This window comes from Panthera onca, chromosome C1 (genome assembly GCF_046562875.1).
Source record: "Panthera onca isolate mPanOnc1 chromosome C1, mPanOnc1 haplotype 2, whole genome shotgun sequence".
Lineage (NCBI taxonomy): Eukaryota > Metazoa > Chordata > Mammalia > Carnivora > Felidae > Panthera > Panthera onca.
In genome coordinates this window covers 127,526,910-127,598,313 of record NC_138346.1, presented here as the reverse complement: position 1 = coordinate 127,598,313, position 71,404 = coordinate 127,526,910, and the positions used below count along the sequence as shown (strand labels likewise).

General features: G+C 42.2%; 2 protein-coding genes across 2 annotated transcripts; one reads left to right on the top strand and one right to left on the bottom strand.

The window, feature by feature from the left end:
- The first annotated feature begins 12,116 nt into the window (after positions 1 to 12,116).
- On the top strand, positions 12,117 to 32,852 carry RBM15 (RNA binding motif protein 15). Its single transcript, XM_060625099.3, has 3 exons — positions 12,117 to 15,463; positions 19,555 to 21,121; positions 27,208 to 32,852. Exons 1-2 carry the CDS (start codon positions 12,598 to 12,600, stop codon positions 19,599 to 19,601), a joined length of 2,913 nt encoding a protein of 970 aa, XP_060481082.1. The 5' UTR covers positions 12,117 to 12,597; the 3' UTR covers positions 19,602 to 21,121; positions 27,208 to 32,852.
- Positions 32,853 to 34,572: 1,720 nt separating this feature from the next.
- SLC16A4 (solute carrier family 16 member 4) lies at positions 34,573 to 60,282 on the bottom strand. The gene is made up of 9 exons (XM_078451578.2): positions 60,109 to 60,282; positions 58,572 to 58,670; positions 51,885 to 52,017; positions 50,710 to 50,853; positions 50,378 to 50,539; positions 48,458 to 48,976; positions 45,650 to 45,861; positions 44,541 to 44,634; positions 34,573 to 34,977 (listed from the first exon to the last, which is right to left on the bottom strand). Exons 2-9 carry the CDS (start codon positions 58,656 to 58,658, stop codon positions 34,814 to 34,816), a joined length of 1,515 nt encoding a protein of 504 aa, XP_078307704.1. The 5' UTR covers positions 58,659 to 58,670; positions 60,109 to 60,282; the 3' UTR covers positions 34,573 to 34,813.
- Positions 60,283 to 71,404: the final 11,122 nt, after the last annotated feature.

The window sequence follows — 71,404 nt, the reverse complement described above, 5'->3', positions numbered from 1 at the left end:
GTTAATGATTTCTTTGGAGACTTCCAGCACAATAGATAACATCTAAGGAGCGGCCAGGCGAGGTCTTCATGAGCGTTCTCCAAGACCAGCCGACTCCAAATACCTTGGTGCTAAGACCTGTGGTTCCAGGTCACGAGTGACTTATGGAGGACACCTGAGCACTTGCCCTTGTTCGACCAGTTCTCAGATGCCTGTGAGACATGTACACCAGACCACCATCCTCAGTAAAAACTATAGACCCCCAAGCAAGCACAAGACTCATGCTCCTTTTCCTTTCTGAGTGTCCCAAGCGCTCTGTCGTATCTGCTCTCTCTACGTCATCAATAAACTCTGCTCTTACTTCCTCTCGATTTGCATCGATTTCCATCCTGTGGGAAGCCAAGGGTCCTCGGACCCAGCCTGTCTGCCTCAAAATGAGAGCCTAGAGTAGGGAACTTCAGTCTGGTCAGGGAAGACTTCCCCGAGGAGGTGGCCTGGAGCTGGTACCTGAAGTATGAGTAGGAGTTCACGTGGTGATGAGAATGGAAAAAGAATTCATTCTCTCAGGTCTGGATCAAGTATCCCTTCTCCTACAAAGCAGCTGAACCCACAGAGCTGGCTTTCCAAAGCACATAGCCATCCACCTCCCCAGAAAACTCCTCTCTGCACCTGAAGGATTGGGGTGAAGGGGGTGGTCTGCCCTCACCTCAATTCATTCAAGCAAAACCCTGTACAGAAACATTTGTCCTTGGAACAGAGATGCTCTCTGCGGCATCTGTCATCAGTATTCAAAGAGAGCCCAGGGTCCTCTTTCCAGTCTAGCCCCCACCTGTAACCATGTTCTCTGGGGCCTGTCCTTTAGCCTATGTGACTGTAGGTTTCATTCCAGGCGTCCGGGAATTTCAAAGCTGAGAGAGATCATGGAGACCATTTCACCCTTAACTGTTGCAAAAACTCCTCCTACATCTGTGAAGAAAATTCATACAAAAGTCAAGTCATTGGATCCCAAATTACACTAATGATTAAGATCCCAGATATGGCTTTCTCACCCTGCCCCCCAACGTCTGGGGTCTTTAGAAGCTTGAACACCATCTCACAAGCACTCCGAATAATTCCTCATATACTCATTATGCACATTACTACCTCATTTTCTCACAATAGTTTTAATTTACAGAGAGCTTAAGCAATGTGCCCAAGGTTACACAGTAAGGAAAATTAGGGTTGGCATCCTTTACAAAACATCACTTGGAACTTAATCAGAAGTCTACGTTGTGCATTCTGTATTGCTTGGAATTTTACAACGAACACGTATAACTCCCCTGAGTCTGCACTGAGCACTCCCATCATGAAACTTTTATACTTGACTTAACTCTTTACATTTTACATTTTAATAATTCATGGACTAATTTTAACTGTACCTGATTTTTGTCCCCACCCAAGCAAATTCTGTCTTGTCATACAATTCTCCCTGTATTTTCACTGTGCTGGGTACATAGAATGCTTTTTTAAGAAAATGCACTGAGGGGGGACTCCTGGGTGGCTCAGTTGGTTGAGCGTCCGACTTCAGCTCAGGTCATGATCTCACAGCTTGTGAGTTCGAGCCCCGTATCAGGCTCTGTGCTGACAGCTCAGATCCTGGAGTCTGCTTCAGATTCTGTGTGTGTGTGTGTGTGTGTGTCTCTCTGTCCCTCCCCTGCTGGAGCTCTCTCTCTCTCTCTCTCTCAAAAATAAATAAACATTAAAAAAAAAAAGACTAGCGTGGTTATAAAGTTAATGGAACATGAGTGCTTCGGTTGAACAAAAAAAGTTGTAGATTCAGACACGCTCTTGTTGTGTTTAGCCTGTTAGTATGTTTCTCACACAAACACAAGTTAACTTCTGAGATCTCACAAGCCATCTCTGTGAGCCCCCTGTTAGCCGAAGGAGATCAGTTTGGGGGAAACCCAGCCCCTTGACATAGCTGTAAATCATCTAGTGGAAATCATGGGCTTCTTCAAATGTTTATATATACATAGCATGAGCACACATGGCATAAATAGTATTTCCATGACTTTATAGAAAGTATGAGGTCTTTTACTAATCACTCAGTCCATTTTAAAAAATATGTATCTTGTTGTTTTTTTTTTTAATGTTTATTTATTTTGAGGGAGAAAGAATGAGAGCAGGGGAGGGGCAGAGAGAGAGAGGGACAGAGGAGCCAAAGCAGGCTCGGTGCTGACAGCAGTTTTTATAGGTAGGCTGATTTTATAGGTAGGATATGCAAGAGATAGGAAGACCATATAGGATATACTAGCAGGAGCTCTTTACAGTGGAATCTTCACCCGACATAGGGAGCATTGGGAGGATTTGACCTAATACCCAGCAAGGTGCAGCAAATCAAGCTTTTACTGCCTTGGACTTCAGAAGTTTTGTCCAATAATTGAGAGTAGCTGAGAGTCCCTGAATCCCCATCTCCTTTTGCAAGACATCTAATTTTTGCCTCTACACTGCCTACAGTTGAACAAAATGTTCTCTTCCGGTTGCTACAAACTGCTGAAGTTAAAGCACCATGCTTGAAACTGGCAGAAAACATACTTAACGTATATTTTCCCATTACAGTGCTGACCTATGGAATCATCTCTATCACTTGTTACACAATTTTTCGCGTCAAAATATTGTACCTATTCACAACAAAGAAGGGGAGAATGGATACCAGGCAACCAGGATTGTCATGCATGATATGTAAGCATGACTTCAGATCAAATGCTTTTCACAGACTGGAAAAAACACAAACCCTTCTGGTGAACACATATTAATCTTAAGTTTTGTTTTTTTTTTTTTTTTAATTTTTTGTGTTTATCTACTTTGAGGGAGAGAGAGACAGAGCACTAGCCGGAGGGTAGAGAGAGAGAGGGAGACATGGAATCTGAAGCAAGTTCCAGGCTCCGAGCTGCCAGCACAGATCCCCACGCAGGGCCCGAACCCACGAATGATGAGATCATGACCCGAGCCGAAGTCGGATGCTTAACAGACTGAGCCGTCCAGGCGCCCCTGTTCTTAAGTATTTTAAAAATATGTTGGGGGCGCCTGGGAGGCTCAGTTGGTTAAGCATCTGACTTCGGCTCGGGTCATGATCTCACGGTTCATGGGTTTGAACCTGGCTGGCATCGGGCTCTGTGCTAACAGCTCAGAGCCTGGAGCCTGCTTCCGACTCTGTCTCCCTCTCTCTCTCTCTCTCTGCCCCTCCCCTGCTCGTGCTCTGTCTCTCTCAAAAGTAAGTAAACATTAAAAAAATAAAAATATGTTAGGTCTCTAAAGCTCGGTTTCTGTACCTGAGAAAAGGGGATTATAAACCAACCTATCTTCCAGGGTTGTTTGGGAGGGTGACACAAGCTAATGTGAGGAAGGCATTAGCAAAGCGCCTGGTATGTAGTATGCACTCAGTAAAGGCTGGCTTTTGTTTTTATTATCTATTTATGAATGGGTGATTAATAGGACGTGTTTGTTTGGATTTTTATTTTGGGAAGGAGAGGCTGATGCTGGAGGGCCTGTCATTTCCAGCAACCTAGTGGAAAGCGCCCCCCGGTGGCCATCAGTGGACCTGCTTCTGTCCCATACCCTGCAGATTTATGTGCCAGACTATTGAGAATGTCACTAAGCATGGAATTGCAGGACTTTGTGGGAGGTAGATTCTGTCCGGAATAGTGCTACAGTTCCTTTCCCTTTGACTCTGCTGCCCCCTTCTTTAGAATAAATCAAACAAAAACTACCACCACCAGCAACAACTATAATTAGCCCGAGTTTTAGATTCCTAATCTGCAATTACAATCATATTTTGTCTTAGCGCATATGATTACTATGAGGCTAAAATTGGACAATGCAAGCGAAATCATGAAATGACATTGTTTGACTTTAGTCCTACTGAGCCCCATGACCTTTGCATGCACTGTGTCATGTAATTCACCCACAAGGTAGTAGTAGTAGAGACTGCTAGTTGACCCAATGTCTAGTCTCCCCCTTTTCCTTAGAAATAAAACCCCTGGCACTGGGTGGCTCTGTGGTTAAGTATCTGACTCTTGATTTCGGCTCAGGTCATGATCTCACAATTTGTGAGTTCGAGCCCTGCGTCGAGCTCAGCACTGACGGTGCAGAGCCTGCTTGGGATTCGCTCTCTCCTCTCTCTCTCTGCCCCTCCCCCACTCGTTCTCTCCCTCTCTCTCTCTCTCAAGAATAAATTAATTTTTTAAAAAAAGAAACAGGACACCTGATTTTTAGCCTAGCTAGACTAAATAAAGAATACATTTCCCAGCCTTCCTTGCTGCGAAGTGTGGCTATACGTCTATGTTCTGGCCAATGAGATAGAAGTGGAATTTTAGTCCATTATTTCCAGGTAGTGTCTTCCGAGGAGGACATGCTGTGGCACCTCCCTCCTTCTTCCCTGCTGGTTGACTAGAATGCTTATTTGATGGCTGGAACTTGAAAAGCCGTATCAGACCATGAGGCAGTATAAGGGCAATGAAGCAGAAAGAAATGATCCATTTCTTGTAAGTTTTCTGAAGAATTTAGAATAAGCTGGAGCTATCGTCATGTCCCTTTACAACCTTGACTATTTTAGCATGTGTTTCTAAGATCAAAGTCCTTATCTTGGTAACCACAGTACAAGGATCAAAATCCAGAAACAAAACGTTGATACATAACTATTAGCTAATTCACAATATATTATTCAGATTTTATTACTCATCCTAGTACTCTCCATTATGACTTCTGCCCCATCTAGGATATGATGTGGCATCATGACTTATTGTAGTGTTTCTTCAGTTTCCCTTACTTTGGAAGAAATTCAACATCTATTTATGATTAAAAAGTGTTAGCAAACTAGGATAACGAAAAGCAAACAGACAAAACACGTAATAAACATCACCCTAAAAGAAAAAAAAACACATTAGAAATATTCCTTTTATTTTTTTTACTTTTTTTAAAGATTTTAAATTTATTTTTGAGAGACAGAGTGTGAGTGGGGGAGGGGCGGAGAGAGAGGGAGACACAGAATCCAAAGCGGGCTCCAGGCTCTGAGCTGTCAGCACAGAGCCCAATGTGGGGCTCGAACTCGTGAACTGTGAGATTATGATCTGAACTGAAGTCGGATGCTCAACCAACTGAGCCACCCAGGAGCCCTAGAAGCATTCCCTTTAAAATCATGAATAACATATCACTCTATTTAACGTTGTGTCAAAGATTCTAGTTAGCACAAGACCAGAAAAATTTAAAATTATAAGGATTAGAAAGGAAGATAGCCTTTTATTATCTGCAGATGATATGATTATCTGCATAGAGAACTCAAAGTGATCTATACACTAAATTAACATAAATAGGACAGTTTAGCAAGTGGCTGCATTTCAAATCACTGATGACAAAATAGAAAGTATAACCTAAAAAAAAAGGACACTTAACAATAGCAACAAACCATAATAAACAGGTTAAGTACATAATCTTATATAAATAATAAATAATCTTAAGTAAATAAGATTTAACCAAATGAAAAGATATCCCTGTTCACTGAAAGGAAGACTGAATTTCATAATGATGTTACTTTTCCCTAAATTCATTCATAGATTTAATGAAACCCCAATTGTAGACAGATATTCATGGAGCTTGATGAATTGGTTCTAAATTATAAGAAAGAACAAAATATCATATAGATGGAAATATTGGCACTAGGGTTGAAGGAAGTGAACAGGATTTCTTAGGCAAGATACAAAAAGTGCTAACTCTAAAAGGTTGCTAAATTCAACCTTTTTACTTTTATTTGTATTAAGTTTATTTTTATTTTTTTTAAGTTTATTTATTTATTATTTTGAGAGGGAGAGAACACGTGCAGGAGGGGCAGGGAGAGAAGGAGAGACAGAATCCCAAGCAGGCTCTAAATGGCCAGTGCAGAGTCCAATGTGGGGCTCAATCCCATGAACTGTGAGATCATGACCTGAGCCACAATGAAGAGTCAGACATTTAACCAACTGAGCCACCTAGGTGCCCTTCAACCTTTTTAGATTAAGATTTATGTTTGGGGTGCCTGGGTGGCTCAGTTGGTTAAGCGTCCAACATCCAACCTCGGCTCAGGTTATGATCTCAGGGTTCGGTTCGTGAGTTTGAGCCCTGCCTCAGGCTCTGTGCTGACAGCTCAGAGCCTGGAGCCTGCTTCAGATTCTGTGTCTCCCTCTCTCTCTGTTCCTCCCCTACTCACGATCTCTCTCTCTCTCTCTCTCTCTCTCAAAAATAAACATTAAAAAATTAAAAAAAAAGAATTTGTTTATGAAAAAGCAAATTAGTGAAAAGATAAGGTACAAACTAGAAAAAGATGTTTGCTATATATCTATTCTACAAAGGGTTAGAATCAAAAATATATTAAAAACTCCTACACATGTGAGAAAGATCTAACTTAGTAGATGAGCAAAAGACACGAATAGATATTTCATAGATGAAGAAACATATGGCCAGGAAACTTAAAAAGAGATACACAACCTCACTAGTATTTGGAGAAATAAAACATCAAGGCCCCTGGGTGGCTCAGTGGTTGAGCGTCTGACTTCAGCTCACGTCATGATCTCACAGTTTGTGAGTTGGAGCCCCGCATGGGGCTCTGTGCTGACAGCTCAGAGCCTGGGGTCTCCTTTGGATCCTGTGTCCCTCTCTCTCTGCTCCTCCCCCACTCTTGCTTTGTCTCTCTCTCTCTCAAAAAACAAAACAAAAAAACCATTTAAGAAAACGGCAAAACCACAGAGGCATACTATTTGATACCTACTTGTTTGGCAAAAAAAAAAAAAAAAAAAAAAAAAAAAAGAAAGTCATGAAATGCCAATGACATGGATTAATAACACCTCTTATATATTGCTGGTGAGGCTATAAATTGGTATAAAAAAAAAGGACACTTTATAAAACAGCTTGGTAGGGCGCCTGGGTGGCTCAGTCAGTTGAATTGGCACATGCGTGCATTCTATCTCCATCTTTCAAAAAAAAAAAAAGGCAAGAAGCATTATCTTGTAAAATTGACCATTAAATATATGCTTTAACCCGGTAGTTCTATTCCTAGGTGTCACCTACCCACCACCTCCCTATTCTATCCCAGAGAAATTTTTGCATGTGTGTCTCAGGACACATGAATGAGAATCTTCATAGTAGCACTGTTCATAATAGCACAAAAACAGAAAATGGGCAATATGCTCATCAGAAGAAGAATGGACATATAAGTGGTGGGATATTCAAGGCAACTGAATATATTTTTTTAATGTTTGTTTATTTTTGAGAAAGGGAGAGCGTGCATGTGAGCTTGAGCGGGGGAAGTTCAGAGACAGAGGCAGGGACAGACAGAGGATTGGAAGTGGGCTCCACATTGACAGCAGAGAGCCTGATGCGGGGCTGGAACTCACGAACCGTGAGATCATAATCAGAGCTGAAGTCGGATGTTCAACCGACTGAGCCACCCCGGCACTCCAATACAATGGAATGTTTTACAGCAGTGGAAAGAAATAAACTATAGCTACAGATGATAACATGAAAGAATCATAGCAGCATTATGAATGAAAGATGGAAGTCTCGGAAGAGTACAAATATTACCTTTTCAAATATAAAGTTAAGGGGTGCCTGGGTGGCTCAGTCGGTTAAGTGTCCGACTTCAGCTCAGGTCACGATCTCGCGGTCTGTGAGTTCGAGCCCCGCATCGGGCTCTGGGCTGATGGCTCAGAGCCTGGAGCCTGCTTCTGATTCTGTGCCTCCCTCTCTCTCTGCCCTTCCCCCGTTCATGCTCTGTCTCTCTCTGTCTCAAAAATAAACGCTAAAAAAAAAAAAAAAATTAAAAAAAATATATATAAAGTTAAAAAAACAAGGAAATATAAAATAGTATATTCATAAGGTGCATGAACATGCATGTACATACATCTCACACACACACACACACACACACACACTCTCTTTAAAATTGCTTTAAAAAAATTCTTTAAAGTTCACAAAACCAACCAAAACAAATTCTTGAACACCAGACTCAGGATAGTAGTTACCTATGAGAGTAGGCACCGGATAAGAAATAAGGATTAAGTCATTTCAGTAGATATAAAGTATCAGTAACATTCTATTTCTTGGATCAAGTGGTAGTGTCATGGATATTCACTATGTTGTTGATAAAGAAATGAAAAGTTTAAAGGCCCATGGATGGGCCATTGATGACTGCATACCATGAACTAAGGATAATGATTAGTCCAATTCTGTCTACCCAAGTTCAAAGAGAAAATATATTAGTAATAGCAAACATGTATGTTGTGCTTACCATGTACCAGGCACTGTTCTAAGATCTTTATGGTTTAACCCATTTAGTCCTCCAAGTGAAGAGATCTAGAATTATTCCCATTTTAAGGATAAGAAAATTGAGGCTCTGAGAGATTAACAGTAACTCTTCTGCCCACTGCAGAGCAGAGATTTAATCTACATTGGTTGGTTCCAGAATCCGTGCTCTTAACCACTGCCCTGTGTCTAGATAAATGAAAGAGATAATTATATTAGGGCTTAGTCATGCAGAAGTTATGGCAGAGTGTTTTCTGTAACAACGTTAGAAGGATGAACCACATACAGAGCTCTGTACGAATACCAAAAGCCACTGAATTCTACACTTTAAATGGGTGAACTTTATGTATGGCATGTAAATTATATCTTAATAAAGTTGTTAAAAATAAAGCCCACAATCCACAAATAAGTGACTTTAATAATGCAAACTGGGTCCTAAATGATTGTTTGCTATTTTAGGATTTAATATATGCCTATGGGTAAAATACATGCTTTTTCTGCAGACCAAACAAAATAAACCTCACTGTCAGGAGACCACTCATGTTATGGAGGAAGATGAAATTGAAAATTTTAATTCACAGTTGTGGGTGGGAAAATAATTTCAATTCCCAGCTTCAGGCCTTTTGCATCTGCCAGGAAATCAAACAGCTCTCAGCTCCCAAGATAAATTTCATATTGCGATCATAATTATCTGTGTGTGTATTGAGGGTACACAAACAGTAAAAAAACCTAGCAAGAGGATGGAAAGAGACATTTGATCGCAAACACACTGTTATCTTTTAATGGTGCAGTTTTCGTCCATGTGCTTAACTTCTATTTTGCTTTTATCTTTTAAATCTAAAATTTATTTTAAAGGATATGGAAAAGGCACTTCATATAGAAAGCTAGTTGTAGCTGCTCTCCTCCTGGGCTGTGTCCTCTAGGGCCTTTGAATCATACAGCTTCACGGGAACAATGTCGAAGCCAGATTGGGCTAGGACAGCTTTTCCTCAACTCCGTTTCTTGGTTTTTGACAAGGCACTCACAAGGAGGCCAGATGAAATCTTCACTGGATCTCAACAACTCCATCACTAATGCCAGGAAAAGGGTTTAAAGCCCTGGACCTCTAAACCATAGGTCACTTTCATCCTCGTTCAGCTCTTTGGAAAGCACATGTGTGAAGATAGGCTGATGTGACGTCACTAAGCACCTTCATACTTTAAAGGAAATGGAAACACTCATTTTGACTACAGCATGCACATGTCATTATCCAATTTTACTGTGGACATACACACATACACACACAAGGTTATGGTTTGGGTCTGTTACTAATAATGGAATTTAGGCCTTTTTGTTTATCCATTCAACTTACCAGTCCTTTGCATACCAGACAGGCTATTAGTCCCCTTAAGGCAAGTTCTGCTGCAGCCAGCTGTGGGCAGTAGCTTCTATCAAGCTCCCTGCTATTTCAAATGCCAAGCCGCTAAGCCTAGCCGAGCCTCAAGCACTGCCACACATCCTGGCAGTGGCTCCTTGAATTCTCTCCCTCAGCTCTTAGGCTCCCTCAGTCCCTGCCATGAGGTTTGAGAAACTGTACTCATTTGGTCATTATTTTTTCTTTGATCGTTCAGTCACCTATGCAGGTCAGTTTAGGCCAAAGTCACTCTGGAGCCTGGTTTATTTGGATTGCTATTACATTAAGTAATCAGATAATGGCTTAACTTCAATTTTGTGTTGTATTTAATATAACCTTGAAACAGATTAAAATCTCCTAACAATATAAAGCCTTTCGTTTTGTGCTTTTACAAATAATGTGTTGGTTGTTGTTGTCTTTATCCCCTAACATCCAGATTTTTATCTTTAAATATCATTTCTCACTAAAAGGAATCAGATCTCCTTGGAGAAATGGCTGATTTGTGTCTGGGGCAGGAAATGTACCAGATAAGCCCAGAACAAAATAATGAAGAGGGGGGAGAGTGGGAAGAGAGCATATAAGAAACAAGGAGTTGGTAATTGTTGAAATTGGTACATGGGAGTTCTTTACGGTATTCTCCTTTCGTATGTTTTTTTTTCTTTTTCCATAAAAATAGTTTAAGGGAAGCCAAAATATAATTGCTATCAAAAAAACAAAACAGTAATAGCATGCACATGGTAAAACAAGTTTCCTTTTAATAATGCAGAAGGATACACAATGAAAAGTTGAGTCTCCCACAATGAAAAGTAGGCGACTACAGCCTCCTCTCAGGGTGATCTTCCTAACAATTTCCTAAGTATTCTCAATGAAGTTTTATGAATATATATATTAACAAAACATATGCACCTAAGCATATGTATTATTTTTGAAAACCACAAATGGTAGCATGTTATACACATCGTTCTATGCCTTTATGAAGTTTTTTTGTTGTTGTTTATTTATTTTGAGAGAGAGAAAATCTCAAGCAGGCTCCGCGCTGCCTAAGCAGAGCCCCATATGGGGCTTTAACTCAAGAACTGCAAGATCAAGACCTTCGCCAAAATCAAGAGCTGGACACTTAACCAACTAAGCCACCCAGGTGCCCCTGAAGTTTTATTTTAATAGCTAATCTTGCTACATCCAGTAGATCTACACACTACAATGACGCGGATTTTTATGCTTTCACTTATTAGGCTTCTTTCAAGCTTCTTTGATCAAATTAAGAGTAAAAACTCATATTCACCTTCCTGAAGATTATCTAGAAAAAGGATGGCTAACGCAAGGCTAAACACTTTGCCGTCCTAATCGTAAAACTTAGCTTTGGAGTTTAGATCTCCGTTTGGGGGAATTATTGTTACCTTGGAAAAATGTTTAAAATCACATTCCCTACTACATATTGGGCCTTGAGAGAGAAGTGGCCGAGGAGACGATCGACGCAAGAATTCTCGTGACCTCTGCCAGAAGACGACCTGGGAGGACTGCAAAAAGCCTAACCGCTGTGACGAACTCAGCACGTCCTCCCTCCACCTGCCGAAGAGCCGCATCTGGAGCAGGTGTTTTATTTGCCTTACCCAATAAAGGTCCCCGGAAAGAATTGAAAGTTGGGCGTTGAAGCGGATGACTACGGGCGACAAGAGGTTCACTGAGAGAGACGGCAAAGGGGGCTGTGCTCCCGGGTTCTTCTACTAACCTGACGCCGGGAGGTAGGAGAAGCCGCAGAAAAAACGCGACACGTCTGCAGAGTGTAAACTTGACCCGATCATTTAACGGGGAGGGGCATTACAAAGGAAGAGCGGACAGATCTAGGTTACGGGATCACGCAGTCCAAACGCACTCGCACCAGAAAGTGGGGAGCGCACTGACATGCCCGCGGCGTGCTTGGGCTGGAGCGGGGAGCGCCCAGGGGGGCGGCCCGCCACCGAAGGCTGCGGCTCGGCGGCGCTGCCTCCTCGCTGCGGGCCCCCGAGAGCCCCGGCACTTTGCGAACTGTGAACCCGCGGCCAGCCGGCCCTGCGGGCCCCAGCTTTTTCAGGCTGTTCTGAAGCCAGCGGGACTGAGATGGTGTCCGCTGGGCGCCCCGGGACGGCTTCCTGAGGAATCCGCCCCAACAGCCCCTCGTCCCATACAGGTACTAAGTGGGCGGCCCAGAAGTTTCGAGCTCCAGGAGCCCGAAGCACACCGAAGTACGCCGCAGGACCAAACAAATGTTTGAGGAGCGAATGCCGAAAGCGCGAGGAGGCGGAGCTAGCTCTGGTCACCATCTCGCGACGACTTAGTGACGTCGCACAGCAAGCGCGTGTTCTACTCTTTCACCTTCAGTCAGCCTTAGTATACGGGCCTACCCCTTTAAGCGAATGATGGACAGTTATTTCAGCCTATCAACTTCCTCGTCAACATCCAATCAGATTTAAACTTCTCTCAGCAGCCCTAGGAGTTGGAAGAAGAGGTCCAAAAAGGGAGCGCTTTCTCTCTCGCGAGAGCGCTGTAAGCTGGCCTTTCAGAAAAAACACTGGAACAGATCGCCCGACTTCCCAAATAGTGGGTTAAAGGATGGAGTCACAAACCAATGAAAGGAATGAGGAGGTGGGATCACTGCTTTTACCGCGCTAGAAGTACCGTTACAGGGCAGACTTTTTGTCCAATCAACACCTCCAGACTTTGGGTCAGGTGACCCTAGAGTGCGAGGGGCGGAGCTACAGCCTGGCGCGAGGAACCGTTAAGATGGACAACGAATATAACCAATGAAATACACCGACTAGGGCGTTGGGAACCCAATAACATTGGTTGGGCGGGCGCCTTTCCGGAGCGCGGGGAGATGTAAAGACAGACAAATCATTTTCCCAATGAGACTGTAGAAGAGAGGAGCTAATTGACCAATGAGGACTGTGGGGCGGGAGCCTTCGCCGCGGCGGAGTCCAAGATGGCGGCGTGCGGTTCCGCTGTGTGAAACGAGCGCGGGGCGGCGGGTTAATCATCTCCGCGGAGACGACCTCCGACGACCCGCAACAATGAAGGGAAAAGAGCGCTCCCCAGTCAAGCCCAAACGCTCCCGTGGTGGTGAGGACTCGACTTCCCGCGGGGAGCGGAGCAAGAAGTTAGGGGGCTCTGGTGGCAGCAATGGGAGTAGCAGCGGAAAGACCGACAGCGGCGGCGGTTCGCGGCGCAGCCTTCATCTGGACAAGTCCAGCAGCCGAGGTGGCAGCCGCGAGTATGACACTGGTGGGGGCAGCTCCAGTAGCCGCTTGCATAGTTACAGCTCCCCAAGCACCAAAAATTCCTCGGGCGGGGGCGAGTCGCGCAGCAGCTCCCGGGGTGGAGGCGGGGAGTCACGTTCCTCTGGGGCCGCCTCCTCAGCTCCTGGCGGCGGGGACGGCGGGGAATACAAGACACTGAAGATAAGCGAGTTGGGGTCCCAGCTGAGTGACGAAGCGGTGGAGGACGGATTGTTTCACGAGTTCAAACGCTTCGGTGATGTAAGTGTCAAAATCAGTCATCTCTCGGGTTCCGGCAGCGGGGATGAGCGAGTAGCCTTTGTGAACTTCCGGCGGCCAGAGGACGCGCGGGCGGCCAAGCATGCCAGAGGCCGCCTAGTGCTCTATGACCGGCCGCTGAAGATAGAAGCAGTGTATGTGAGCCGGCGCCGCAGCCGCTCCCCTTTAGACAAAGATACTTATCCTCCGTCTGCCAGCGTGGTCGGGGCCTCTGTAGGTGGTCACCGGCACCCCCCTGGAGGAGGTGGAGGCCAGAGATCGCTTTCCCCTGGTGGCGCAGCCCTGGGATACAGAGACTACCGGTTGCAGCAGTTGGCCCTTGGCCGCCTGCCCCCTCCACCTCCGCCACCATTGCCCCGTGAGCTGGAGAGAGAGCGAGACTACCCGTTTTATGAAAGAGTGCGCCCAGCTTACAGTCTTGAGCCAAGGGTGGGAGCTGGAGCAGGTGCTGCTCCTTTCAGAGAAGTGGATGAGATCTCACCCGAGGATGATCAGCGAGCTAACCGGACGCTTTTCTTGGGCAACCTAGACATCACTGTGACAGAGAGTGATCTAAGAAGGGCTTTTGACCGCTTTGGAGTCATCACAGAAGTAGACATCAAGAGGCCGTCTCGGGGCCAGACCAGTACCTATGGTTTTCTCAAGTTTGAGAACCTAGACATGTCTCACCGGGCCAAACTAGCAATGTCTGGCAAAATTATAATTCGGAATCCTATCAAAATTGGTTATGGGAAAGCTACACCCACCACCCGCCTCTGGGTGGGTGGTCTGGGACCTTGGGTGCCTCTTGCTGCCTTGGCTCGAGAGTTTGACCGATTTGGCACCATCCGCACCATAGACTACCGCAAAGGTGATAGTTGGGCGTATATCCAGTACGAAAGCCTAGATGCAGCTCATGCTGCCTGGACCCACATGCGTGGCTTCCCACTTGGGGGCCCAGATCGACGCCTTAGAGTAGACTTTGCAGACACAGAGCATCGATACCAGCAGCAATATCTGCAGCCTCTGCCTTTGACTCATTATGAATTGGTGACGGATGCTTTTGGACATCGGGCACCTGACCCTTTGAGGGGTGCTCGGGATAGGACACCACCCTTGCTATACAGAGATCGTGATAGAGACCTTTATCCTGATTCTGATTGGGTGCCACCCCCGCCCCCAGTCCGCGAACGCAGCACTCGGACTGCAGCTACTGCTGTGCCTGCCTATGAGCCACTGGATAGCCTGGATCGCAGGCGAGATGGCTGGTCCTTGGACCGGGACAGAGGTGATCGAGATCTGCCCAGCAGCAGAGACCAGCCTAGGAAGCGAAGGCCACCTGAGGAGAGCGGGGGCCGGCACCTGGAGAGGTCCCCTGAGAGCGACCGTCCCCGAAAGCGTCACTGTGCTCCTTCTCCCGACCGCAGTCCAGAATTGAGCAGTAGCCGGGATCGCTACAACAGTGACAATGATCGATCTTCCCGTCTTCTTCTCTTGGAAAGGCCCTCTCCAGTCAGAGACAGACGAGGTAGTTTGGAGAAGAGCCAGGGTGACAAGCGGGACCGTAAAAACTCTGCATCAGCTGAACGGGATAGGAAGCACCGGACAGCTGCTCCCACCGAGGGAAAAAGCCCTCTGAAAAAAGAAGACCGGTCTGATGGGAGTGCACCCAGCACCAGCACTGCTTCCTCGAAGTTGAAGTCCCCTTCCCAGAAACAGGATGGTGGGACAGCCCCTGCAGCCGCAGCCTCTCCCAAACTCTGTTTGGCCTGGCAGGGCATGCTTCTGTTGAAGAACAGCAACTTTCCTTCCAACATGCATCTGTTGCAGGGTGACCTCCAGGTGGCTAGCAGTCTTCTTGTGGAGGGCTCAACTGGAGGCAAAGTAGCCCAGCTCAAGATCACTCAGCGTCTTCGTTTGGACCAGCCCAAGTTGGATGAAGTAACTCGACGCATCAAAGTGGCAGGGCCCAATGGTTATGCCATTCTTCTGGCTGTGCCTGGAAATTCTGACAGCAGGTCCTCCTCTTCCTCAGCCACATCAGACACTGCCACCTCTACTCAGAGGCCACTTAGGAACCTTGTGTCCTATTTAAAGCAAAAGCAGGCCGCTGGGGTGATAAGCCTCCCTGTGGGGGGCAATAAAGACAAGGAAAACACCGGAGTCCTTCACGCTTTTCCACCCTGTGAGTTCTCCCAGCAGTTCCTGGATTCCCCTGCCAAGGCACTGGCCAAATCTGAAGAAGATTACCTGGTCATGATCATTGTCCGTGGTGCGTCCTAAAGTCCATGTGTAACTTGTATTTACTACTTTGACATGGTTCCTGTTTTGTGATGTATAATGGGATACAGCATCAGATGAAATTTTCTTTTGAATTAGTTGTTTAGTTGTAGCTTTTCTCTTTTTTATATTTTTATAAACCTTTAAAATAGAAGTCAGGACAGTTTAGCTATTATTTTAAGCGAAAGGGATGCCCTGAAGGTAGCAAGCAGATGGGTTTACTTTAATTAGGAGTTCCCACTCTTAGGAGTAACTTTTTTTCCTCTTTTTCTTCATTTTCTTTTTTTTTTTTCTTTTTTAACCTTGAGCTTAAAAAAAAATCCTCAGAGTTACAAGCCCAAAATTTTGAAAAGTTGGGATTTGGAGAAGAGCCCACTTGACTATATAAAGATGATAATATATACCTAAAAATGGCTTGAATTGGTATTTAGGTTAATAGTTCCTATACCAGAAGTGTTGTTTGTATGGCTGAAATTTGATCAGGAATCTTCAAAGTACAAACTGGTAAATTGTATAGCAATGTAATTATTTTAATCAGGTATTTGAGTATTTCTCTTAAAATACACGGTTCATTCTCCAAGTGTCTGCTCTAACACATTTTTATCATTAGTTAAGTTCTGTATCCCGTATATGCACTTTTGGTTTGTAGCTGTAACTGTTCAGTAAAAATTGAGGAGTAGGTTACAAACCATATATGTCTTATGCTAGTATGCAAGAAGTGGGTAGGTGTTTTTAAAATCAGAATTCTTTGGTTAGTTATTGGTGTGTGGTGGTGTTTTTACTGACTTTCAGAGAGGTATAGCAGGTACAGTTCTAATTTAATTGTGCGTATTTCAAAACTTAAGTGTTTTTCATCAAAGATGAGTTTTTGTTTTTGTATCCATGCAAATTTCTGATTTCAATAATAGAAAGAAGAGTTGTCTGCAGGCTCATAAGTCAGCTTTTGTTTTAGTGGGCATTAATTAGCCATATCTGGATCACAGAAATTTTTTAAGTCATCGTGAAATGCCTTTGACACGCTCTTTTTAAATTTTGCCTGTATTTTTATTTTCATTTATAAGCAGTAGCGATGGCATTACATTATTGAAAATGTTTTGAATGTCTTTTTCACTGGTGTCCAACCACAGAGAACTGAAATGTCAGTGTAGGAAAACCCCTTTTTATTGTTGTATTTCCCAGACACCTGGAATTAATACAAAATAATTTAATCCAACCAAATAATTTAACCCAACCTCACAGTTTGGTTTTTTTTATTCCAAAGCTGAAGGTTATAGTGATTTCTGGTTCTTAACAAGGGCTTTTGCTGCATAACAGTAATGGATGATTTTCTTTTTTTTGTCTTGTTTCTTTATCCCTGTCCTCACCCCTAGTTTCTCAGGTCATTAGTAAGTATGTTTTCCCCCTTGATTTAAATGCTGAGGACTTTAGGTAAGGCCCTTGATATTTAATTATGATTAGAAACTCTAGGACCTTTTGGATCATGGTCATGTTTCTATTCTGTGAAAGTGACTTATAGAAAGCCTGGCAGAACCCAACTGTTTTCTTTCTGTTATCAAAGCTGGTAGTTTTGAAATAGCACCAATAATAACCCAGGGAAATGTCATGTAATTTGTTTATTTTCCGTTATGACAGGTGTCTAATGCATGTCAGCATGAAATCCTCATCACTGCTGTGTCATCCTTTTTGGTTTTCACTATGCATTTATAAACTTTCTTTTTAAGTGTGGAAGTTTTTCTAGGGTTTTTGTTGTTTTTAAACTGGAAAAACTAGCCATTGTGATAGAAGGAAGGTACTAGGCTGTGAGCACAAAGGTCCTTGGTGTGCTTGTAGGGAAAATACCTGAGATCCTACAAGTTAAGACCTGGTGCTTTTTGCTTTTAAAAACCTGTACTTGCCACACTAATATGGAGGAGACACTGTTCCGAAAGTAACGTGAGTTTGCAGTCTGCGTACGTGGGGTCAAAGTACAGTTTGGTTAGATACATTTTTCCAGTTTAAATACTCTCACTAACCATTAACTTTTGAATATCTTTTGATAAGAAAGCTGGACAAATGATTTTGCTCTTTTAGAGAGTGAAGTCCACGACATATAATTTTACTCTAATCTAAAGTGTGGGGGTTTTTTTCCCCTTTTTCTTTCTTTCCCCTTTTTTTTCCTCTTTTTTTTTTTTTTTTTTTTTTTTAGTTGATGTGACAACCAACCGAAGAGTACTGTGGTTTTTGCTCCATGTTTGTTTGAATCTTTATCTGACATGGTGGTTTTTGTTAGGTCTGGGCAATTTGTGCTTCAGTTTTTTGAAACAATGGCTTGATACCATTTCTAAATGTATGTATTAGAAATAACTAATTATGTTTAGTTTGGTGCTTACTTACAGAGTGCCATCATCCAGATGAATCTCTTAATTTGTGTTGCCCATTCCGCTGCGTAGGTTCCTAATATTGTTAAACTATTTAAGCCTTCAGAATAGAATGAAAAGCAAGAGTCTAAAGCTATCTGGTTCTAATTCTCGTTAGCCAGAATTTCATAATCTCAATATTGGATGTTCTTTATAACAACCACTTGTTTCTTTTACTTTAAAAAAAAAAAAAATACTCGTTTGGTTGATTTTTCTGGAACTCAGCTCAAATGAATGCAAAGAAAATTTCTTCAGTATATTATATAGTGACATATTAAGTATTACTGGTGAAAAACATCAAGCTAATTAAGACTTGAGATCCACAACTCCAAAGTTTATGGAAAATTAAGCAAGCATTCAGCTCCTGGCCAATTTTTTACTGTTATTTTGTTAGTTGTAACTGGGATTCCTATTAAGCGTTTTCCACACAAAAATTTAAATTCCTGGTTTTACATGTGTGTCTACATTGACTGTGTAGATAGAGTTTTCCCTTTAAGGATTACGTCTTAAAATGTCCATCCTCTGGCCGGTATAAGCTTTTGTTACATTTTGAAGGTCACATACTCTGGCCCTTAACTCAGATCACTTGAGGTACAGTAAGAAAAATAAGGTGTGTGTTTGTTGCTTTCAGAGTCAAACACTGTTTGGATTTATTTTGAAATGTTATGAGCAGGTTTTCACTGGCCATATTTGTTTTGTTTTTTAAAATTTGAAATCCACTTTTTTTAGACCGTGAAATTGCTCATTATGCAAATTCAGCTTGAACTGCAATTTGGGTCCATACAGGGACCATTCACCGAAACCTCTGTGGTGATAGAATTAGGATCTCCTCTTGAGAAGAGGGCCTTAATGACCTTTTTATGTGAAAAGTTTGGGAGAGAACTTCTGGATGTTTTTTTCTGTTTCTGCCACAGTGTTTGGTTTTGAGATAGCAGTTAGGTATGAGGACAAGAAGAGAAGTGGGGTGGAGTTGGCCCCATTAGCAGTCTGCTTCTAGTGATGTCCCTAAAGGGAGACAATGATTTCAGGTAACCACAGTGAACTGTCTAGCTGAGTAAAAAGTTTTATACGTGTGGTTTAAACAGAGTTGAAAAGTAAAAGTCCTAAAGCGTTCTTTGGGTGTTTAGCAATTGTCTGTACGAGTGTGTTCTTAAAATAACAGCGGCTGTCTTTGGTAACCCAGATGAAGGTGGATTTTTAAATGGCTTTGTATCTTGACCCCTTTCTATAGCAACAGAATAGTTCTGTATTGTTCCATATAAATTACAGAACGAAAACAGAGGGGGTAAAAGTTTGACTCCACCTTTTTTTTAGTTTCATTTTTTAAGTTCTACTTAGAATATATTGATCATAAATTGATTGTAAACTTCCTGTCTTTCTGAATTTGTTTGATATGTTTTACTCAGTTACATGAGTACAAGGGGTATTTTCAGTCCTGTAATCTTCGCTCAGTGGCAGTCCTTAAAAAAGTCCACCCTGTTGTTCTACTTGTTATTTGTCTATTCATACGGTAAACTCATTCAAGGTATGTGCCAGTGGGTATTATTGGTGCTTTTTGAAGTCAAGCTGGATTATCCAAGGAAGGTCTTGTTAATGTTATGTTCATCTATAATGGCATAGGGGAAATATATATATTTTTAATATTGTAAACATTTGTACTGAATAACCTTTTTTTCCCCCCCGCAAGCAAAACTGGTGAACTGCGGATTGAAGATATGGAATTCAAAGCTCTAATGGACCTTTTTGAAGAGAAGTTATGGCTTATGTGGAGTTTACATGGGCCTCTTGATGGAAGAAAGCTAATCTGTTTAGTATTTGTGCATTTTACTAAAATGGCAGCTTAAAGTTGTGTATCTGCTATTGTGATGCCAATGCCGGTGTTTTAAGTGGAAAAAAAATGACCTCTTGCTTTGTGCTGTGTACACAAGATTTCTGGAAAAGTAAAGAAAAACCCTTTTTATGGCTCACACAGCTTAAAAGTAGCTGTCACTCAAACGTGCGCTCACAGTTGAGCTGCTTTTGTTTTATTCTAAATAAATTGTTTCTTTTGAGGAAAATGTTTTTCTGCCTGGAAGTGAATTGACGGCAAACCTTTGACCCCTTTGTTTGCAGCTGAGGGGGTTCTTGCTGCTGCTCAGATCTTGTATGTCTTGAGCAAGAAGCAGGGAGACCATCATTTTGACTATCACGGTGTGTCAATTCTGAAGGATCACTAGTGTTACTGTGACCCCCTTTGTTTGCAGCGAAGGGGATCATTTGCTTCTCGGTCCTCAACTTGATGAGGAAATGGTGCTGTTTGCTGGCACGCAAGAAGCCGGGGCAAGCACCGTAAGCCTCACCACAGTGCACGAGTCGGGGGCTTTGCTGGTTTGAAGAGCCGGAGTTGCTGAAATTTAAGTTTTGATTTATTTTGTTCACCCATCACGTTTGGCCTTAGTTTCATTTTTAATTTGAAGAAAAGTTTGAGATTGCTTTATCTTGCACTTAACATTTGCACCAAATTGCCAAAAGAAGGAGAAATGCTCCGTTTGCTTTTTAAATGTTAATGATGATGTTAATAAAGCCTTTCCTGACACATTGGAGAAGCTCCTCCGTCTCCAGGGGCTTCTTCCCAGAGTTATGCAGTGATGGGTTTAGTGCTGAATGGATGAAGAGTTCCTGAGAGCTAGCGTTTGTAATTAGAACCGTTACTCGGTATCTGTGCCTTATTTGACCTGTGGTTCCACATGCCTTGGATGTGCATGCACCGTGACGGTTTCGTAGGTACGAACGCACACTCAGGCCCAGTCACTTCGGTTGGTAGTACAGAGTGTGAGGAAAAAATGGAGGCGTCCTTAAGGAGGAAAAAGTGTTTGCCTTTAGTTCCTGCGTTATCCTGTACAGGGGCTCCTGAGCTTTGGAAGCTGTTCCCAGTACAGGAGAACAACTCCCCTGTTTGCAGCAGGAGACTTCGGTGCACAGTGACAACGCTGGAGTTCAAGAGGAAGCCAGCAGTGCTGCACCGTGGGCTTCAGACGCCATTGTCGTTTGCCAGTTTTAAACTTAACTAGTTGCAGACGAAGACCACCTTGAAATGCAGGCTTGTTGGGCTTGTTTTGAATTTTAACCTCGGATGGAAGAGCCCTAGTGCTGTCTGTCTCCATGCGGGATGATGCTTACTTAGGCAACAGGTGATTATCAACAAAGGATGCCACGGTTATACTCTGCAAGGTGGTGTTCCAGTGGCAAACAGCTGTGTAAACTCTTGTAAACAGGTAAGAGGGTTTTTAGAGGTCAAAAATGCATTTGATGAATAGGGTGAGGGCTTTGGCTGGTTGGGGTATTGTTTCTCTGATTGCAAGTCTTTAGGCACTCTGCTGCCTTTACTAGCTCTCTCCCCTCACCCAAGTGTGTTGTGTTTGCAAAATCCCAGGGGGAGCTTTTGTGCTACTTGGTGTGTGTGTGTGTGTGTGTGTGTATTTTTTTTTTCTTAATTTGCATTTGAAAAATTTTTTTCATGTGGGAGCCAAAATAGTAAAATCCTGGTTATGGATTTGGGATGGGATTTACAGCCTTGATGTCCTTTAAAGTTTTGATGTTTTCTATTAACCACGGCCTTCACCCTTTGTGGTGATTTCATGGTACTGGGAGAACTTAACTGCTATAAAATGTTGCCATTACAAACACTGATTCTAAACCTCCAGGTCAGCATAGAGGGAGAGAGAGAGAGAGAGAGAGCGAGTGCGTGGGCGAGAGAGAAGAAAAGTACCATCAGACTGGAATGATAGATATTTTAGCCAAAATGGTTAGTTTTTTCCTTGTCTTCCAATGAGATTAAATTATAAAAATAACTACAGTTTGTGGGAAGTGACTAGGCAATGTTATGAGAAATCCAGCTTTTGTCTGCTCTTCCCATTTTCATTGTCCATTTAGTCCTACCAGCCTTTCGAGCCCTTCCAATCTCTCACGCCCCCAACATTAATCAAGTGTCAGGCTTTGGCAACTTAACACGAGCACGACTTTTTTAATGTATAATACAACTAGGTTTCCTTTATTTTAAGTGATGTTGAAATTTTGAATAGGATTTTGCTCTTCATGAAATTCTTGTTTTCTCTTTCCAAAGGGGAAAAGTGAGGTACAGTGGGTGTTTGTTTTTGTTTTTCAGTTTCTCAGTGTGTCATTTACAACATTTGCTTATGAGTTGGCTGTCATCTAAAGCTTTGCTAAATAGTCCCACCTATATTTCTTCAGATGTTTTATACCTGTCGAAAATGTCAATTTCCAGTGTATTTTCTTCCTCTGGCTAGTCCATACTGAAAGCCCATTAAGTAGTTTTTCCAGCTAGCAAACAAGTATTTTAAGTCACTGTAATGGTTTAAGGAAGATTATGTTAATACTCTTTCTGCATGTTTGGTTATCTTTCTAAGGTCTTGGGTTTCATCTCAAGAACAAGAAGATATGTTACAAATAGAACATTTGTTTATTTGTATATGAGATCATATCATGCAAAATGGGAAGGTACACAGCATGACAGTCTTTTGAAACTACGCATGAAATCATTTTGTTTCTAGCTGCGCCGTGAACGAAAAATTAATTGGGCTGAGTGTTAGATCTAGAGTTCTGGTTTTATAAATTGAGACCTGCCCTTTTGAATTATTTGTGTGCTTTTGCAGTGTCTTCCATATGGTCTAAATTTAGGATTCTACTGTAAAGGAAATAATTCCAGTAACACCTCTGAATTGACTTGTGCTCATTTTGAAAAGCCTGGCTGTATTAAAATTGAAAATAGGGAGTACTGTGACTTTAGTAATAACAACTTAGGTTTTATAAAGTGCCACTTCTGTAGCTTAAGTCACATTATTGTTTACAGGCTGTTTATCTGAGGTGGTAAATTTAATGCTTATGGCTCGTGGCAGCATCTAGTTTTCTTTTTCCAATAGGATATCTGATTATGGCTTATCTGACCACTACCTCCATCTCCCTCCCATTCCAGTTTCCTCTCCTTAAGCAATTCGTTGTATAACAGAATTCCTCCAAACCTCAGACAAGATTGTCCTTAGCAGCCAAGAAAAGATTTTGACCTTGAGGTCAAATTACTTAACATGCTTCTTCTACTCAAACGCTTAGAATTAAGCATTCAAGTAGAGTTTCTGTATAATCATTTGAATGCTGACCGCATATTAACAAGTAAAGTGCTGAGCATATAGATGAAAGTATCAAATAGTCTCTACCTGTGTTAGCAGCTTATACTGTAATTACAATATAAAAACAAGTAAATGGTGAAATATCAGGGGAGAAGTTCACAGTTTAAGACAATTACAGAAGAGCTGTCACAGGCCAGTATTTGATTAATTGCCAATGGATTTTTATAGGAGATAAGGGTGTATGGATGAGCACATGAACAGGTTACTTGAAGCTGCGATCGTGAAGAAAAACTTTACAAAATAATTTTGTTAGTTGGAGAAGGATGTGGCATGGTGAGGGAGGTAGGGCTTGAGATGTCAGGCAGACAAGCATGAATACTGTAACAGCTGGTTGATCACTGGAAAAGTTGAGCAGGCTGAAGCCTGGGCAACTTGTAAAATGGTTGGAACAACAGAAATAGGGAATCCTGAAGCGCAAGGCAGTTTGAGCAAGGTGGGAAGTGAGGACGCATAATCAGGTTGAGGCATGTTGACAGAAAGTGACGGTACTAATAATAGCAGTCATTTGTTAAATACCCACTTTAAGCCAAACATTCTGCCAGGTCCTGTGCACACATTGTCTCCTGTAAGTCTCACCACAGACCATACTCTGACAGCTAGTGGTTGATGGAGCCAGGGTTCTAGCCAGGCCTTGGTCCCAGCTAGGGTTCTTGGTCGCCGTCTTGCCATACCTGCCTTGCTACTTTTTTCTGGAGGCTGGGATGGGTAAAGCTGCAAACTTGAGAAGATGTCTGGGCGGGTTTCAAACTGTAGAGTGTATCAACATTTGTGGTTCTTGGGAAACATGCAGGCCCTTGGCTCCAACTCCAGGCACTCTGGGATTTGTTCAGGCTGGCACGGCCCCGGAGTCTTTGTTCCTCTACAGGCTTCCCAGGTAATTCTGATGTAGTCCGTGGTCGTTGGCCACGTGTTGAGCATCACTGGCCCCCAGAGAGTAGAGTGCTGACGTATAAACTTGGAGTAATGTCGTATATAAGGCATGGGAAGGGGAGACGGTGTGGAAAAGAATCCCAGCTGAAAGAGCCAGAATAATGTCCTTTCTGTCTCTGAGGCTGAAAGAAGGAATTTGCAGAAGATAAATTCAAAGCTGTTACAGAGACAAGCAGAGTGAAACTGCAAATGCCATGGAATTTATCACTGAAAATTGTCACTTAAGTCACAGTTTTATAGTCCTGTAATTATTTCTCCAAGGAATTCAATCCAGCTTAGTATGTAATTTTGCCTCATAACAGTCTGTGAGAATGGCCACTGTTCAGTTTATGAAATGCTAAAGGGATACCAGAAAAGTTTTGTGAGTTGGTTGTTGGATACAGAGCCAGGAACTGATTGGGATATTCTTGAGTTTTCAGATGTTAATCTAAAAATAACGTGACTGTAGTCTGTCTGAAATTAAAATCGAAAGTGACTCTACGATATGAATATATACGTGCATGTACATGCGCAAGTTGCTTTCCATGAATGAACCACACCTGTATCTGCTACCTCCTAACTAGGTTACTAACAGGATTGAGACAGAATGGAATTATAGATAAAGTTGAGTGTATCTTTGATTTCTAAATGGTTGGAAGATTTCCTATTTTGCATTATCTAAACTGGGTTTGTCTTCAGTTAGTATGGCTAATTCTTCAAATATTTAGGTATCTGTTCTGTACCAGGAGTTATTGTAGATCTTGGGAGTATATTGGTAAAGAAAACAAATTTTTCTCATGGAGCTGACATTCTGATGGAAGAAGGGAGATAGTGAAGTGTAAGTCAGGGCCAGTTGCCAAGGACAAATGCTGAATGTAGTAGAAAGCCATTGAAAGTTTCAAGGAAGCAGAGTGATGTGACTTGATCAAGATTTGACTACCAGTCTCAGGAAAGTAACACAACTATCCTTCACCTAGTCCCAAAATCTAGAATAATGCCTGGTATGTATACATACAATAGGTACCCAAGTATTTGAAGAATTAATTCGCTACGCCAATTGAAGACAAACATATAAGTAATTCAAAATAGGAAATCTTTCAACTATTTACAAGTCCAAGATATTTCCTCCAAAGATACATTAGCATTTCAGATTCACTTTAAGACTGAAACTGTCCTTGCTCAGAGATTCAGCAGTGTTCTTTTATTTAAATAAGCATAGTAGAGATTTATTTCTTCTCAGGCTCATAATTGCTGGCCACCCTGAGATTTGAGGGCAGTCTTCTTCCTAGTCCATCCTTATTTTCTCAACGTGTCTTTTTTTATTCTTTCTGCTATTGTCAGGAGAGTTTCCACTGTGGTCATGTATAGTTTCTGGTATAACACCCTGACTATGCTTTCTATATTTCATAACTTGCAAGCTTTCTAGTGGTATCAATCCAGACTTCCATGCTAAATAGCGATTTAGTGGGTCTTCTTGTGGAATGGCTGTCACCCTGTGCAAACCAGGTATAAATGTGTATTCAGGTTTTAAGTGCTGAATTGGTATATGACCTTTCTCAGGTGACCGACAATTCTTTTCTCAAAAGAAGGACTTAATGAAAAAGTTGAGTGCATAAGCACGTTATTACATGTATGTCCAGAGTAGAACTATCATTACAGGAAAAATTAACACTCTCAGGTGCTATGTACATACATATTTTTAGTTACATATTTTAATGCATATTGGGGAAATTGGTGTTCCGTAAAATTTGTATGTTAGCATATAGAAATTGACTGTCAGTAGTTTTACCTTGCTTCCAGGATAGGCATCTAGTTTGTGTATATTCTTTATATCAGAAATACTTCAGTAAACAAAGACTCCTTGACTGGAATTTTTCTGCATTCTACAGCAGAGGTTTCAAACCTGGCTGTACATTAGTATCATCTAAGGAACTTCTTGATACTAATAACCTGGAAATTCCTCTCTCAGATTCATTTACATTGATCTAGGTGGAGTGGGATTCTGCCAAGGTCCCGGTATTATATTTTTGTTTTAAGTGCCCCAAATGATTCTAATGTGTAGCCAGGGTTAAGATCTGTTGCTCTAGAGACAGGTCATAAGCATACGTACAAACACGTACAATGAACCTCTTAAGCACTGTTTGAAAATCAAAACCCAAAACTTTCAGAGTGTAGCCTTACTATTGATAGTGTGGACCTCGGACCAGCAGCCGTTAGCATCACCTGGAAACTTGTTAGAAGTATAAAGAATTACAGGGTCTCACCCTGACCCATTGCATGGGATGAGAACCCTAGGTAATTCGTATGTACTTTAAAGTTCAAGAAAAGCTGCTTAAGATGTAGATACATACATATTCTCTGTAATAAAAATGGATGTTTAGAATCTTATACCTCATACATAAGATTTTCAGATTTCACTAGTCAGTGACATTCACTTTAAAGCATTTAGAAAATATTTCCAACAAGTAGGAACAAAGAGTTCTTAGGTAGTGAGCTTCTGGTGACAGAAAATTACCAGAGGTTTCTGTCACCTAGATGGGGAGGGATTGCTATTGCCTGTCTCGGTTGGCTCTTGCTTATTTTGTTACGCTTATGTGTTTTTTTCTTCCTTCCTGTTCCGTTCTAGTCCACTCTTCATTGTGAGATATTTTTTCATTGTGTTATTTTTTACAGATAATGGTGAGGATACTTGAGACACTGTTTGCTGATAGGTGCCCCACACGTTAGAATATTTGGTAGAAGTAGGTTTAGATCTTTCTAGGGGAATGGATATGGACAGGATTGAGAGTAAATTCTGATTGCCTTTGTTTTTTTAATTGTAGTGTGATAGTAACTTCATAAATTGGTTGTCCTCACATAGCAACAAGAATCAAGCTCTAATTCATATTAATCACGGTGATAAATAACACAATAAATATTAAGATTCATATATTACAGGGAATGGCCTGGTATGAATGTTCAGAGAATACTCTAAATTGCAATATATCAATTTTGATACAGGAATGATTTTTAATGTGTAGATTTTTATGATAGAAGATTCTAAAAAAACATTCACCAAGACACCTTTTCTTCTGTTGGTGCTCCTTAAGTTTAGAAGTGTCTGAAGCTCTAATAAATAATGTTTTTAAACATATATGGTATTGGATCAGCCTCCTCTGCTTTTTTTAATAGCCAAGTTTAAAGGAGGGAGCATTTCTAAGTACAATAATTGGTTAAACGTCTTTTTTTCCTCCTGGGTTTCTTTTTAGGAACTACTGACAATCAAAAACCTATAGCCGACTTTGGGATACGGCTTTATTATTCAGCAACTAAAAGATGAGTTCTAATTGGCAGACTTCTGGCACTGGCACTTGTCCTCCTGTTTCTATAGAAACTGGGTTGGAAGTCAGAGCTGCACAAAGGGAAAGGGTAAGTTTCTTTCAAACTCCATATTTATAAACCCATATCTTATTAACTGGCATGGTGTCAGTTTCCACATAAAGACCTACATCAGTGAACTAGAACTCAAACATGAGCTACTAATTTTCACTTGAGTGGAAACTGACATCAGGTCATTAAATATAGTAGGAGGGTTTAAATATGGATTTATTTTTCTGGTGACTCTGACTTCACATTTCTTGAAACAGTGAACTCAGTCTGATAATTCTCACTTTCACTTGTTTCTAATTTGGGGGTTATAAAGCTGATTTTTATCCTCTTAGATCTTATTCTATTGTACCTTTCTGGTAAGTGAAAATTTTGGAATATAAAGTATGTACAGAGGACGTTTTAAAAGTCTGCATGAATTACAAGTCTCTTCTTTTGAGCTAAGTCTGGTTTTTTCCGTTATAAAACAAGTACAGTACTATTGACCAGTTTTTTAGTTTCTCTCCTCTCTTTGCCAAGCAGGATGAGGTCGTCTGTTGGGCACATACATTTGTTCTCATCCAGGCAGACATCCATTATTTGTAGACCCTAAGACACCTGCCAGTTGGTGAGTCATCTTACTGCTATGGCTTCAGAGGGCTGTGCTACACAGCTGGGGCATTTAGGCTTGAAATTGTGTAATCAAGTGTGATACACTCCGATCTACAGGTTGGTGTATGTAGATAATGTATACTAAACTCGGACTAGCTTTGAGATATTGGAAAGAAGGCAGTATTGGCTCTTGCCCTTTAAAACGTATCTATCTCATTTCCTTGGTCCTGACATATTTCTCTTAAGGGGTAGACTTCTCTTCCCTGCTAAAACAGCAACGATGTTGGTTGACACGTAGCAAAGAGTGGGACCTCTTGGCTTGATTTCAGCTCAAATCGTCAGTTCTGTGAAAATTGTAGAAGTGAAAGCTGGAAGTCTTCTCTCACTTTCAAGTCCCTGGTCGGTTCATGGCCGAGAGTAGATTCTCATGAAAAATGTACGCCTCCCTTCTTTAACTACTAATGTGTATCGTGTTTCTGTTTGCTCGCTGGGGCTTGAATGAGGTAAAAATAGAATTGAATTTGTGATTTTGGGGGGACGGGGAGAGGGCGGCTAGGAAAAAAACTTCAGGTTTTAGCTGTGTGCTATCAACCATATAAACATCCAGATGTGTTCTTTACCCCTTAGTAAAGGTGGCCAACTCATCCTGGTTTTAAAACTGAAAGTCCCGTGACCCAGGAACCTCCCTCATTTCTAGCCAAACCCAGACAGTTGGTTACCCTGTCTTAGTTTATTCTCTGTATCCCTAAAAAGGCCTCACTAACTTACTATTCATCATTATTATGTATAGAGGAGATTTCACAATATATTAGCTTCTGTTGGAATGTTGCCATGGATTAGGTTCTTTTTTTTTTCTTTAAGAAATGGTTGTCATTTGCCTCAGTGATCCCAGGTAATGGCAGCTTACCTCTCAGAAATAAAACATGAATTTTAACTGATTTATTTAGAAGTTGATTCCAACCACTTTTGTTATTTTGCATTTGTGTATATGTTAATATCTTAGGCATAAATCTGAGACAATTGGGTAGATATTTGTGAGAAATAACTAGGCAGAAATGTAGACAAAGCCTCCTACCAGTTGGTTTTGGCATAAGAGAAACACACTTAAGGTTTTTAGAAAGTTTTGGGCTTTGGTTTTATATTGAAGATTTCAGACAAACCGTTGTCCATGTTTTGTATTATGTCTTGCTTAAAAATAACTAAAATATTAATACATGGTGTGTTTTTTTTCTCATGGAAATAGTTGATTTTACAACTGGACAAGTTCATTAAGTAAACTAATTTTTGTAAACATAGCGTCCTATATATTAATATACCTAGATTATTTGAAAAATATCGCAAAATTATCATTTTGGTCCATTTAAGTTTAGTTGTAGCTTTTATTAAATTTTAACCTCCAGAGAATCCCTTTTTTTTTTTTTTAATGTTTATTTTTTGAGAGAGAGAGAGAGACAGAGCATGAACGGGGGGGGGGGGGGGGCACAGAATCCCAAGCAGCCTTATGTGGGGCCCAAACCCAGAAACTGTGAGCTCAGGACCTGAGCAGAAGTTGGACACCCAACCGACTAAGCCACCCAGACACCCCTAATGTTTGTTTATTTTTGAGAGAGAGAAACAGAGAATGGGTGGAGAATGGTGAGGGAATCCGAAGCAGGCTCCAGGCTCTGAGCTGACAGCACAGAGTCCAACGCGGGGCTTGAACTCACGAACTGTGAGATCATGACCTGAGCCGAAGTCGGATGCTTAACTGACTGAACCACCCAGGTGCCCCATAACCTCCAGAGGATCCTTAAAGAAGGAAAGCCAGGGACCATGATCTCATCAACACTGGTAATTAGGTTTCAGAGTTGGCCTGTGAAGGACTATGTAACTTTAGGCAAATAACTTGGTCTTAATTTTCTTTTTAAATTTTTTTTAATGTTTATTTATATTTGAGAGAGACAGAGACAGAATGCAAGTGGGTTAGGGGCAGAGAGAGAGGGAGACACAGAATCTGAAGCAGGCTCCAGGCTCCGAGCTGTCAGCACAGAGCCCGATGTGGGGCTTGAACTCACAAACTGTGAGATCATGACCTGAGCTGAAGTCGGGTGCTTAACCACCTGAGCCACCCAAGTAGGCGCCCCTACTTGGTCTTAATTTGCTTTTTGTTCCTTCAGTATAAAATAGGAATAATAATACCTACCCAACTTCCTTAAAGGCTTGACTCGATGATAATGAGGTATTAGGTAGGAGAGAACTTTAAAAAGTTAAAGGTACCGTGACTAGAGTTTTAGTATTAGAAATCGTCCTTAGTGATGAACATATGTAGAAAATTCCTTCTTTTACAATGTTAGCATGGCATTTCTTAAGAGTAAGAGCTGCAAGAGGTGGTATCTTAACAGTTTTAAACCAATATGTAGCTGAGAGGAAAGTACACTGAACTTTTATGTTCAAGTTGTCATAGCTCTACTAAATAAAAAAATCTATATATATGTCAAGGCTTACAATTTATGAACATGGCGACTAATATTTTAGTATCGAGAAACTACAGGTGGCCTATACTCAGGCATTACCTTCTTTGCTTAAGATTCGGTGAATATTAGAAGACCTAAAAATGTTAATTATCATAACAACTACATTTTTACTGCACCGTAGCAAATTGTCTTTTGTGGCTTTAATTTGTTCTGGTTCTTAGATACTTTGCATTCTCCTTTCCATTTCAGTCGAGGTATGATAACATTTTATGCCGATTTGAGTTAGAACAAATTTATTATAAGAGAACTGCTTTCAGTTAAATTAACTTCATGATCTTGTGTACTGCTAAGAAGTCAGGGTGATCTAAAGAGGAAAGTGTAGGGTTTCTGGTCAGTCTGTGTTTGAATTGTGACTCCAGTGTTTACTGGGTGCTTAATTTGACTTTAAGCCTTACTGATTGGTAAGATGGGCATCCTAGTATCTGCTTCTAAAGGTGGTGAAGATTAAATATGATAATATATAAAATGTGCCTCACCCAGTAAGTAGTATACATTGGATGTTGAAATAAAGTTGTTCACCACCCTACCACTCCACACACACAGCTGTGTATCCTAATTTAATATTTGTTTCCTCTTTGTCTCCTAGGGATCTCTTGAGGGGGAAGGGGAAAGAAGACCAGTGAACTGTTTTTGCTTTTCTTGAAACTCTGGGATAGTAGTATTTCTAGGTTACGGATTCTTAAGAGACGTGGTGACATCTTAGAATATTGTCCAAGAAAAGTAATAAATGAATAGGAACATCATAAGTTAGTTGTTAAAACAAGGACTACATTAATTATAGCTGTCTTTAACGTCTTGTAGCCTAGGAAATCAGACTTTTTAATCCACACCACCCAGGTTTAAAATTTTTTTTCTTAACGTTTTTACTTATTATTGAGAGACAGAGCATGAGCATGGGAGGGGCAGAGAGAGGGGAAGATAGAGAATCCAAAGCAGGTTCCAGGCTTTGAGCTCAGCGTAGAGCCCGACGCGGGGCTGGAACTCACAAACCGCGAGATCATGACCCGAGCCAAAGTCGGACGCTTTACTGACTGAGCCACCTAGGCACCCCTGCACACCACCCAGGTTTGAGCAGGGTGAAGAGTTGCTCTGTTGCATAAGATTCATAAAGTTTGTTCAAGTCGGTATTCAACTTGGAATTCTTCAGTTGGTTCTACTTAAAATGTACAGTCTGCTTTCATAGGAGGAAGGAATCTCATTATCCTAAGTAAAGTCTCTTTTGAGAAAATTATTGCTTACAAGGAAAGGGGGATGGATGAGAGTGGTGCCTAATAAATCACTGATTTATTTAGCTTCTGTTTGGATGTAGAAAGAAGAAAGGAAATTTGCGGCTACTGTGTATGAGGGTTATTTTGCTTAGTACAGGTGTATTTTCATTTAGGCCTTAGAGTGTATCTGTGAGGTGGGTTAGTGCTGTTAACCTCATGTATGGAGGATAAAAGTGGCACCCAGGTTGATAACCTTCATGAGGTCATATGGCAGCAGGCAACAAGAGTGGGAATTTATTAACTGTTTTTGCTGTTTGTGTGTGTAAGCGGGGTGGTGTTTGTTTTTTTCATACTGTCTTATGTCTAAATAGAAAGATAATGTTAGACATTTATGTCTAAATGTAAAACCTAGGGGCGTCTGGGTGGCTCAGTCGGTTGAGCGTCCGACTTCGGCTCAGGTCATGATCTCACGGTCTGTGAGTTCGAGCCCTGCGTCAGGCTGTGTGCTGACAGCTCGGAGCCTGGAGCCTGCTTCAGATTCTGTGTCTTGCTCTTTCTCTGTCCCTCCCTTGCTCATGCTCTCTTTCTCTCTCTCTGTCGCAAAAATAAATAAAAACATTAAAAAGATAAATAAAATAAATTTAAAAAAATAAATATAAAACCTAGGTTTTTAAAAAAATTTTTTTTAAGTTTATTCATTTATTTTGAGAGAGAGAGACAGAGCAAGGGGAGGGGCAGAGAGAGAGAGAGAGGGAGAAAGAGAATCCCAAGCAGACATGGGGCACGAACCGTGAGCTCATGACTTGAGCTGAAGGGATGCTTCACCGACCAAGCCACCCAGGTGCTCCTAAAACCTAGGTTTTAAATAGGACTAACTACTGTTTTTAAGATAACTGAGATTTGAACCCAGATTAATTTGGTTCCAAAGTTTATGCTGGGCATACAAAGATCAGTAGAACACCATCCAACTTGTTGATCTTGCAGATTTAATGGTGGAGCGACATGTAAGCTCATGTAGTACTCTGTTAAAAGGTAGATGGGGGGACACCTGGGTGGCTCAGTCAATTAAGTGTGTGACTTCAGCTCAGGTCATCATCTCACGGTTCTTGGGTTCCAGCCCTGCGTCGGGCTCTGCGCTGACAATGTGGAGCTCCCTCTGTCCCTGCTCTTCCTCTGCTTGTGCGGGCTCACACGCGCGCGGTCTCTCTCTCTCTCTCTCTCTCTCTCTCAAAAAAAAAAAAAAAAAAGTTGGGATTCAGACCAGAGAATGACTTCCTGCTAGGGGAGGTCTCTGGAGGAGGTGGCCTTTGAGTGAGTCAGGTTGAGAAGGGTGAGACTATGCAAAGCTTGCACAGAAGCCTACACAGGGAGTTGAGAGGGTATGGTATTTTAGAGTCAAAGCCAGGGTTTCAGTTTAGTCTTTTTCTCTATAGTGATGCAGTTGTTTAAAATGATTATTAATATTAAATAATATTTTAAAGCAGAGGTGAATGGAAGTTTAGAATAATAATTTTTAATTAATTTTAATTATTTTGTTTAATTTTAATTATTATTTTTAATAACAATAGTTTTCAAGAGTGTTCTGAAAGAGATTATAAGGGAGCTTAGTGTTACAGAGAACTCGAGGATTTTTTGTTTCCTCTTAAAATCACCCAAATAATGAGGGGCTCTCTATTCACATGTATTGCTTAGTCTGAATAATGTTATTACCTAGGTAACATATTTATTCCATATTTAAGAAACATCTTTTAGTTTAAGTCTATCTTCCAGTAAAAGCTACCTATTCAACCATTATATAAAACTTGTAGTTCTGAAGACACATCTAGATCATTTACCTTGAATATTTTAGATAGTTAGATGTAGTGAAAGGTAATATTGTTTGGAAAGGCAGGAATGCTATTCAAATGATTTTGACATAAAGGAGGTTTTTAGCAATTCTGTTTTTTATTACATAGCAATATACATTCATCACAGAAAATTTAGGAAACATAATGAAAACAAAGATTACTTCTAGTCAATAAGGAGAAATAAACTTGGGGGGGTTATACAATTCTAATCACTAAATAAAGTTTTAATATTCATTCAGATTTCAGAGTCATAGTCAACCAGTAGCTACATTTAATACTTTTAAAAAAATTTTTTTTTAATGTTTATTTATTTTTGAGACAGAGAGAGAGCATGAACAGGGGAGGGTCAGAGAGAGAGGGAGGCACAGAATCTGAAACCGGCTCCAGGCTCTGAGCTGTCAGCACAGAGCCCGACGTGGGGCTCGAACCCACAGACCGCGAGATCATGACCTGAGCCGAAGTCGGACGCTTAACCGACTGAGCCACCCAGGCGCCCCAATACTTTTTTTTTTTAACGTTTATTTATTTTTGAGAGACAGAAAGAGACAGAGCAGGAGTGGGGGAGGAGCAGAGAGAGAGGGAGACACAGAATCCGAAACAGGCTCCAGGCTTTGAGCCATCAGCACAGAGCCCGATGCGGGGCTTGAACCTACAAACAGCAGAATCGCAGAATCATGACCGGAGCCGAAGTCGGATGCCCAACCAGCTGAGCCACGCAGGCACTCCTACATTTAACACTTTGTTAAGCTAACAAGAGTGGTTTTTCATCTTTACATATTTTAGTGACTGAATTACCATGACACAGTTGAGAGTTTGGTCAATTTATTATTACAGTACATTCTGATTTTTATTTAATACGTAAGGTAGTTGTTTTGACTGATGAAGAGTTTAGCCTATTTGATTAAATACTAATAAAGGACTTAGTTTAAGTGTTTATTACTCTTACTAGCAGTTAGACATTGCTCAGAATGCTGAAGCAAAAAGGAACCTTAAAAACTGTCTGGTTTGCCTTCTCATTTTATAAATGAGGAAACTTATTTTTTAATGATTTTTCCATATAGACTATTTTTTTTAATTTTTTAAATGTATGTTTATATATTTTGAGAGAGAGCATGAGCAGAGGAGGGACAGAGGGAGACACGGAATCTGAACAGGTTCCAGGCTCCAAGCTGTCAGCACAGAGCCTGACGCGGGGCTGGAACTCACGAACTGTGAGATCATTACCTGAGCCAAAGTTGGACACTTAACCGACTGAGCCACCAGGTGCCCCGGAAACTGTTTTCTTCCAAGCTGCTGTTCCAGTGACTTCTTTGTTTAGATTTTGTTTTGTTAAGCTCTCGCTTCATTGCAGTCCTTTCTCTTCCTGGTCAGGCTCTGTTTTTTCCACCTCTCAGCCAAGGGTACAAAGAAAAAGGAGACCGAAGAGAGGAGATAACATGTGCCAGAGAAGTAGAAGGAGCCAGTGTAGGTCTGGGTGTAATCATATAACCAGCCTGGAAGGAAGGAATGATCTCTGTTAGCAAACCTTTCAGTTAGTAATTCTCAGCCATATACTGCTCGTTGAGGGAAGAAGCCTCCTGTACTTGTAGGTATCGTGACCCAACAGAAAGTCAGGCTGCTTGCCTGGTATTTTGAATTGATGAAGTTAAATCTGTTCCACTTGAGTTAGGGGTTTAACCCTGTGGGAAGAAAGCCATTGTGGAGTCAGAACTCATCTTGTCTTACAGTGGAAATTAGGAAAACTCAGGGATGCCTACAGTTTGATTTTATGATGAATCTTATTCGAAGGTCACTGTTCTTACAAAGAAAACAATTGTGAATTGCTACTGTTTCCTGAAGAAAAAAGTGAGAGAATTGATTATCTTTTTTCCCCTCACTGAACAAACATTTCAATAATTACTATGTTCCCAACAGTTGTTGAAGAAGGTAATGATATTAAGCCAAAACAGACATGGTTCCTGCCCTCAGACTGTACAGTTTAGTGGGGAGTTGGGTATTAACCACGTGAGTTACACGTGCCATCAGGGCTATGAAGGGAAGGCTCAGGAGGCTGTGAGAGCATATGAAAAGGAAGTGACTATTTAGTCAAGTGGGTTAAATGATGACTGTAAATCCCCCTGAATCAAAATGCTCTTTAATCAAGAATGGGTGGGTCCACCATTTGGCTAATGGCACATACTATTATGTGCCATTTTTAAACGAAACACTTTCTTTTTTTTAATTCCTTTTTTAATGTCTATTTATTTATTTTGAGAGAGAGCATGCATGCCTGTGAGCACGGGAGAGGTAGAGAGAAGGGGAGAGAAAGAATCTCAAGCACGCTCCTCACTGCCAGTGCAGACCCTGATGTGGGGCTCAAACTCATGAACCATGAGATCATGACCTGAGCTGAAATCAAGAGGGAGATGCTTAACGGACTGAGCCACCAGGTGCCCTGAAACACTTTTCTTAAAAACTGTGTATGGTGGCAAAGAATGTGCAAGGCAAGAATGTTTGTGTGTGGCCTTCAAACATTGTTATAAAAGTCAGCCCTATGGAAAGGCAAATAATGTGTTAGTATTGTTATGATAGTTTTTTTTTTTTTTTTTTAATTTTTTTTTCAACGTTTTTTATTTATTTTTTTTTGGGACAGAGAGAGACAGAGCATGAACGGGGGAGGGGCAGAGAGAGAGGGAGACACAGAATCGGAAACAGGCTCCAGGCTCCGAGCCATCAGCCCAGAGCCTGACGCGGGGCTCGAACTCACGGACCGTGAGATCGTGACCTGGCTGAAGTCGGACGCTTAACCGACTGCGCCACCCAGGCGCCCCTGTTATGATAGTTTTGACTTCCTAGCCATCCTAAAGGTCTCAGGACCTCTGGGTGTCCACTGACCACACTCTGAGAACTTCTTTTCTAATTTTTTTGTTGTTGTTGTTAAAAAAAAATTTTAATGTTTATTTATTATTGAGAGACAGAGCACGTGCAGGGGAGGGGCCGAGAGATAGGGAGACACAGAATCTGAAGCAGGCTCCAGGCTCTGAGCTGTCAGCGCAGAGCCTGATGCGGGGCTTGAACTCACAAACCACAAGATCATGACCTGAGCTGAAGTCGGACGCCCAACTGACTGAGCCACCCAGGCACCCTGAGAACTTCTTTTCTAAGATACTATATGCGTATTATGTTTGTAGATGCAAATTGGCTTTTAATCCTAAAAAACCTTAAAAAGCTAAAGTTATTATTCTGATCATTTATTGAAGAAGTTGTGGTGCTATATGCCAGATGAAAATATCTGCCCTCATAGGGCTTATGTATTATTTTAAGTAGGCTCCATGTGCAACATGGGGCTTGAACTCACAGCCCTGAGATCAAGAGTCAGATGCTGTACTGACCGAGCCAGCCAGACATCCCTGATTTTCATTTTGGAACATGGTTTCTCACTGAATGTTAGGATATACCCTTTTCTTTTTTTGGCCTAATTTATCTCCTGTCGTTTGTTTTTTACTTTGGTTTTGATATAGATAATTTTTTTGTTTGCTTCATTAGCTTTATGTTTCCTGTTAACTGATATAATGAATGAATGGAATGTTTTATAGCCTCTTAAATTCAGCTAACCTTAGCTTGCTTTTTACCTATTGACTCCTTGTTGGATCAGTGACCTCATTTAAATGTTTCTTAGAGTTAAGCGTTGAGAGAAATGGAGTAAGACAAGTCTTTGTGTTATGTGGGTTGTGATTGACCTTTAGATATCTAAGAGAGAAATAGGTAGGTGACCAGTCGCTCAAATTTCTAGAAAGGAGGAGGTGTAGAAAGTACCCAGACCCTTTCCTATCCCTTGTCATTCTTGCTTAGTCCCACCAGTACAGCAGATTTACCAGTATATACATAGCCTGCGAAGTATAAGATAGGGACATTAGAAGAAATGCTCCAGAAAAGACTAGTAGTTTTTAGACAAGGAAGTGGATAGTGCTGCTAAAAAGTCAGGAGGGCATAGCTGAAAATAGTGAAAATGGGTGGTGATGGTGGTTGTCTTTATAAATCCCAGAAAACTGGTAATAAGCCTTTCATTTCACATATAAAAATACATTTAAAGTTAGAATGTTGGGGCGCCTGGGTGACTCGGTCAGTTAAGTGTCTGACTCCTGATTTCTGCTTGGGTCACGATCCTGGGATTGAGCCCCACACGGGCTTCGTGCTGACAGCACGGAGCCTGCTTGGGATTCTCTCTCTCCCTGTCTCTCTCTGCCCCTCCTCCCCCTCTCAAAATAAATACACATTAAAAAAAATAAATGACTGTTGGTAATTCAGAACCCATCGTATTCTAATCGTTTTATATGTAAACACCTAAGTTGACATTCAAAAGACTAGGCTGCTTTGTGGACAGCAAAAGCATTGTGGATGAGAGAGAAAAATGAGATGATGTACCAGCCATAATCCAGGAGAGCGTGTGTCCACCTAAGTGTCCGCTCCATGCTGAGTATTACCATATGTAGCCAACACTCAGGAGGAGGAGTACCCTGGCAGCTGGTACCGACTGCCTAAGACCCAAGAAGTGCCCTGTAAGCATTTCTTCGGTGTTTCTGGACTACCTGCCTCGAATTCACCTGAGATGCATGTTAATCGTGCAGATTCATTGGCTTTCCTTAAGCATAATTCGTCATGGGTGGCACCCAGTTGATTCTCATGCACAATAAAATTATAGTCCATATTATTTTCATGTGGCTATGGCTATAACCCTTATTTTAAGCAGGAATGTCTAACAATATTTCTTGTGATAATTGAAAACAACTAAGAAGGTAGAGCTCAGCTTCCGTAAACAGTTCTGCAAACTAGTTTTTTTATAGTCAATATGAAACTTGATATTTAATAGAGGGTTGTAAATTTATTTTTTTAATGTCAACACTTTTAAACTATTCATCATTTTATGGGTAAAGCCATACGTGTTTAAAAATGAGTTTACCATCCTGTCTAAAAAGTATCTCTGATAGCTCAGAACTTGATTGTTGAACCGAGTTATGAATCCTCTTTATTAGGATTACTGTTGTAAGTTTATTATTGGTCATCTTGTTAAAACTTGAAATACACCCAGAAGGCCCTTAATTCCCAAGTTCCTTGATGCTGGTTCAAATTAGTGGTTGAGAGTTCCATGAGTGACTTGAGGGTTTTGAACCAGAACTTCTAGCTGTTGGGCTACAGCATAGTGGCAGACTTCCAATGTACAATGATCTTTTGTCCTCCCTGGAGTCACTGGAGCCACTGCTGGCTATTAGCTGCCTTGTCATTTTACTTAGGGCGTACTGTTATAATTTTTTTTTTTTTAACATTTTATTTACTTTTGAGACAGAGAGAGACAGAGCATGAACGGGGAAGGGTCAGAGAGAGGGAGACACAGAATCTGAAACAGGCTCCAGGCTCTGAGCTGTCAGCACAGAGCCCGACGCGGGGCTCGAACCCACGGACCGCGAGATCATGACCTGAGCCGAAGTCGGCCGCTTAACCGACTGAGCCACCCAGGCGCCCCGGGCGTACTGTTATAAACATTTTCTATATGTGCCATGATGGGAAAAGTCTTGGGAAACGGTTTAGCAAATTTAAACCTCACTGCCTTTGAAGACAGGAGCTCTCTCAAGGCCCCCTTGATAGAAGTTTGCAGTAAGATTTACTGGCAGTGCTTTACTTTGCTCTATGCTATGAGTTTCATTAAAAGGATTATGCTCTGTGTTAGGATTTTGAAGCTTGATTTTTTTTTTTTTTTTTGGCCCTGTAAAGGAATATATTTGTGAAGGAAAGACTACCCCACCCATTCCCTCTTTTTAAACCAGAGTAGTGAGCTATTTGGAATTTATTTGCGATGTTTTTGTAGGGATTCGTCAATCTTAGGAACACTGAATCCAAATACAATTCTTGGGGGCTTTATTGTTTGTGAGGAAAATAATCACTGAATAAATAATGATTTACATTACTTTCTTTTGCTTCTTCAGGGAATAATATGTTCCTCCGGGTTTAGAGGACAGAGAACTTTGCTCTGCCTTCTTACTTGTCCCCACCTACCCTAACCTGCAGAGTGGATTTACAGCACATCAAAAAGTGGAGTCATTTTATTTGTTTTCCAAATAAAATTTCAGGCCATAGAGAAATTCTCAACTATAGGCCAACATGATAAATCTGTAGAGGGCATGGTTGATGAAAGGTGGAGTGAGGAACAGGTGGAATATTTGTTTCATGTTATATCTGAAATGAGGATAGGCTAGAAATAGGAAGTGCCATTTCATGAGGAAATGAACTTATCTGTGTTAATGGCACAGAGACAAGCTTAGATGAATGAATTTCCATTTTAGCCATTGTCTGTTCTTATAAAACACAGATGAAGAGTTAGTATCAAATTACCAGTTTCCCTCCATGGCCTCTCTGATGAGGCGTGAGGTTGACAAAAGCAGGAGAGAAATGTACTGCTCCGTTAGGAACTACTTAACTTTAACTTACTCTGGGGTACAACCAACTTAGAGCTGTTTGGCGTTAGAAGTGACTTTCTTTGAGTTTGTCGAAAAAATCACTTGTGAAATACCTACTTAATTGAGTGAAGCTTCAGTATTTTTTAAGGTCATTTTTATTATAACACAGCTCAGGATGTCTTCATTCAAAGGTAAGAAAACAAGAGTTAACCAATTTGCACTATAACCAAGTAATAGTGACTTAATCAAATTTTCAATTAATGAAGTAGAGAAAGAATGTACATTCTAATAATTCTTAGTTTTAGAGGTTCTCGACTCTTGTCCTGAGTATTAAGTTCTGGAAGTATATGTGACAGAGTGATGACTATACCGTGACCCCATATGTTGTGGAAGAACCTTAGGGAATAGCTTTTTCTGGGGTTTTTTTGTTTTTTTGTTTTTTTAAGATTTTGTTTTTAAATAATCTCTACACCCAACGTGGGGCTCGAACCTACAACTCTGAGATCAGGGTCGCAGGCTGTATCCACTGAGCCAGCTAGACGCCCCAAGAGAATTTTTGTTTTCTTTGTGTTCCCCATAGCTTTGTGTTCCTCCTAGCATAGCTAGGAGAGGGCTATGCTAATAAGTTGCTTGATAATTATTGAACGAGTACTAAGCTATAATCAAATAATTATGATGTTTGAAGGACTTCTCAGATATTTGTGATTGGTTTAAATATACAAAAAATATGTATATTAGCATAATAGAGGGATTCATCAGGTGGCAGTGGGGGGCATGTGGAAGAGAAGGGAACTGCATTCAGTTTTATTTTATAGGCAGCTAATATGGGCCCTTGGTGGTTTTATTTTGAAGTGAAATTGAGCCTTTAGCATTTTAAAAAAAAAAAATTTTTTTTTTAACGTTTATTTATTTTTGAGACAGAGAGAGACAGAGCATGAACAGGGGAGGGGCAGAGAGAGAGGGAGACACAGAATCTGAAACAGGCTCCAGGCTCTTAGCTGTCAGCACAGAGCCCGACACGGGGCTCGAACTCACGGATCGTGAGATCATGACCTGAGCCAAAGTCGGACGCTTAACCGACTGAGCCACCCAGGCTCCCCGAGCCTTTAGCATTTTTGAGCTCACAGGTCCAATGCCTGATACAAGATGAAAAATTTCACGTTCCTGCTTGTACGTTGGAGAATATGATTATATGCTTTGCTCAGTGATTGATCTTTGTATTTGTATTACTTTTTGCAGGTTCATTTTTGTTAACAGGGATCTACTAGAAATACAATAAGGTTTCAAAATACCAGTACTTTTTACTTTTCCACAACCTTCCAAAACTTCTGTCTGGGCCAACTTGTAGTTCTGGATACTGTTTACCAACAGGTAATTGTGGGGTTTGGAGGAGCAGGGTTAGTTGGCCTGTGCCGAGGTCAGGAAACCTGGAGCGACCCTAATACTGTCCTAGTCTGAAGCAGATCATATTATTAAACTAACATTGAATTTGTCAACTGAGTATTAAAAAGGAATAGAAGAGGGTGTGGGGCGGAAGAAGTGTGTGTGGGGGGGGGGGGGGAGCGTGTTTTTTAACTTTGATCCATTTCAGTCCCTGTCAGTTATTTTCATGGGAGATGGTACAGATTTTGTTGCTACCATGTTTCTTCGCATATTCAGAGTTAATGAAGGTCTGTAAATAGTATTCTTGCCCATAGGCTCCATTTACATTTATTAAAAGAAAAGTATTTTTTTAACTCAGTCATATGATTTCTATGGGTTTCTTATGCTTTTTTTTTTCTTTCCTTGAATTTTTAAAATGTGTTCTGTCGGACGAACTTGTTTTTCTCTTTCATTTCCATACAGGAGGGAGAAAATATTGTTCATATAGTTGATGTTACAGTTTTTAACTAGTGTTTTGACTAAGGATTATTGTGAAAAGTTTTACTGTTTGCTAGCTTCCTAATTTTAAAATGCCTGTAATCTTTTATAGGAATTTCAACTTTTGCAATTTGATAATAACAGATCTGGGTAAGTACAAAATGAGAATCTCCTACAGTTCTGAGAATCTAAGTTTGGTTGAGAATTTAATACTTTATAACCAGTAAGCCTTGTGATTTAGTTAAAGTTGCAGGCAACAGTGCAACGGCCCACACCTGTTGAGAGCTAAGAAAATCTGTATGTAAATCAGCATTTCTGTTCTTTCTATGGTCCTTGTGCTGGACTCAGAAGTTAGGAACAAGTCTAATGGCTTTTGTAAAATCCTCTTGTCGTTCCACAGAGGAGTGACTTACAGGAATAAAGACTTAACTGAAGTTTCTGCCTTTAACAAGATGCTTAGTTGGCATAGTATAGTCAGTGAGAGATCATGTTACAGAGAAGGAAGTTTGACTGGATTTTGTATTAATTATAATAATAATAATCTTGTTTAAGATACTGTGAGCAGCTCCCAGATTTAAAAATCTGTATATAAGCTGTCAGCAACAGCCTTATCGATTTCTTTGACTATCTTGTAGAACTTATAAAAAAAATTATGATTGCCTAAATAATATTTTCTGAATTAGTGGGTAAAAATTCTTTCATGAGCTGTCCTTTTCCTCACATATAGTGCTAGGGTATTATGGACATTGGGTAATAAAAGGCTTGTAAATTTTTTTTGACTCATTGATAGTAAAAAATGTGTTTTACATCACCTATATTTTATATGGTGTGTGTGTGTGTGTGTGTGTGTGTATGAACTAAAAGTTTAAAATAAAGTGATGCACACTGTTTTTTAATCTGTTCTGTTGTAGTCTGTTCTTTTTCATTAAAAAAATTTTAAAGGTCATGACCATACAATTTGATTTCAAAACCCACATACATATCTATAACTTTTCCCTTTCAAGTAATAACTCCTCACAAAACTTGCCTTGCCTTCTCATGAATTGAACTTTTTTTTTTAATGTTTGTTTTTGAGTGAGAGAGCAAGCCGGGGAGTGAGGGCAGTGAGAGAGGGGGACAGAGGATCCAAAGTGGGCTCTGTGTTGACAGCAGAGTGCCTGATGCAGGGCTTGAACTCACGAACCATGAGATCAGGACTTGAGCTGAAGTCAGACACTTAACCGACTGAGTCACCCAGGCACCGCATTGTGTATTGAACTCTTTAAACATTTTAAGATGTGTACAAAAACATATAAAACATGAAATCTCTAAACATGTTACATCCCTTTATCATTTGAGTAAGATACTCTGTGCCCGGTTATCTGTTACCTCTTATACTTTGGGCCCAAAAGGCTTGGAAAGTTTTAAGGTGTCACTGAGATGGCCTGTGAAGAAGGGTCAAGATTGAAAAAAGTGCATCGGTGAGCTATATTTGAGCTTCATTTTTTCTAGCTTGCTGACCTGCACACTATCCATGGAGCTGCTCTGCTAAGCATCTCTGGTGTTTAGTCTTCTGATACTGGTCCCTATGTCACAGTTCTGAGCCTGACTTTAAAATTCGAGCTTGCTTTCCAGGTGTGAGGTAAAGACTGAGCTAGACCACATGGGCAGAGGTGTGCTCATAAATGCAAATAGGAGTTGGTTGTATATTTGTATAAACTTTTCCTTTAGGTACACCTAAATTGAACCTCCGACTATGGTGCATTTTTTTTTCTTCCGTTAATAATTTTTTGTTATTAATACTATTTTTTCCTTTTGATATTTGCCAATTCCAGGTCTTAACATTTAGGTGCAAACCTAAGTAATATCATTATAAAACTTAGTTTTTAAAAAAATCATAGTGAGGCAAGATCCTGTCTTTTTTCTATTTCACTTCAGGACTGAAGGAGGTAAAAGGAAGCTGAATTCCTGTCTGTGGATAATTGGAAATGCTGTAGTAATTTGTACATTTAAGCATGTTGAGAACCTGTAGTCTGTAAAATACTAAAGTTTAAGTCTGTTCCCTAGAAGTATTTCTGAGTAGTCTTTTGATAGTCTTGGATTAGATGGTCAGCAAGCAATGGACAAAATGTCCATTTGGGTTAAAAGTGCATATAAAATAATAATTCGGTCTTTAACTGAAATCATCAGAACTCCCAAATTTTTCCTGCAGTTGCATTTAATATTCACCAGTGGCCCCACCACCTCCTCTCCACAGGGATTCTGGCCTGTAGGCCAAGTATCCTCCTGCATTTGGTACAGATAGAATATGAAGGGCCTCCATCATCCCTCTTGGAAAATAAGAGATGCTGAGAAGCCCTGGACAACTGTATATATGCTCCATCGGAAGAGCAAAAGGGGCACGCTTGCTACCTTCGAGCTCCATATTGACTCCTGCTCAGATAGAAGATGCTAGTGGTTTGTTTGTTTGTTTTAAGGCATCATAGGTCTTTGAGAATCTTCTAAAAATCTGGATTATCTCCCCAGGCAGGTAAACATAGCACATAATCCTTGCTCTAAGACTCCCAAGATAATGTCAGAAACTGCTTAATTAATCTGTTCTTATCTGTTGCATTAATCCTCAGATCCTTCTGGATTGGTGATGGGAGTGTGAGAGTTAGTATAGGAACAGCAGAGGTAGCATCAGTTTTTTAACCTGATGTTGCCATTCATTGCATGTCACCATTTGGGTCAGCATTTTCTTTCATTGCTGTTGAAGTTTGCTCAGAATATAGCTAAGCTGTTACCTGCTATAGGTGGTCCAGAAAGGACAGCCATCCCAGCAAAGAAAGCGGCAAGTCCCAGGAACCTGTGTATTCTAGAACTCCCAGACAGATCAACCTGTAGGGATAGGAATCCAGTGTTAGCCATACTGAGGGTGAAATTCTATGGAGACTATGGCTACAAAGGGACAAATGCTATGAACAGTTGATTTCCAAGGTGATTTGGATGGCTTTTTGCCTTGACATTATAGAAAACCTGAGGCAAACAGGGAAGAGTCGTGTGCTAGGCAGGCAGTGTTTTCATTGTGATCTTTGAGGTGACTCAGATGCACCTTTATTTCCTGTCACAGCTCTTCTCTGTTAGGAAATGGTATTTACATTCTAAGCAGATAGGGATATTCCTGAATCCACCTATGGCTAAATACCAGTCATTGGTTTGTAAGAAGTCAGTTTTCCCAGGTTGACTTCAGCTTTAGACAGCTTGGTTCTTGAATAAGTATAATATCCTACAGCCCTTATGTTAATATTGATATCAGGCCACAAGTTTCCCTGGGATTCTGTTGCAGTAGATTCGGGACCTAGTTCTGAGAAGAATCCATGGGATTCCAAGAAGAACAATTTCGATTCCTTTTGGGACCAAGACTTCATGTCAGCTTGAGGTAAAAATAGAGAGTGGTTAGACAATGTCCCTGTTAAAGTACACAGAACTTGTCTTAACAAGAGAGAAGTCACACTGGTCAGGAAGCCCCAGGTTTTTCTCAGGGAACTCTTCAAGATGGTGTCTTAGAAGGAACCAACGAAATTTCCAGAGCCTAGGGAAGCAGTAAACACAGACCTAACACGCTGGGACACTGAGAAGCAAAGTGGAATCCTACTGATCCTTTTTTTGCTTTCATTTCTTTTTTGTCCCATGTAGGTAATTCTCTCGTCATCCCTTCCCCCAAAGGTAAGATGAATCACTGGGCAGGATATATAGCTAGCTGCAGGGTTTCTTCAGCCTTGCGTATGATTTTTTTTTTTTTTTTTTTTTAATTATAAAATTACCACAAAATACCTATTCTCTTTGGGGAGGTTATCATTAATGCTTGTTTTTACTGAATGCTTTAACAGTGTTAATGAGTGTGTCTGCTCACCAGTACAGGAAGTACCGTTGCCAGGTAACCACCAGCAAAAACGGCAAAGAAGATGGCATAGGTCATAAGTAGTGGAAATGTGGTGGCCAGAGGAGCAAGCAGGTTAGTGAAACCGCAGAGGATGAGGTAAGACTTGTGGTAATGATACTTCTTGATCCAGTCTTGATCAGCAACCCATCCGGAGACTATTTGACTGACTGTCTCAGTGATGCCTGGAACAGCATTGAAAGACCTTATGAAATCCTAATTCCATTTGCCTAGCCCCTTTGAGAAGTGTAGCTGCATTAGACCTCCTTTCCTAAAAGTAATATGGCTTTGTCCTGAGGCTAGGACATATGAGAGAAAAATGGTCTCATTTGTCTGTCGACGGATTCTATCATTACTGTACCTGTTCCAAATACATCTAATAAAATACCGAAAAGGCTCCTTCAGAGTTGGGTGGAAGACCCTTCAGGTATTTTTTTTCCTGATTGCATTTGGAAAGCTCATACCTCCTGACTGGGAATCCCTGCTTACAGAGGACCATTTGCTCAGGAGGCCTTCCTCAGAGAGGTCCTGCAAGTGAGGGAGTGAATTTTCTAAAAGACTGCTAGACTCTCTGGTCAGTGTGCTAGGGAAGTCATATGGTGGAAGACTGGAGACTATAAATAATAAAGTCTTATGTTGAAAAAAAAAATAGATGTTGGGACTCTTTATTATGATTGTGTATGAGGGTTTGGTAATTAATTCCTCCTCTGAAGGTTATTATGTTGGAATTAGAAAATCTGGAAGTGCGTGGTCATTTTGAACATTGGAGCTATGGTGTATCTTGAATAAAATTTAAGAACCACATTTTCCATTCAGTAGTATGATAATAGACGATTCTTAGTTTTTATCGATTATAAGCTAATGTAGCAGTTAAATGAAAGATTTTCACTAAGAGTAGCATAAGCTACCGTTGTTTGGTACTTGTAATTCTTCCTATGGTTTTAGACATGAATTGTTCTACAAAAAAAGGGGGAGCGGGACAGAAAATGCATCCTACCATTCCATTTCTGTTCTTACAGTTATTTCCTAGGGTACCTATGGAAACTTTACGTTAGGTTCTTTGGTCTTGTTGCATAGCCCTAAACTGATCTGAATTGATGACTGCCAGGCATTTTAGTGAAAAAAAGCAGTTCAGCTTTGTATCTTTTTCTTGTGTACACAAGCTTTAGTTGACTGAAGTGAGGTATCTTTGCAGTTGGAAATGGGGTGTGGTCAGTTTTGTAAGGACTTGGTAAGCAGTCTTTTCAAGAAATTCGCAAGAGAAAAGTTAATATTGAGCTACTTAGAATTTCCGGATGCTTAGAACAATCCAGTTCCATGTCATTCCTTTTCATTTTCTTAAGTTCTCTATTTGGTCCTTTGAGAGGACCCATCTCTTTTGAAGAAAGCATTTTGTTTTCTTACATTTTTATGAATACACACTAAAATGATTGTTTTCATTTTTTTTAATGTTTATTTTTGACAGAGAGTGTGAGCAGGGGTGAGGCAGAGAGACAGGGAGACACAGAATCTGAAGCAGGCTCCAGGCTCTGAGCTGCCAGCACGGAGCCCGACACGGGGCTCAAACTCAGGAACTGTGAGATCATGACCTGAGCCAAAGTTGGTCGCTTAACCGACTGAGCCACCCAGGCGCCCCAATTGTTTTCATTTTTAATTTAACATTCAAATTTATTTAAAAATTTTTAAGTTTATTTATTTACTTTGAGAGAGCGCGTGAGTGGGAGAGGCACGGAGAGGGAGGTAGAGAATCCCCAGCAGGCTCCGCACTGCCAGCGCAGAGCCCAGTGCGGGGCTTGAGCCCAGTGCGGGGTTGAACCCACAGGCTGCAAGACCATGACCCGAGCAAAAGTTGGATGCTCAACCGACTGAACCACCCAGAGACGCCCCTCAAATTTTTTTTAAATATCAGCCAGCCCATTAGTGACTAGCCTTGAGAAACATATTTATCTGTCTTACTGTGAGTTCAAGGGAAAAAGTTCTTAGCTACACATACTGATAGAACATTATTGAATGCTTACAATGGGCCAGGAACTATTCCAGATGCTACATGCATTGTTTGTTCAATCCTGGTAACCTTATGAGGATAGGTACTGTTATCACTGTATTACAGATGAGGAAATTGAGGCACAGGGAACACGACTAACTTGCTGAAGGTTGTACAGGTAGGAAATACAGAGCAAAACCCTGAACCCAGGAAGCCTAACTCCAGAACCAACCTGTGTCCTATGCTGGCTGCCTGTGGTTTTCCTGCTTCCTGGAGTGGCTGTTGCCACTGGGCACCAGCTTTTTAAAACCGAGTATTTATCCAACAATTATTTAACGGGGGCGCCTGGGTGGCCCAGTTGGTTAAGCGTCCGACTTCATCTCAGGTCATGATCTCGCAGTTCGTGAGTTCGAGCCCCGCATCAGGCTCTGTGCTGACAGCTCAAAGCCTGGAGCCTGCTTCCAATTCTGTGTCTCCCTCTCTCTCTGCCCCTCGCCCGCTCGCACTCTGTCTCTCAAACATAAACATAAAAAAAAACAACCCTCAAAATAAAAACAAAAAAAATGAACAAGCCTTGCTTGGGGGCCACTGTCTGCTATAGGGAGCCTGTGTGTAAGGTACAGTGACAGGTCTGTGGAGGGATACGCCAGGTGCTCCCACCAGCCTCCAAAGACTTCTTTTTCCCTGGCCCTCCCACAACTCCTTTAAAAACCATTGTTTAGTTTATAAATAAAATCGGTAACTTTTTGTAAAATTAAGTTCCTTTTGAGTTTGAGGTTAAAGTAAAGCTTCCTTACCAGCTACCGAAACGAGGAAGGTGGCATCCATGAAGTCAATCCCCAGTGTTTTGGCTCTGGCTACCAGGTGAAAAGTAGGGATGAAATATGCCAACTGACTGAGGAGGAAAGACCAGGTAAATATGTAGAAGAAGGGATTTTTAAAAAGGGAAATGTCGAAGTTTTGCTTACAGCTCCGTGAAATAGCCTCTTTCTCATAACCGTCTTCATTGGTTATTAGGAACACACGGTTTCCATCAGGCCCATTGTTGAACTCTTTGCTTTTATTTTGTGACACTATTAAACTTGGACCAGGTTGTCCAGCCTTCTGCATAGCACTGTCCCTGATGGTGGTGACCTCTTGTGTCTCATTGCAGGATGACGTTTCTGTCGCACACACTGCCCCTGGGTTACTTGTAGACAAGCGGCTACCTCTATTTTTAACATCAGAATTGTTCTCGCTTGCAATATGGATGGGTCTTAAGAGCATACTGGAAGGCACCAAATTCAGTGTAAGTGCTCCAAGTAGTATAAGGGCACCTAAATAGGGGAGAGAGAGAGTGAGAAGTTAAGTTAAATATTACCCCTCTCATTTCACAGTACTCTGTGTTCTTAGGCTCAGAAGGGGCCCCACCACTAAATGTATTCTGTCATAGTGCAATAATTCCTGAAGACACTACTTTGTCCCCTAAACTTAACTGAAGTATTTAAATCTGTTGACTTCATTTTTAGCCCTGCACACCACTGTATCCTTGTGGAAACAGGGCATCCTTTGAAAATAGAAAACCAGAAAGCTGCACCAGGAGATGGCGTGGAAGGAGAGAGTGTTGTTTGTGTAAGAGGAAAAAAGAAGAGGTTTGGGTGGGGAGCATGCGGTATATGTGTTAAGGTGGGGGGGGGGGGGTGGATATTTGAAATGTTAGAGAATTACAGTGTGTTTTAAATAGCGATTCAGGATATCCTGAAGTAGGGATATAGATTTAGGGATAGAGAATACAGCATTAAGGGGCAAGCCTCTCATCTCATGACTTTTTAAATTTCCTTGAAAGAAGACAGATGCCAGTCTCGCCTTGGCAGCTGAGTAGTTGCTTGGTCTCAGCATGGCCTGACCAAAGCTGTGGGCTGTGCCTCGTACTTCCAGAGATGGAATTGGCTGTAGGTTCGGCTGTCTTGGCTTATGGATTTGCCGGCTCGTTCTGTGTACCGTGAGGCCACCGGTGGGTTTTCACTTGGGAAAGGAAAGAGTCAACAAGAATGCTCTGCAGGTAGAAATAGGCTTGTGTATATTCCTACATATGTACTTCTGCCCATAGATACACGTATGTTTTTCTAGTACTTTAAGATGATTTTAATCCTTAAATGTTTTAGCGTAGGCACAAAGAAAATTGTGGTCAAATGGTGTTCATTTGTTTGTGAAAACTCTATAGTCGACGCTGTATAAAAGGCTATGAATTAAGGAACATAATGCTGTTTTTACCCCCCCCCCCCGGGTTTTTTTTTGTTTTTTTTTGTTTTTTGTTTTTGTTTTTTTTTTGTCTGTTTTGGTGAGCTGGATGGGGGAGGCAGTTTTAAATGCAGATTTGTCTTAAGGGAAGATGTACAAAGAGAATGCTTTCATGGTGAAAGAGGAGGAAGGAGTCCTCGGGTCCCCAGGAGTATCACTTTCCCTGCAAGGTGTTTCCCCAGCTGCACAGAGTGCCCTCCCTTTGCTGAACTCAGAGTTGCTCGTGGCAGCTGGCAGAGCCCGCAAATCGTTCAGTACCTCTTCTGCTGTGTGTTCTCCAGGGAAGAGGAGGAACATGTCTGCTTTAGAAATCATGCTTATTTCCTCCCCGGCTCAAAAATCCTTCACTTGCACTCATCAGAGTGGGGGGTGGGGGCGGGGGGAAAGCTAAACATTAAATCTTACAGAGTTGATAGTTTAGAAACAGAATGACTCACCTGTCCAGTCATACAGATCTATCAGGACTTTTGTTAAAGGTGCTAACAGAAATGTGAGTCCCATCCCAGAACGGGCAATAGCTGTAGAAAGAGCCAGTCGTTTTTTGAAGTATTTGGTAGTTACCACAGCAGCTGTTTGGTACAAGAAAGCAGCACCCAAACCTAAAAAACAAAAACAAAAACAAAAAACCAATAGTGTGGAATCACATGAAGTGACTTGGTACCAGATGATCTCTTCTCCCTGACCTGAGATGTAGAAGGAGGCCTTTGGGGCCCATGGACGAGACGGTAAAGTTCCATCTCGCATAGTCTGGTTTTTACAATGGACTCACCAGGTAAAAGTCCCATAGTCACACAAAGAAAGGGAATGCTAGTGGCCCAGCTGCTGATCAGATATCCACCAGTAACAAGGAGAGCCCCGAGAATGGAGGCAGTCTTCTCTCCGGTTATGTCACAAATCATGGCAACCAGAGGTCCTCAGAAAAAGGAAGAAAGGCAAATACTGGGTAAGTGCTTTGGCGTTCCTGATGCACAATTTAAAGCAACCAAAGGAGGGGCGCCTGGGTGGCGCAGTCGGTTAAGCGTCCGACTTCAGCCAGGTCACGATCTCGCGGTCCGTGAGTTCGAGCCCCGCGTCAGGCTCTGGGCTGATGGCTCGGAGCCTGGAGCCTGTTTCCGATTCTGTGTCTCCCTCTCTCTCTGCCCCTCCCCCGTTCATGCTCTGTCTCTCTCTGTCCCAAAAATAAATAAAAAAAAATAAATAAATAAAGCAACCAAAGGAAAAGGACTTGGGAGTATTGTGTATCCTTTAGAAAGGTGTCTGGATTGGGTTTCTTAATATTCTGTTTTGCTTTTTGGAAGAAGAGTTGTTTTGCTTTAAAGAGAATTGTAAATAAGCTGGTTTGAAAATGCATTATAAAACCGCAACCTGAGGGGCGCTTGACAGGCTCATTCGGAAGAGCATGTGACCCGATTTCAGGATCTTGAGTTTGAACGCTGTGTTGGGTGTAGAGATGATGTAAATAAATAAAACCTAACAACAGTAACACAAAATGGGATTGCATCTGGTGACTCAGGACTAGAACAGGGTTCAATCATTAATCTACTCTACCATGTTTTAGCCCCAAATAGAAGCAAAGAAAGAGGAATTGGTTCTCTGTGTTGTTTTAAGTGAGCTTAGGTGATGGGCCCACAACTTCATGGCCTGATTTCCCAGAGAGACTGGCTCACTGAACCGATGTTAAGGCACTGTGGAAAGAAACAAGGCATGAAAAATTGAATCATGGAAGTAAATAGTTGAATTCTTCAACTTTCTTTGAATCTTAATTTTTCTGATTTTGCCAGGGAGAGGCTCAACACTGCAAGCCCTGAACTTTTCTCAGTCTTGCCTGTTAATGAATTTGAGTTTTAGCAAGCTTCAATCTTAAATGACTGACAGATGAGTCTTCTTGGAATTTCCCTATGTGGTTCTTTTCCTTGGACGGTAAGCTTATGGCCAGCTTTATACCTGCAGAATAACTAATTGATGACATGATGGATCCAATCCAGCCAGTTTGCCTTGAGCTGCTTTCAAATTCTTCTTGGAAAACCACAAAGAAAATTGCAAACGTCTTGGTCATTCCCATCACAAACACATTTACCTAAATCAAAGCAGACCAAAGTTCAGTATGAGTGAGCCATTACAGAGAAGGTCACAGCTGCTCATGTTGATAACCCCCCCACCACCACCACCACCCCCAGCTCACCAGGATCTACCAATTTGTTTGAGGCTTCCTCATTTTATTATATTTTGTGGGGGCGGCCATCCCCACGGAGTGTCGAACTACTTTATGCAAAAGTTTCTCATTTAATCCTCATTACAAGGCTATGGAATAGATGGTTTTTTGGAATGTGAAGTTTAGAGAGATTAAAAGTTGCTCAAGATAGGGATGCTGAAGGTGAGATTTGAACCCAGATAGACTGACTCCAGACCAACCACTCTACCGTCCTATTGGGGTACCATCTGTTAGGGGCACCTGGCCAGCTCAGCTGGAGGAGCAGTGACTCTTGATCTCAAGGTCGTTTGAGCCTCATGTTGGGTGTAGAGATTACTTAAATAAGTAAAAATTTAAAAAAAAAAAAAAATCTGTTAAAGACCGCTAATTACAGTTACCTTCGTGAGAGAAGCACATTGGTCCAAGAGATGAAGAATTGTTCCCATTGGTTCTTAGATTAGCTCTGCCTTAACTTTGCTTAAACCGAGAACCCTTCCTCACTTGACAAGTAGGGTTACCATTCACTTTATCATCCAAATAGAAACACTTGAGAGTGGAAAACAGCACTACTAATTTATGCCAGAGCAGCAAGGGTTAACAGGTTGGAGGGTCACCTTACTTACGGTTGGTCATGTGCCCCATCCTTTTCTATTGTCCCACCTAACCCTCCTTGCCCACACCACCCTTCTCCCTTCTACTAGGAGGAATGTTCCTTTTGAGGTCAAGTTTTCTTTCTGTGGCCTCTTAACATTGGTTTCTGAGAATTCTGATTAGTTTGGGGGCAGTTGAAGATCAGTGGTCAGGAGGGAGAACTGGAAGGGAAGCCACTCGGCCAGGGTCTGCAGCCTCTCAGAGCCGAGCATGTGTAACCACTGCCTCCAGGGGCTTCCTTGCTTCCGCTTTCTTTTTTGTCGGTGGCCTTGACTTTTCAAGGCCACTTTCTCAGCTCTCTGCTCTCAGCCTGGCATCACTTAAGAACCACAGACCCCGCTAATTCCACTTAGCTCTGTCCACGTGGCAAGTATCACCCCCTGTCACTCTGCCCTCATCTCACTTTGTGCCCACTCCACAGACAGCCGGTCACTCAGGGTTTCTGAGTGTAATAAGTGTGAGCACTCTCCTGCAGTCAGCCTCTGTTGGCCTGAATCCTGGCTCCACTTCCAGTTAGGGATGTGACCTTGGGCAAACCGCTTCACAGAATTTCAGCGTTCTCTTTTGTAAAGCCGGGAGAAAGGAAATGTTACCTTGTTCAGAGAGCGGGAAGATTGAGAAAATTCGGGTTCTTTATAGCATTTAATGCTCAAGCTGTTAGCTGTGATTCTGTTATCTTGCGTAGCCAACTGTATCTAACCCAGATCAACTCATCCAAAACTGAACTCCTCTCCCTTATCCCACGCCTCCTCTTTTCATTGGTACCACCCACTCACCTGCCTCCTCTTAGGCATCTCTTTCCCTCAGCTAGTACATGCCAAATAAGACCTTCCCCCTCTATCCCCTTCACTCGACCCTTGTTTCAGACGAGGATTATTTCTTGTGTGGACTAAGGAGCTAAGAATCGGTAGTGTTCCAAGGTTGTGTTGCAAAAAGTTGGGCACGGTGAGAAGGCGGTCCCTTAGTGTATTTTTCCCATTCTGAGTTGATAGTAGCCACAAAATCCCCCTTATTCGGAGTGAACAGTGCCATGGACACCTGGGCTGTACCTAAACAAGTGGAAAAGACATGTGATCAGGGCCTCATTCAGGCCATTTGTAATCCTAATATTCCTCAAAGGTGCTTCTATCAGGAAACGAGGCTAGAGAACAAGAGCAAGCCTTGGGTGGCCTAGACTTGTTTTTCTCATTTCGAAGTGCAGAGTGGTGATTGCATCATCTCGTGAGCAAGGAACACCACGGTGAGGCACATTCTGTACAATGCCCTTCCTCTTTTTCTGTGGACCCGGGTCCTGGGCTGGCATCTACACGGGTGCTGACGTCTGCTCTTAGCCACCTGAATTTGGCTAGCTTCTTGTCCCCCAGTACAGGACCTTTCCTCTCTGGTCTGTCCTTGATGTGTGGGCGTAGCAGCAGTGGGTGGGTAGGACTTGTCTCATAACTGGCTCTGCGTTTTCACTGTGTGTCAAGAAAGCCAAGGCCACAGCCTTTGCATGTGCCCTGCCTCCCTCCCTCCCTCCCTTAACTTGTAACTTTCCAACTTTGTTTCTCTTGACTCCTATCTCAAAACTCTTTTTCCCAAGGTCGGGATTTTCCCTTCGTTATCCGAGCAGGCTAGGTTCTACTACGCTGTCCCAGGCTCTCCACCAGCGTCGGGTGGGTTTCAGGCCTGGCCCAGAGTCCACCTCAGACACTGTGAATGGGCTTGCCCCCCAATAAAAGCTCCTAGAAATTCTCCTGTGACTGACCCAGTCCCCTCATTTTCTTTGTATCTTTGAGAGCACCCCCAACCCCAGTGCGCACGCAGTGAGAGCTCCCTCACCAGGTCCATCTGACTAGAGTATTGTATTGGGAGAGGGCACTGGATCAGCCACAGTGGCCCCTTTTGAATAGAGAGTATCAGGCTTTGTCGGAAATGATGGGGTAATTACTGTTTAATAACCACTTCCTTCTACCCTGGGTCCCTCTCTGTTATCACCCCAGCTCTTCCTTCCTTCCTGGCCTGCACAAGCTTCAGAGGAGAGTCTGCTAGGCTCTCTCCACTTCCTCACATCCTGCCACTGGCTACCGATTCTTAGCGAGGCTACCGGAGTCTTCCTTGTCACTGACCTAATGACCTGTCATTTCTGTGGCATCTGACCTCACGGCAGCACCTGTTCATCACTCCTACCTCCTGGACATTTCTGCCTCTGCTTCTGCATCGACGCTTCTCACTTTCCTCTGGGCTATTCTCCGCCCACCCTCTGACATCGATTTTTCCCAGGCTTCTGCCAAGTTGCTCTTCTTCCCGCTCCCTGGCCATTTTGCACCCCCTGCCCGTTGGCACAAGCCAGCCAATGTATGCCGATGACTCCCAGATTTCCGTGTGCAGATCCTGTGCTCCACATGCACGTGGGCTGCTGAACACATTAGTGGTGACATCACATGTCCTTCCCTTGTGTCCTCCAGCTCAGTGAGTGACACCTGTCCTTCTCCAAGTTGCCCAAGCCACCAGCCCAGCACTCTGACTCCCTCTCTTTCTGACATTCAGTTACCATCCAAGTCCTATCAGTCTGTCTTCTCAATATTGCACAGATCTCTAGTTCATCCGTCCTCATTGCTGTTGCCTTAATTTAGGGCCTTTTTTTCTCACCCAGGTTATTACAGCATCATTCCAGTGGATCTCCCTGCTTCCAGGCCTCTCCCCCACCATCATCCACCCTGTAGGCAGAGCTATTTTCCTAAAAGGCACATCTGATCCCATCATTTCCCTTGCTTTTTTTTTTTTTTCATTAGCTCCTCAGCCTCAAGATGGAAAAAAAAAAACAACAAAAAACAGTGTTTTTAATATGCCCTACAAGGCCCCTGCTCATCTCTCCAATCTCATTATTCATCACCTGGTTAATTCATAAGTGTGTCCATCAATCCCTCCATCCGTCTTACCCATCCACTGACAGGTATTTATTGAATGCTTACTATATTCGAGGCTGTTTATGAGGGGCTGGGCTTACAGTAGTGAGTATACGGTGGTGACCAAACAGACATGGCCCCTGCCCTCATGGAACATTCAGTCCAGCCAGACAGACTGAATACAGAAAAAAAGTCATGCAAATATATAGTTACAAAGTCTGGCAAGTTCATTAGGATGAGTCCTTAATTTTATTTTTTTAAGATTTAAAAAAAATTTTAATCTCTACACCCAACATGGGACTCAAACTCAACCCCAAGATCAAGAGCCACACACTCCACCCACTGAGCCGGGGCATCTCGAGAATGTGTCCTTCTTGTTAAAGTAGAGCACTCCCAAAGAATATTTTGTTACTGGATTTTTCTGTTTTGTTTATTTTTGAGGGAGAGGGAGTGTGTGCATAGGCAAGTGGGGATTGCAGCTCAGGGCATGATCTCTAGTTCTGTGGGTTCAAGCCCTACATCAGGCTCTGTGCTGACAGCGTGGAGCCTGCTTGGGATTCTCTGCCCCTCCCTGCTCCCTCTGTCTCAAAAATAAATAAACATTTAAAAAAATAAAGTAAGCTCTACACCCAGTATGGGGTTTGAACTCATGATCCCAAGATCAAGAGTCACATGCTCTACTGACTGAGCCAGCCAGATGCCCCTGTGCACTTGAGTTTTTAAACTCATCTCAAGGGCCTTTCTGTACCACTCTTTTATTAGCTGGTTAAAACACATAATTCTTAGGTTGATAATCTGAAAACATTTATAATAGGTCACAGGATAGACTATACAACTATTCTCATACAGCCACTAGTCACATGTGGCTGTTTAATACTAAATTAATTTTAATGCAATTTTAATTGGGTGCTAATTAATACGTCAAAATATATTGGAGTTTCCTTTTCCAAATTAAGTGTGCATGCAGGGGACACTAAAGGCCCGGGGTGGGAGGACTTGGAAAAGGGGTATGGAGTTTGCACTTGATTTGAATGTGTTCCTGAGGGTGTTTGTATGAATGCATTTTGCACTTTGGCACCTTACTTTGTTTCAGTTGAGTTTCACGTTTTAAACTACAGTGAAACTCCCAAAATATAGTTTCTCCGTTGCACTAGCCATATGTTCAACTGATTAATAGCTACCAGTTACTGGATGTCTCACTCCCCTTTCCAGGAATTCATCTATTGTAGAAAAGTATACTTGTAACTCATGCAGACCCCAAACCACACACTCCTTTAAGCATCTATGTACACCACTGCAGCTAGTTAGCTGGAGTTAATTGTTAACATTTGAGGACTCGGTATATTTTTTTGTGCTTTTATAAGTGATGTCACACAGAAAAGTGGGACCTTAATTATCTGCTTATTAGACGGTTTTCTTACTGGCAACTAAATTGGTCAAGTCGCTTCTGTCCTCAGAGGATAACGTAGGAAAAAGTAGGGCTCATCACTGGGGAGAAAGGTGGGAGATCTGGAGATCCTCACCAGCAAGGCCAGTTCTGCAAAGCCTGTGATTTGCGGAGGTGGCCCAGCCACAGGGACGGCTCTCGCACTAGGACATCCTTCATTTTCTCATTAATACCATTTCGGGGAGGGAAAAAAAAAAAAGTCCACATTCTTTGGTAATGAAGCTAATGTTTAACAAATAGTCCTCCAGTTAGGAGATCTGTATTACATAACTTCTGGCTGAGGTCCTGTGCCCCTCTTTTGCCCTCTGTCACTAAGGAGGAGGCCTGATAGTTTCCCATCGTCCTGCTTACAGAGTTCTTAGTTACCCCATTGTGGTCTGCACAATTATTAGCGGTCACCAGGACCCGCGCTCCCATCTTTGTGAGCTGCTTCCTGTAGGGCTAAGTAGGGGAGGAGGGTCAGGAAGGAAAGGATATCTCTGTGAGCACATCTGAGAGTTAATGCTCAGTTAATCTGAGCATTTGGGAGCACTGATGAGGAACTGTGGGGCTGGCACCGCCGTCACAGGCTTGTTTGGGCCACAGCTGGAATGGCGCCCTTGCATGTTCTAGAATGAGACCGCCAGTCTCACGACAACCTGAAGAGCTTCTGGGAGGATCAGTTCATTAAAAAAGAGTGCCTAGTCCAGTTGCTTACAGATGAAGGACATAAATCAAGCTCTAGTTTCAGAATCTCCATCTTCTCCTTTTCCAGACATGCCAGAAATAAACATTGGGGTGTGCCTGGGTGGCTCAGTTGGTTAAGTATCCGACTCGATTTCGGCTCAGGCCATGCGTGACCTCATGGTTCCTGTGACATGGAGCCCCGCATCCGAGCTGACAGCGTGGAGCCTGCTTGGGGTTCTCTCTCTCACGCTCTCTCTCTGCCCCTCCCCCACATGCATCCACACGTGTGTGCCCTCAAGCTTTGCTCTCTCTCAATCAAAACAAACATAAAAAAAAGAAAAGAAATATACACTGGGCCTCATAAGTTATGGTTGTGGGGACGGGTTGTGAAGCAGACAGCGGGTGGAACAGAGAGGAAATGTCCCCGTCCCCTAGGGGAGAGGGAGGTTGCTGCCACGTGTGTGCTGGGCGGAGCTGGGAACCCATCCCAGTAGCACTTTTTGGCGCCTTCCAGTGCTACTTCCGGGGTGCTTAACTGTATGGTTGCACATGTGGCCAGGGCAGAGCTGAGGATGGTGGCTAGGGCACTCTGGGCTTCGGGATGATAGTGAGGAGGAGACTGGAGGGGGACACTTGGGCCTTCACTCAAGGGGACCGTTTTCACCTTTCTCCCAGGTTCGGTATGGGCTGCTGACTTTGGCAGCTGTTGGCAGTTCCTAGCTTTGCTCTGAGCCTTTCTCCCGAGAGCTCTCTTTCGAGTGATAGGAAAGGGGAAAGTAAATTCTTACCAGGAAGAAATGAAATACAACCATCCATCCCCAACCTCCATCCAGGGCTTTAGTGTAAGGCCGGGCCTTCCCTGCCCTCCGCCGCATGATGGTCGGTCTCTGTGACAAATCCAAGGCAGTTGATTCAGTTGACAAGAAACTGATCTAAACTCGTAAACTTTATTTTTCTCCGTGATACAGAACCACTCGTAATTTCTTTTAGCCCCCCCCTTTAAAGACGGATGATGTCCTCATTTCTAAATTGTGTGTAAATTCCCTGATCTCGGCCTCAAAAATGCAAACTGGACTTTGTACCATCTTTGGAGATCTTTCTAGAGGCCTGCTGCCTAGCTTCACCTGGCAAGCCCAGATGGCTTTGGCAGTTCTCTTGGCATGTGCCCTTAGTTACCTACCAAGTCTGCCGGACTGTAATATCTCCTTATCCCTGTTTATTCCATGGTCACAATCCAGGCAGAACCATGGGAGAGGGGAGAAAAAGCCAATGAAAGGCCGCGATTTGAGGGACATCAAAGTCACCACAGAGATCTCTCTTCCACCACTCAGTTTATCTCAGGGAGGAATTGCAAAGAAGTTATCTGCAAAGGCTGACCTCACTTGTTGTAGGGTGGCCCACTCATAGCACTGTCCTCTGTGGCTGTTCTCCCCCTTGGCCTGTGAGCCACATCCTAGGGGAAGCTCTGTGTTATTCTCTGGTCCTCTTTAGAGAAACAAGAAACGGACGGGTACCCTTGGGTTCGGGAATTCTCTTTGCAAAGCAATTGCTGAAATGAAAATACTCTCAGGGACTAAATAGACGTGCCAGCAAACCGCAATGACTGTTCCTCGAATGAATCCTGGACCAGAAAAAAGGCCGGAAGAGTGTTTGGGAGGTCACTTGTTTATGGACTTTACAGTCGACAGGGTTAAATCTCTTGAGTATGAGGGGCGCCTGGGTGGTTCAGTAGGTTAAAGTCTGACTCCTCTTGATTTCGGCTCAGGACGTGAGCTCATGAACCGTGATATCAAGCCTGCTTGGGGTCCTTTCTCTGCCTCTCCCCTTCTCATGCTTTCTCTCTCTCAAAATAAATAAACTTAAAAAATCTCTTAAGTGTGATGGTGATCTTATGGTTCTGCAAGAGAATGAATGTTCTTGATCTTAGGAGGTGCCTGCTAGAAAGCACTCAGGAGTAAAGTATCATAGAGTCTGCTGTTTTCTCACAAAAGCTTCAGTTAAAAAAAATTATATATATATATATATGTGTGTGTGTGTGTGTGTGTGTGTGTGTGTGTGTGTGTGTGTATAGAGAGAGAGAGAGAGAAAGATAAATAGCAAAGAGAAAGGTAAATGTTCTGAGGAAGGGACACAGCTTTCTTTATTTCCCACTGTCGGATTGGCAGGCAGGCTCTTGCTTTCTGGAAAAAACAGTCAGCTGCCAGCACATGTGGAATGACCTGGTGAGCAGGCAGGGGGGATGGGGGGTGGGGAATGGGGAGATGCCAGTCCCTCAAAACATTATAGAAAACCCACCCCAACACACAATCTCGTTTTTTGTTTTACCTTTGATGTGGTGTTCAGCAAAGGAATCCAGATGAGGCAATCTGGGAAGGAAAAGAAAGTCTACGAGTTTTCAGAAAGTCACTGTTTTTTTTTTAAAGGCATTTCATTCCGCTGCACAGCAAAAACAAGCGAGCCTTCTAAGTCTGTGAGGTTGAGTGGACTTTACTTCCTAAGGGGAGGAGGAGGAAACACTGTGATTTGACTGACATTAACCCAGGCCCTCCCTCCAATCATCTAGACTCAGAAAGAAGTTTTCACCATCGACTCAGAAGCAAGCATCAGAGTAAACCGAGTAGAAAATTCTTTTGGTAACTGTTGTCCAAGCAAGGAAGCTGTTACACTGAGGGGACTCTAATGTCAAGGTGGTTTCTGTAAGCAAGGGGCACCTATGTGCCCCTAAATAAACTACCTAAGAAAACAAATGAACAAAAAAACCAACCAAACAAAACCTTGCTTTGCATCCACCCTTTTCTCTAGAAAAGCATCTCCCTGGACTTTCGAGAGAGTGCTGCTAATCGCTTCTGATTTGACACTGCCTGATGTGAATTGGTTTGTGTTGAAATAAACTCAACACTTCTTAAAAATTTTGTTTTAATGTTTACTTTTGAGAGAGAGAGAGAGACAGAGCAGAAGCAGGGGAGGGGCAGAGAGGCAGACACAGAATCCCAAGCAGGCTCCAGGCTCTGAGCTGTCAGCACAGAGCCCGACCCGGGGCTCGAACTCATGAACTGTGACATCATGACCTGAGCTGAAGTCGGACGCTGAACCGACTGAGCCACCCAGGTGCCCCTAAATTCTTAACATTTTTAATATGCTTCAGTTTATCTTTGAGCAGTTCTGGTATCAGAAAAGGGAAAAAAGGAAGGAGACCCCTGAGTACTCCCCAGGAGCAACCAGTAACCAGGTGCAGGTGCCCACGGGGCCCACTGAGCTTGAGGCTTTCTTGTCACCTCAGCAGGTCACAGGTTGTAGGCAAAGTCCCTCTTGGATTCTAGCTTCACAGCCTTTGCGTTGTAAACTGTCAAACTTTATTTGAGCATTTCTTTTTAAGGACACGGTCCAGAAAACGGACTGGGTTCAACTTAAAAACTGTCTCGGGTCTGGGGACAGGCTAGGTCCAACTTCAACTGGTCTGGGCCCAGGATGAGGCATCAGGTGAACAAAATACTGTTTTAAGGCTGAACAAACAGGTTAACCTTCCCAGAAGTGATCTTGAATGATAGTGGGCACAGTGGGGAACTTTTAACTCAGTAAATGTATCCACTTATGAGGTTCCCCAGAGAAAAATGGGTCTTAGCCAAGCACTCACTATAAAAGGTAGGGGGAAACCATTTCTCCTCCTCTACAATTTCTGGTCACCAGCATGAGACCTCCAGGAACACCCCAGTCACTCCAGAGCCTGCAGATGGGATCCTGGGAAAACTGGCAGAAGCCAGCAAAGGGTGAGAATTCACATCAAAGTTCACTCTCCTGGATCTTTGTGGTCCTTGGTTGAAAAAGCAAAAGTAAACTTTCTTCTTTCTTCTCCTTTTCTCCTCCTCCTCCTCCTCCTCCTCCTCCTCCTCCTCCTCCTCCTCCTCTCTTCTCCTTCCTCTTCTCCTCCTTCTCCATTTTCAGAAAGAGAGAAGGAGAGAGAGAATTCCACACAGGCACTGCACTGTCAGTGCAGAGCCCCACACAGGGCTCGATCCCATGAACCAAGAGATCATGGCCCAAACCAAAGTCAGACGCTTAACGGACTAAGCCACCCGGGCTCTCTGGAAAGTAAACTTTCGTGCTGTCTCTTCCTTTCCAAATTCAGATTAATAGGAGAAGAACATTTGTAAGAATTAGATCTTTAAATTGTGGCTCGTGAATTTATGTTTGGATATTTGTTGGTTATCCTTTCTTTCCTGGAGATAGTTACCACTTTCCCCTTTGTCTCATCTTGGGTCCTGAGAACTTGGCTTGGCTTCTCTGACTGGGCACACAGGTTATTCTTGCAAAGTGCAGGTAGCTCAACTGTTGGGTTGGGGGCCCTGAAACTATGGCTGGACAGAAATGTGGGTTGTACCCCATTTGCAGCTAGTGTCCTACCAGACACTGCCAGCTTTCAGGGAGATTGTCTTAAGTCTTCCTTTTTGTTCTCCTTGGGACTAACTCTAGATCTTGGGAGGTATTGTCTCTTGCACCTTCTTTGGGGACGCCTCTTCTGTCCATGGTTAAGTCATAAAAGGTTTGTTAGTTTGGGTGTTGAGTCATTTGATAGTGATGAAGCTTTAGGATGATGGTGGGGTTCCTGGGGTCCAGAGCCGACGACCAAGAAAGAATTCTTGAAGACATCTTTGGTACAAAAAGGCGATTTTATTAAAGCACGGGGACTGGACCCATGGGTGGGAAGAGCTGCACTGCAAGTGTGTGGGGTGACCGTTTTGTGTCTTATGAACTCGGGGGAGATAAAGTCAAGAGGGGGTTTCCAAAGAGACTTTCACTTGCATAAAGACTTACTGGAGGCCTAGCTATTGTCAGGCTAAGGTTGTTTTTCCCTGTAGCAAAGCATTAACATTAAGACAGTAGGGAGTTCCTGGACATTAGGCTATGATGGGATTGCCTTTTTCTGGTAAACTGGTGGAGACTCTTCAGTCTGACCATTTGTATTTTGTCCTTTCCCACTTTGGGGTTGCTGGGAGTGTCCAAGGAATATCCTACATGTCCCGTCTGGGGGGATGGGGTGTCCTAGCTTATGCTTTGCCCCTCAGCCTGCCCCCACGCCTCCTCGTCAATAGGGATACCTTTGGTTTAAAAGAAAAAGAAAAATATTTACTGTTTGTCCAGATAACAAGTGTTAATAAGTCATCTGAAAGGATTTTTAACCGGTTCTGTGGTTAGAAGTTGGCCATACTGGAAGCTGATATTCAGGGCCTGATTAGGAACTTTTTAAAAAGGCCTTTTCCCCTAAAGTGAAACTGTGTGCCCATAAGGGAAAGAAAAACATTCCCAAACCAAGGTGGAAGGTTTTACTAAGTCATAAAGGCACACAGCTCGAAATCTAGAACATGGGGATCTTTTAATTTCCATCTTAGTTGAGATCCCCCTGATACAAAGAAGCAAATTGAAGATTGTAGGTGGATGGAGTGTCAGCCTCTCATCATTCAGGTTGCAACCCAGTTCTTTGAGGAATTAAAAACAACTGTACTCTCTGAAAAATCTAGGTTTTTACAAGAACAGAATTGGGGCTCTAGAAACAGTTCAAAGCCCACTATCCATTTTACCAATCCCCAAACCTCTCCTACTCATCTCAAAAAGCCTGCAGATACTGTAAAACACCTGGATTTAGGGAATAAAAGTCTTTCTTGGTGGAATTTATATCCTTTCTCTGTGCCTTTGAGATGTAAATGTTATACTCCTGTTCTCTAGGCACCCAGAGCCATTTCTTTGAAATGCAGGCTTCAAGGAAATAATTCTTATCAGAAGGACAAAAAGCAAAAAGGAAGGAAGGGAGGAAGGGGGAGGGGTGTGTGGCAAGCTACTTGGAAACTGGGTGACACTTGGAACCTGGGTGACTAAGTTGGGTTAAGTGATGGGTAGTCACTGAATATCTACATCATTTCCAAATAAAATACTACAATATTAATTATTGAACACAAGTTTATTTACATTTGACTTTTTATACAGAGGAACTAAAGATATTTGAGTCTACTGGTAAGTGCGTTTTGTGCCTCACTGGAAGATTTACTAAGAGGAAGGATATGGAAATTATGAGATGCATTATAATTTGCCAATCCACAGAACACTAGTGTAACAGTTCACAATCGCTTACTTCTCTGTTTCCATAAGAAATTAAGGATTCTAAGGGTTGGGGCGCCTGGGTGGCTCAGTCGGTTGGGCGTCTGACTTCGGCTCAGGTCATGATTTCGCGGTCCGTGAGTTCGAGCCCCGCATCGGGCTCTGGGCTGACAGCTGAGAGCCTGGAGCCTGTTTTGGATTCTGTGTCTGCCTCTCTCTCTGACCCTCCTCTGCTCATGCTCTGTCTCTCTCTGTCTCAAAAATAAATAAATGTTAAAAAAAAAAAAAAAAAGGATTCTAAGGGTTAAGGATTCTAATTAGTATATGTAATTAAAACTATTTAGAAATAATAAGGGTGAAAGGAAACAACTGTGTATGAAAAGTAGGTAAGGAAAGTAGAATGAATTTTTTAGATAAAGAAAGGCATGAAGGACAAATCTCCCCCTAAGTCTTCTTGCCACCGTTATTGTTTTATTATGATGCCTTTGCGAGAGTGCTTCATCTTTAGAGAGATACATGGAAAGGACTCTGACATGTACTCTAGAACACAAGTTTCTGATAACTTTAAGATCATAAAATTGAGCCGGGTAAGAATTTACAAAACTGTGTTATAGCAAATACTCAGCACCTAGGAACAGACAAGTGACACACACTCGGGGAATCAGTGTTTATTTCGCACTGGTGCCAGCCCAGCGGAATCACCTCCAAAGGCTGAGCCATGAGCCCTGGTGCTAGCCGCCTTTTATGCCTGGCTAGCTTCTGGGTACTTGGAAACATTGGTAGGGGTGGGGGGGGGCACTATCAGTTGAGCTAGGCAGGCAGTTGGCTGATGCACGAGGCAAGCAAGATCACAGAAGGGAAAAGCATGCAAGGGGAATATCTGGCCTAGGACTGGCTGGCCTCCTTTATCTGCTCTTGCCGGCTTTCCCTCTCACTGTATTCAAAGAGAGGATTAAATGAATTTACAAAGATGATTATAATTTTTCTCTTTTTACAACTTTTTCTTGGAAACATTATTGGTTCCTTAATGTTTTGTTTTCCAGACTTAAGGAAACCTTTCTCCCTCTCTCTTTTTATTTATTTTGAGAGAGAGAGAGAGAGAGAGAGAGAGAGTGATAGCATGTGTGCACAAGCTGGGGAGGAGCAGAGAAAGGGAGAAAGAGAGAGAGAGAGAGAGAGAGAGAGAGAGAGAGAGAATCCCAAGCAGGCTCTGCGCTGTCAGCTCTGAGCCCAATGTGGGGCTCAAGCCCACGAACTATGAGATCATGATCTGAGCTGAAACCAAGAGTTGGATGCTTAACTGAGCCACCCAGGTACCCTGGAAACTTTTTTCTTTTAAGTTATTAATGATTTAAGGCAATTGAGTAAACTAATACCTTTGTAAACAATTGAAACATTTATTGTTTCTCCCTACCTGATCCCTCCAGAATATAGAAATGTGTTGAGTAGTCTTATTTTCATGACAATATAGTTACTTGCCTAAAGGTCAATAACAAGCTGCCCTTATAACAGGACAGGATTGAAAACATTGGTTGTTTTAACAATGCTTTGACTTGAATGTCATGTTTGAGCACAGGCATAAAATATGTACGTAAAATTATATGCATAAAATAACACATATGACCAGATTGTTTTAAGGAAGTAAAGTTGACTTTATGGAACCAATAAAGCACTTTGGAAAAACTGGCCTAATACCCTGTTTTCAGGATTCTCAACAGCCTTACCAGGTGAGTCAGGAAGGTCGCTTTGTAGCAGACCCAGGAACCTCAGGATATCTTGGGGACCTCAAGAAGAGAGGTGTTAAGCCAAATCTGAAGTCTGATGGTAAGCCCTTGACTTGGCTGCTTCTTTTCCTTGACCTGGAGAGGCTTTAAAAGTCCAATCTAATATTCCTTATAAAAACTTCCAGCAAAGCAGAAAAGAGCCTAGGCGTGTTGGGTGGGGGGATGGGCTAAATGGGTGATGGGCATTAGGGAGGGCACTTGTTGGGATGAGCATTGGGTGCTTTTTGTAAGTGATGAATCATTAAATTCTACTCCTGAAACCATTCTTACACTCTATGGTACCCAACTTGGATTTAGATAAAATTTATAAATAAATAAATAAATAAATAAATAAATAAATAGGAGCCTGTATAGTCAATCACTGTTCTTAGTGCACCTATGTAATTAATTGGGCCAAATTTAATGAGACTGGACTTATTTTGCAAACAAATTACAGTTGACCCATGAACCCATAGGTGCCAAGGGCAGGCCACCCCAAGATGAGCCATTTTGGTATGAACTTTATTTTGAGTTAAAACCAATCAAAAGTCAGCAGATTCAGGAAAAGGTCTTTACCTCTCTGTCAACCGCCTCCTTCTATCAGGAAGAGCCCTATTAACAGATTCCTCTTTCCCTAAGAAACTTATCTGCATAATTGGGCAACTGTTGTTTTCCAAACATCTCTCACATTCCTGCTAATGGTCTTTCTCCCTTTTGTATCCTTTGACCCCTGCCCCTCTCCTTAACTCATATTAGCATCGCGTTGTTTCACTGTCTTTGCAATTTCACGTCTGTGCAGATTCTCTGTACTTACGAAGCTAAATTTAATTTTCTCCTGTTAATCTTATGTCCTTTTTTCCCTTAGTCTAGCTAGAAGGACCCTGAAGGGCATAGTAAATTCTTCCACCCCAACAGATATCAAATTCTAGTGCTGTTCATTGTCTTTGAGGTTTTGCTACACACCTGTAAACCAGACTGGATCCTGAATTCTTCTAGTAATCTCAGATATCTGGCTATGAAACATTTCTAACTTTCACCCATTCTTCTGATTTAAAATCACTAAAAACAAATAAGGCCCTTGAACCACCTTGGAAAGAGGGAAAGGACCATACCAGGTCCATCTTACTACCCAAATTTGGCCGCCAAATTTCAGGGACTTGAACCCTGGGTCCACATCTCCAATTAAAAAGGGCTCCTCCAGACTTTGGGACAGCATACCAGCTGGAGGTCTAAAATTAAAATTGGCTGAGGAGTTTTCTCCTAGAGGGAGATAGCATCCTTAGGTGGACAGCTTTCCTTAGATCATGGATTGAGAAATACATCTTCAATATGAAACCTTTATTCTTTTTGCCTTTTCTCTACTTGCTTTTTTCTCTATGTTAATGCACAGGAAGACAATGCTCAGTTATTCTGGCAACTATTAGTGAATCTACAGTTAGATTCTAACCAAGTCCGTGTTTCCCACTACATCTGAGAGCTCCCTGTGTGATGCACATGTTCCTAGTGGATCTTCCGTGAGGACTGTGCAGCCTTCCCAGCCTCCATGAGTGACTGACTATTCTGCCACACTTCAAATTTGACCTCCAGCCCTCATCAATACAAAGATCTCTATCAATACAAAGGCTAGCTAGGGGCGCCTGGGTGGCTTAGTGGGTTGAGCGTCTGACTTCGACTCAGGTCATGATCTTATGGTTCATGAGTTTGAGCCCCACAGTGGGCTCTTTGTTGCTTTGGATCCTCTGTCTCCCTCTCTCTTGGCCCCTCCCCCACTCACATTCTCTCTCTGTCTCTCTCTCAAAAGTAAATATTTAAAAAATAATAAAAAAGGCTAGCTAGCCTCATCTCATCCTGTGATCAGATCATAGAAGCCTTGTTGTAAAAGAACAAGTGTCCCCCCTCCCCACCAATACTCCAAAAAAATTAGTCCCACAGATGTTTATTAAAATATGCTTGTTAAGATGTTAGTAAGTACAACACGCTAACAATTAGAAACATTGTTAGTAACAACAAACAACTGTCTGAAAAGCCTTCACCTTCTCCTTTTAGGGTTTTTGCCCCCTCCTGAAGGTTTATTGGATCCTTAGCACCAGCACCACATAACTGCATGATCTTTGCCTTTGTTAACACTTACAGGGCATCTTCCCAAACCACTAAGCTGTGCTTCTGCTAGCACTTTAATCAAAAAGTATTGTAGAGTTTGGTTTTAAGAGCCTGAGAAGCCCCTTACTTTAAAAAAAAAGTGGAGGAGGCTCTGTGCTGACAGCTCAGAGCCTGGAGCCTGCTTCGGATTCTGTGTCTCCCTCTCTCTCTCTGCCCCTCCCTTGCTTGTGTGCTGTCTGTCTGTCTGTCTCTCTCTCTCTCAAAAATAAATAAACATTTAAAAACAATTTTAAAAGAAGATACATAAATATGTGCAGATTTTCCACATGATACAAGAAAAACAGACTTTGGTCTAAAATACCTATGGTTTAAAACCTAGAACATTGGTGCTGGGGAGATGAGAGACAATTTTCTGTTGACTTTTTTTATTATATTTTATTTTTTTGATGTGGAGGATGGAACAGAGGAAGGAAACGGGATAAGAAAACTGAATTATCCCAGTAATTTTCTAGGAAATGAAACCATTTCCCAAGTGCAAGAAGAAAGATTTCATTAAAATTGCAAGTATATACTTTCCATGCGAGGTGTTTGGATTTAAGGTTATCAAGAATTAAAAAAGCAATTGAGGGGTGCCTGGGTGGCTCAGTCAGTTAAGCGTCTGACTTCAGCCCAGGTCATGATCTCGCAGTTATGTGGGTTCAAACCCTGTATCTGGCTCTGTGCTGATGGCTTGGAGCCTGGAGTCTGCTTCAGATTCTGTGTCTCCCTCTGTCTCTCTCTGTCTCTCTCTGTCTCTCTCTCTGCCCCTCCCCTGCTCGCGCTCTTTCTCACTCTGTCTCTCAAAAATAAATAAAAATTTAAAAAAAATTTTTTAAAAAGCAATTGAAATGGGACTTCAACTCCAGATTGCCAAGTAGACTCTAGTGAGTACACAAGAGGTCACCCAAATAGACAGAACTTACTGAAGACTGCCATTTCTAGCCAGGAAACCTCTCCAAACTCTGGGAGACATGTATGTTTTCTGTAAAATAAGCATGACCTCCTCTGGGAGGTCCCAGAGGAGCAGCGAAAGCACAGGTACCAGAGTTCTGGGGCCCCAACCTCTGCCTTCAGCATAGTGTTAAGCGATAAACTGTAAGAGTCTGGGCAAAAATTGACTTGAATCAGGCAGCAGCACCAAACCTGAAGTAGTTACGAGCACTCTGCCAACAGGAATTCCAGAAAAGACTTTTATAGAGAAAAGGCAGAAGCCAGGAAACTATTGATTGGATATAGCTTAAAGCCTAGTTGGCCGTGATTGTCCTTAAATTACAACTTCATAACCTTCAGGCATGTACAGGCTTAGATTTGGGTTTACTTATGTAGGCTGCCCAGGCATTTGAGCCCCCTCAGTCTAATGGTGTCCTGTTGGCTTTAGCCAAGAGGCCTGTGAATTTCTTCTATTTGTTGTAAGACCGGGTGTCGATCCAGGTTATAGCAGGAGATACTTGCTATAGTAGAGCCTCCTCCTTGTTCAGCCACAAGTAATCTCAAGCAATTCTATTATCTAAAACCACTTTAGCAAGAAAGTCTAGGGACTTCTGTTACACAGCAACAGCCTAAGCTGTAGCTGAGAGCACTTGTTGCTCTTTTAAAGCAAGGCTGTCTATGATTCTGATTGCAGCATGAGGCTAGCTAGCCTTTTATTATTATTTTGTTAATATTTATTTTAGAGAGAGAGAAACATGAGCGGGGGAGGGGCAAAGAGAGAGGGAGACAGAGGATCCAAAGCAGCCTCCACATTGACAGCAAAAAAACCAATGTGGGGCTCTAACTCACGAACACAAAATCATGACCTGCACCAAAGTTGGACGCTTAACTGACTGAGCCGCCCAGGCGTCCCCAGCTAACCTTTGTATTCATAGAGAGTTCTGATGCTGAGGGCTGGAGGTCAGATTTGAAGTTAGTCACTCCTGGATGCTGGGAGTCCTCAGGGATGGACCACTCGGAACACGTACATTTCAGGTGTAGTGGGACACACAGACTTGGGTAGAATCTCAACCTTGCTGGGTTTTTTATTTGTTTGTTTGTTTGTTTGTTTAATTTTTTAGTGGGGGGAGGGGCAGAGGGAGAAGTAGAGACAATCCCAAGCAGGCTCCCTGCTGTCAGTGCAGAGTCCGACGCGGGGCTCGAACTCATGAACCGTTAGATCATGACCTGAGCTGAAACCAAGAGTTGGACACTTAACTGACTCAGGCGCCCCTCAACTTTGCTCTTTTTTAAGCCTGGAGACTCTGGACAAGTTACCCTGAGTCTGTTTTCAGACCTGTAAAATGTGGCTAATCCTACTTTGCAAATTTTTTGTGAGGACTAACAATATAGATATATATTCTTATACAGTTATATAGTATATTTTTGTTATATATATATATATATATATAGTGTGTGTGTGTGTGTGTGTGTGTGTGTGTGTAGTATAAGAAGCAGAACCAGTAGGAGATGTATAGAACCATAGGAGATATACGTGTATGCACACCCACAGTCCTCCTTAGTTTCTGCTCTGTACAGACGAGAAAATCAGCCATGTCCAGCCCAGAGCCCTTGGTGGCACTTGTTTCATCAGCAAAATTGGGTGCACTGGGACCTACTCGAAGGTTGTTAGGAGGATTAAATGGGAAAGTATGTTCACTTATTAATTTCATTCAACAAAGTTGCCTCCTTCGTGCCAGGCCCTTGCTAGACAGAGGGGATATGTGTGGGCAGAGAGCGGCCTGGGATGAGGCGTAAGAGGTGGACGGGGTTGGATCATGCAGGCTTGGGAGACCAGGGTAACAATTTCAGACTTTGTTCTTTTTTTTTTTTTTTTTTTTGACTATTAACACTGTGTTGTCTTTATTTTATTTTTTTGAGCAAATGCTTTCTGTAATTTATTTATTTTTTATAATTTACATCCAAGTTAGTTAGCACATGGTGCAACAATGATTTCAGGAGTAGATTCCTTAAGTCTCTTACCCATTTAGCCCATCCCCCCTCCCCCCACAAACCCTCTGGTAACTCTCTGTTCTCTATATTTAAGAATCTCTTATGTTTTGTCCCCCTCCCTGTTTTTATATTATTTTTGCTTCCCTTCCCTTATGTTCATCTGTTTTGTACCTTAAAGTCCTCATATGAGTGAAGTCATATGATATTTATTTGTCTTTCTCTAATTTTGCTTAGCATAATACTCTCCAGTTCCATCCACGTAGTTGCAAATGGCAAGATTTCATTCATTTTGATTGCCGAGTAATACTCCATTGTATATATATACCACATCTTCTTTATCCATTCATCCACCGATGGACATTTGGGCTCTTTCCATACTTTGGCTATTGTTGATAGTGCTGCTATAAACATGGGGGTACATGTGCCCCTTTGAAACAGCACACCTCTATCCCTCGGATAAATACCTAGTAGTGCAATTGCTGGGTCGTAGGGTAGTTCTATTTTTAATTTTTTGAGGAACCTCCATACTGTTTTCCAGAGTGGCTGCACCAGTTTGCATTCCCACCAACAGTGCAAAAAAGATCCTCTTTCTCCGCATCCTTGCCGACATCTGTTGTTGCCTGACTTGTTAATGTTAGCCATTCTGACAGGTGTCAGGTGGTATCTCATTGTGGTTTTGATTTGTATTTCCCTGATGATGAGTGATG

Excerpts from the sequence above, each read along its gene's own strand:
- SLC16A4 (XM_078451578.2), bottom strand. The coding sequence starts at position 58,658 with ATGCGGCGGAGGGCAGGGAAGGCCCGGCCTTACACTAAAGCCCTGGAT. Across the intron at positions 45,862-48,457 it reads CTTCCTCGTTTCGGTAGCTG|GCATCACTGAGACAGTCAGT; the intron begins GTAAGGAAGCTT and ends ATGCTGTTCCAG. Across the intron at positions 44,635-45,649 it reads CAACGGTACTTCCTGTACTG|GTTGATCTGTCTGGGAGTTC; the intron begins GTGAGCAGACAC and ends CTATCCCTACAG.
- RBM15 (XM_060625099.3), top strand. The coding sequence starts at position 12,598 with ATGAGGACTGTGGGGCGGGAGCCTTCGCCGCGGCGGAGTCCAAGATGG. Across the intron at positions 15,464-19,554 it reads GGTCATGATCATTGTCCGTG|CAAAACTGGTGAACTGCGGA; the intron begins GTGCGTCCTAAA and ends CCCCCCCGCAAG.